Source organism: Taudactylus pleione, unplaced genomic scaffold (assembly GCF_031769625.1).
Source record: "Taudactylus pleione unplaced genomic scaffold, aTauple2 ptg001687l, whole genome shotgun sequence".
NCBI classification, from domain to species: Eukaryota; Metazoa; Chordata; class Amphibia; order Anura; family Myobatrachidae; genus Taudactylus; species Taudactylus pleione.
Window position 1 is genome coordinate 318,995 of NW_028286084.1, and position 72,089 is coordinate 391,083.

General features: G+C 45.3%; 1 protein-coding gene across 1 annotated transcript; it reads left to right on the forward strand.

Moving 5' to 3' along the window:
- Positions 1 to 9,558: 9,558 nt before the first annotated feature.
- On the forward strand, positions 9,559 to 34,295 carry LOC148439581 (protein kinase C delta type-like). The gene is made up of 9 exons (XM_088464556.1): positions 9,559 to 9,691; positions 18,623 to 18,729; positions 23,371 to 23,538; positions 23,956 to 24,047; positions 24,771 to 24,833; positions 25,625 to 25,760; positions 29,182 to 29,373; positions 31,893 to 32,021; positions 34,146 to 34,295. The coding sequence occupies exons 1-9, from the start codon at positions 9,559 to 9,561 to the stop codon at positions 34,293 to 34,295; spliced, it is 1,170 nt and encodes a 389-aa protein (XP_088320682.1).
- The last annotated feature ends 37,794 nt before the right edge of the window (positions 34,296 to 72,089 follow it).

Sequence of the window (72,089 nt, forward strand, 5' to 3'; positions counted from 1 at the left end):
TTAGGATTACTTTTAAAATCTTGGTATGCAGATGTAAATTTTGCCTGGGATTCCAAGTAATCTGATCCTATTTGTTTTTCTCTATGTTTGCAATAAGATAAAATAGCACCTCTCATCACAGGTTTGGAGGCCTGCCAAAAGAGGAACGGGTCAGTATGTTCACAATCTGAGTTATTATGTTTAAAATCACTCCATGTGGACTCCAACATATTACGAAACTTAATAGAACTAGACAAGTAAGATGGAAAACGCCACTGGCGGAAAGGATCCCTATCTGTAGTACCCGATATCGGTATCCAACACAAAGCGTGATCCGATATATGTATTGGTTCTGTTTTAGAGTTTATTACTCTGGAGAACAAATGGTTGGAGATCAACAAGTAATCGATGCGGGAGAGAGTGCCATGAGCCGCAGATAAGCATGTAAAAGCCTTCTCCACTGGATGGCACACCCTCCACACACCTACCAATCCCAGCTGGTCACATACATAGGGCACACCAATCTTTGGGGGGGAAGGTCTTGTTAACATAGTATTTCTGTCTAATACATTTGAGGTAACTAAATTGAAATCTCCTCCAAGAATAAGAGGTGCATCTGAGTACATATGTAATTTAGAAAGAATATGTAGAAAAAATTTCTTGGATTGTGAATTAGCAGCATATATATTACATAGAGTAAATCTAGAATTATTGATTGATATGTCTGCAATAACATAACGGCCACGTGGGTCGGTAGTAGTTGAGTGGACAATTATATTATGATTTTTGTTTACCAAGATGACTACCCCCCTAGCCTTAGAAGAATATGTGGAGGAGGCTAAGACTGACCATCCCAGCATGTTTAATTTAATCACTTCAGGAGGGAGGAGATGTGTCTCTTGTAAGAAAACAACATCAAGTTTAAGTTTTTTCGCATAAAGGAGGATTTTCTTTCTTTTTATCGGGGAGCTAATCCCACCCACATTCCAGGTACCATAAACAAAACTAGTCATGATGAAATACGGAAGAAGCGTAGTAACCACTGAGCCACTTTAATATCATCAGATAGTGAGAACACCATATAGATCGTATCATAAGATAAGCAAGACAAGACACATGAGGATTACTAAAATGAAAAAAAAGGGGGAAGACAAACAAAAAACTGTTAAGGGTCAAGAAGTTCCCTAAGATTTGAATACAGACAGATTTTCAACGCATTAGAGCGCAAAAACATCTCTTTAACAATTTAGGTATGCATTTGACATACCCCGGCATTTGAAGACAAATAAATCGTCATACAGCATAACATAATATAACGTTACCATTATACTTATTAGAACTTCCTAGTCTAATTTTAATAAAAAAGATATGTCTAAGAAATTTATAGAGACCTCTAATAATCAGACAGCATAGAAATAAGTCCCCTTACGTTAGCTTTTTGTATTAAATTAGACTTCAAAAACAAATATATGAAGACATATGAAGAAAACTAAACTGCACTTTGACTTCAGCTCACGTGGATGGCTTAATAGATTCATGGGTCAAATGTAGAGGAAGACACCATCTCCTCGGAAATGAATAGATTCGCATCAGCAACCAAAGTGAAGTCCTTAAAGGAATCTCCATTAAACAATCGCAGTCTCGCATGGTAAAGCAGAGCAAATTTGCGATTGGCCTTGTATAAACGGGAACAAAGAGGAGAAAACTCTCTCCTTGCCCGTGTCACCTCTGCAGAATAGTCTTGAAATATATGGAATTTAGATCCCTCCCACTGAAGTTCTCCATGTCAGCGTGAAGCGCTCCAAATGGCATCCTTGTGGAGAAAGTTTAAGCATCTGAGGATAATAACACGTGGTCTAGAGTCCTTAGAGTCACGCATTGGGCCAATTCTATGCGCCCTTTCCACTACCATATCAGAACATATATCCGTTATATTCAGTAGTTCCGGTAAGGTCCACATAAGAAATCGAGACAGTTCTGTGCCCTTAAGGGTTTCGGGTAGGCCAGTGATGCGAAGGTTGTTCCTTCGTGATCTATTTTCTAAATCATCAAGTTTACTCAATACTTGGTAATGTGATTTTTGTAGAGAAGCAGTATTGGTTTTTAACTCCTCAATATCGTGGAACATGACTTCCAGTCTATTCTCATTGGTCTGAAATCTGAGATTTTATGTCCGAGACCGCTTGTGTTAGTTTAGCTGAATGAGTGTCCATTATAGGGCCCATAGCCTCCTGGATCACTTTAACCACTTCTCCATAGGTAACAAGGTTATCTTGATGATCTGAGGCAGGGGAAGAGGGCTGAGATATAGCAGTGCTTGTATCCATGTCTGCAATGGAGCACTGTGTCTCAGAGGCAGAAGCCATGTTGATTTCAGCTCTTCTTTTCTCAGAGCGAGCTCTTTGTTGTTTGGGCTGCCTTTGAGAAGGGCCAGAATGCTCCATCTGATGTTAGAGCCTCAACTCCTTTTAACACTGGGATATCTTGCTGTATTTAAGGTGCTGCTAGTGCAGCTTTATGGATTGGAATGCCGGGGTTAATGTAGAGCTCTTTAGGTGCCTATTAATTAGGAGCACTAAGGCTGTTGTGGTAATTAATTAGAGAACTTTCAGATAATATTGTGCTCAAATGCCGCTTTGAAAATAGAAGGGGAGCGCTTAGTGAGAAAGTGAGAGTTTGTATAAACTTAAAATGGCGCCCGGAACTCCTTTCTCCCCAGGGAGTTCCCTCTCTTGAATAACTGTCACCTGTAATGTTGGGACAGGAACGAGGGCCCGACCGGCGGCGTTCTCTCATGTCTCCACAAGCTGTGGTGAGTAATGAGCGGGGATATAAATCGGCGGCGGGGGATGCGGCAGCTTTTTATCCCGACGTGTCAGGGAGAAGTCAGAGCCTCAGCACTGGCGTCTCCGCTGCTGCTGGCTCCCCGGGCCCTTCGTCTGGAGGCTAGAGAGGCTGTCTGGCAGGTGAATTATCTGCCCGGGGGTCTTTAATTTGTCAGAAAGTGCAGGACTGACCCAGGGAACGGGATAGCACGGCGGCAGGCGCTGTTTGAAGATTAAAAACAGCGGAGCTCCGGCGCCATGCTGCCGTAATCTACAGCGTCCAAGCCACGCCGCCACAGTCCAGGTTTTAAGGATATCCATGCTTGAGTCCAGATAGGTAAATCAAATTGACTAAGCTACTAATTATGTCACCTGTGCTCAAACATAGATATCCTTAAAACTTAGTATGTAGAGGCGGAGTTTGATATACTCTGGTATAGTGTGTGCCCATGTTTAGACTATATCAGTTTTTCTGTACTCCAGGAGGTCTATTTAGTAAAGTGAGAGTTTTTAGAAATGGAGATGTTGCCCATAGCAACCAATCAGATTCTAGCTATAACCTTCTAGAATATTGGTGGGAAATAAGCGGCCCCCCAGCTGTTGTAGAACTATACATCCCATCATGCCCTGCCATAGTTTTTCTATTTGGCCATGCTAAAACTGTTGCAAGGCATGCTGGGATTTGTAGTTCAACAACAGCTGAAGAGCCGCTTATTGCCCACCCCTGTTCTAGAAGGTGCTAGTTAAATGTTAAGTAGATTCTGATTGGTTTCTATTGGCAACATCTCCACTTCTAAAAAATATATCCCCAGGTCTCAGGAAACAGTGCATGATTCCCATACTCTGTGCTGGATCACAAGTGTATTCATTACTGACTGACTTAACATATTTTAAAATGTACTATTTATGTAACTTGTGATTCTATGAGGAGACCTGGAAAACATGCATTAGGATTACATTTTGGATCAGGTTATTGGCTGCAGCTCATAGTAGAGCAGTGCTCCTCAAATCCAGCCCTCGGGACACACTTACAGTGCATGTTTTCAATATATCCTTGTTGGAGACAGGTGTATTCATTACCAACTGATGTGTTTTGAAAGATCCACAGGTAGTTCTAATTATTTCACTTGTGAGACCTGGAAAACATGCACTGTTAGTGTGTCCGTGTATTGAATTTGAGAAGCACTGAGTACAGTAACCTATCCATACCTCAGTAACACTGCTGTGTTGTAAATAGGTGAACCATCTGCAGTTCAAGACATGAGGGGAGGCCCATGAGCAAATGTTCAAGTCCTCTCAGATCCATTCCGATACATGACTATTCATTTTAATTTTTAGTATATATGTAGCTTTACAAGTTTATATGGCATCTGGTTTGTATGTTGACTAGTGCTGTAGTTCGTTTTCACCCTAAAGGCAAACTAGGCACATGCAAATATCAGCACATTTCAGGGGGCATTCTTACAGTTCTTTTTTATTACCATATCATTTTCATCTTGACACTTGGGGCTATATATATGAAGCAGCGGCTTCTCGGCGGATACAGTTACACACTTGTCTGTGGCAGCTGTTCTCCAACACTCAGTAATGATGCGCACACACGTAGCTATCTGCCAGTGATACGATATCGATGGCAGATCGTTATGCACCCTCCCTGGTATGCTGGATGATCAATATCGATCATCCAGCACACCACCAACTTACCGATGACTGTAGCGACCCGCGATCGTCGATCGCAGGTCCCTACAGTAACTTATGTGAAAATAACCATAAGGTTACTGATTGCGCTCTACCCTTGGTGGATTGGTACTTGTCATTGGACAGGAAACTAATGTGTACAATACTAAATGTCTCTAGACCTGTGTTACTCAATCATGACTATGAGATTCAGTATTCTTTTAAGTTCCTTTCCATTGCTAGTGAGTGTTATTGCATGTATGGGTGTTGTGCTTCTTTGGTTGTTTTGCATGCTATGCATGTCCCACAGTAGTAGAAACCCCCTGTAATTGGTTTTGGTTTTAGTGTTGTTTGGATAGTTTTGGTGGGGGGAATGTGATTTTTGATTACTTAGCTTCTCACATCAGGTGCTTTACGAAACACTATCTTTGGTACAGGTGGTAGGATGTCCCCCAAGGTCTCGTCCTGGAGTAATATGTGCCAGTGTTTTTTCAGTACGTGTTTGATTTGACTTGCTTGTCTATTGTACTGTGTGATGAAGAGGACTTTGTTTTGCTTATTTGATTCTGTCTTTGATTTATATTCTAGAAGTGGTTCTCTATTTTGTTCTCTCACTTCTTTGTATGCTTGTTGTTCTAGGTCTTTGTTGTAGTTCTTCTCCAGAAATTGTGATCTTACGGTCGTGCTTTGTTTGTCATAGTCTGTTAGCTTTGAACAGTTACGTCTTAGCCTCTTGAACTGCCCAACTGGTATGTTATTCAACCAGTTGGGGTGGTGTTCACTTGAGGCTAACATCATACTGTTCACATCAACTGTTTTGCGGAACGTGTTTGTCTGGATTTTGTTGTTCTCGATAAAGATGTTTAAGTCTAGGAACTCTACTAGGGATTTGCTATATTTGGTGGGGAATACAAGGTTGTTTTCATTGTCATTGACGTATGTAATGAAGTTTGTGAGTGAAATGATGTCTCCTTTCCAAATAAAAAAGACATTGTCTATGAATCTCGTCCATGTAACGAGGTTCGCGTCGAGCTTAGGATGGGACCAGATGTTTTTGTCCTCCCAGTAACTCATAAAGAGATTTGCAAAGCTTGGCGTGAACCTTGTTCTCATAGCGGTTCCCTTGGTCTGTATGTAGAACTCATCGCCGAACCAAAAGTAGTTGTGTGTTAGGATAAAATTTATGCTTTCAATGATGAAGTCTATTTGTTTTTCTTCCATTTCTGGGTCCAAAGTGAGGTAGTGTCTGGTGCTCTCTAAACCCTGTTCCTAATCTATGATGGAATATAAAGATGCCACATCACAAGTAACTAACCAATAGTCTTCATTTCATTTCATGCTTTTTAGTCAGTTGAGAATGTCTGTTGTGTCTCGGAGGTATGCTCTTTGAGCCTTTAGATATGGTTGTAGGTAGGTATCAAAATATTGTGAGAGGTTGGCGGTGAGTGAGTTAATTTCGGATATGATGGGCCTGCTTGGTGGTTGTGTCTGGTCTTTATGAATTTTGAGTAAGTAGTAAAATACAGGAATTACCAATTTTTTATATTAATGAATTCATGTTCTTGTTTCGTGAGTATTCTTTCAAGAAGTCCCTTTTTAAGTAATCTCTGAAGTACTGACTAAAAATTTTTGGTGGGGTCCTGTTTCAGCTTACTATATGTGTTTTCATCTCTAAGTATTCTTAACGCTTCTTTAAGGTAGTCAGCTTTGTCTAGTAGGACTATTCCACCCCATTTGTCTGCCGGTTTGATAATGATGTTTTTGTTCCTTTGTATATGGTTCTCCATGATGTAACTGGGGTAGAATTGATAGGTGGGTTTATGATTGGTGTGTTTGTATATGTCGTTACTTGTTGGTTTGTGTTGGGGGCATGGGTGTCTTAGCAAATAATTATTTGAGGTCCATGTATGTGTCAAACTTGTCCATCTTGGCTGTTGGTGCAAATTTTAGTTAGAGATGAGCGGTTCGGATTCTGTGGAATCCGAACCACTCAGAACAGTAGGGATCCGAGTCCACCTGAGCTGAGGCTCGGGTGTTCCTGCCATCTCTGATCCCCACTGCGAGCCAGACGTCTGCGTCCCGACATGGGATCTTGCAAGAGTGCTGAACTCTCGCGAGAGGCGAGAGTTCGCCTCTACATAAGGTGCCGAGTCCCGTGACTCAGCGCCATTTGTCCTGCACACTCCGATAGTGCGCTACTCTGCAACTGGGCTGAGGGGGCACTGAGTGGCTAGATCACTAGCGTTGATCAGAGTGGCTGTATAAGGGGACACACACTGATGCTGCATTATACTCTGCTAAGTGGCTGCGCTGGCAAAAGTGACTGTGTATGTAAGGGGCACACTGCATGCTGATGTATGCTGCACTATACTCTGCTGATTAAGTGCGGTGTCCAGAGACTCACAAGTGGCGGTGACTGTGTAAGGGGGCACACTGACTGCAAGAAGTGGCTGTGTGTAAAAAAAATAAAAAATAGCCCTCTGTGTATAACAAATACAAGCACCGTGACTTTGTGGGCCATAGCCCTCTGTGTATAACAAATACAAGCACCATGACTTTGTGGGCCATAGCCCTCTGTGTATAACAAATACAACCACCTTGACTGTGGGCCATAGCCCACTGTGTATAACAAATACAAGCACAATGACTTTGTTGGCCATAGCCCTCTGTGTATAAAAAATACAAGCACTGTGACTTTGTGGGCCATAGCCCTCTGTGTATAACAAATACAAGCACTGTGACTTTGTGGGCCATAGCCCTCTGTGTATAACAAATACAAGTACTGTGACTGTGAGCCATAGCCCTCTGTGTATAACAAATACAAGCACCGTGACTTTGTGGGCAATAGCCCTCTGTGTATAACAAATACAAGCAATGTGACTTGTGGGCCATAGCCCTCTGTGTATAACAAATACAAGCACTGTGACTTTGTGGGCCATAGCCCTCTGTGTATAACAAATACAAGCACCGTGACTTTGTGGGCCATAGCCCTCTGTGTATAACAAATACAAGCACCGTGAATGTGGGCCATAGCCCTCTGTGTATAACAAATACAAGCACCGTGACTGTGGGCCATAGCCCTCTGTGTATAAAATATACAAGCACTGTGCCTTTGTGGGCGATAGCCCTCTGTGTATAACAAATACAAGCACCATGACTGTGGGTCATAGCCCTCTGTGTATAACAAATACAAGCACCGTGACTTTGTGGGCCATAGCCCACTGTGTATAACAAATACAAGCACCGTGACTTTGTTGGCCATAGCCCTCTGTGTATAACAAATACAAACACCGAGACTTTGTGGGCCATAGCCCTCTGTGTATAACAAATACAAGCACCGTGACTGTGGGCCATAGCCCTCTGTGTATAACAAATACAAGCACCGTGACTGTGGGTCAAAGCCCTCTGTGTATAACAAATACAAGCACCATGACTTTGTGGACTCTAGCCCACTGTGTATAACAAATACAAGCAATGTGACTTGTGGGCCATAGCCCTCTGTGTATAACAAATACAAGCACCGTGACTTTGTGGGCCCAAAAATACAAGCACCGTGACTTTGTGGGCCAAGCTCTTTCATCAATTGATATCAATGATTCAAAGGAGATCACAGTTAGATCCTAGGTGCTATACTTAAATAAGCAGTGTCAAAGCAGCTACCCATTAATGTCAGATAGTGCATAACTAAAATGTTCTATTACCAATAGGACCTCAGTGCCCAGATACTGGATACTGCCACTGTTTGCTGTTTTTACTCTTCACTCCAGTATTCCCCCGCAGGCTTGCCATACCCCACTAGCTCGGTTCAGTACAGGGAGTGTGTATGCAGGGGGGTGGTTGCTATGACATACACTTTTTACGGGCGCCATGGTCCCAACTCTGGTAACAACTGACGCAGTGTTGGGCAGCCGACCAGGCAGCACTCTGGGTCAGCGGAGCCAGGACTGCCTAGTTCTATGCATAGGAGACGAAATAACTGCTGGCGTAACTGCGTACTGCGGTAGTGGAGAGCCCACCGCTACTGGTCACACACACGACCTCTGCTAAATATATGTAGGAGGGGCCTGCCTGTGCCTCCCGCTTGGGCAAACCTAACAGCCCTTGTTTGTAAAGGGGGACAGGGCTCAGAGGCAAACGCAGAATTTCTACAGAGGGGCTTTCAAATGCCTGATTTTTAGCATGTTACCACTAAGAGGGCATAATCAGCACTGAAAACCAGCTATAACAGGCATCATACGAATATACGGAATTAAATAATTCTTGCATATACAGCCAGGACAAACAGCTTCAGTAATCAATTCAATGTAAAAAGTAGAGTCATCCTGTCTGAGCTGAATCTTTTTATTACATATGTGGGCTCTATTACAGATCATTTGAGCAAGTTGGGGAATCTGGGGGAGGGCAGAAAAAGAAACATGTACTGCCGTGGACATAGATGCACAGATTGGTCTCTTTATGTACTGGATAGGGTATTATTCAGTATTAATAATTGATCCTATAGATGGGCTATATCAGTGCACCCCGAACAGTACATGTTTTCCAGGTCACCTTGTCGGTGCTCAACTATATTCATTACTGGCTTTCCAATTTATTTACTACTTGCTGCACCACTATATTCATTACATGTTTTCCAGATCCCCTAGTCGATGCACCACGTTATTTATTACTGGCTGTCCAATTTATTTTCTACCGGCTGCACAACCATATTCATTGCATGTTTTCCAGATCTCCTAGTAACACATTTTAAAAGATCAACAGGGACTGAAGTGTGCCAGTTAGTTAATTAGTGACATTACTAAGGGGATCCTAATTTTGTATGGTCCCTTATACTATGGGGCACAAATAGGGCAGACTGTGGAACCTGGGAGGATTTCCTGCCGCGCCTAGAGCAGGCAGCAGCAGCCCCCCAGTATTAAGATGGCGGCCGCACTCGGGGCAAAGCCATGCCCCCTTCGCCCTTCGCCACCCCAATAGCGGGTGCCCAACGGCCCGCAGGCCGCTCATTGAACCAAACCAGCGGAGCAGCCAATGCTGCCTGCCTCTGGTTAAACAAAATAGAGACGGAGCCAGCGGCAACATGCTGAGCCGCGCTACGTCTCACAGCACAGGCGGGACCGAAGTTTCTGGCCTCGGCTCTGCTAAGGCGCGCGGCCACGCCGGGCACCACGTGGAGGCAGCATCGGAGGCGGTGGATACCGCCAGTTGCCTCCGTACAGCAAAGATAAAGAGCAGGACTGACAGCCACGGCCATAGCTGCGGCCCTGCCCTACTGTGCAAGCGCTGCCTCAGGCCTTGTCCGCGATAAGCGCAGCGGCCTGCTCGAGGGGGGGGGCGAGAAAGAGTTGGGCAGCACAGGAGCCTGCTGTTTTAGCCCAGCAGCACACATAGCGGGCAGTGTTAACAGGAGTGATGGGGGGACATTTTGAAGGGCAAGAGGGGGAGACCAGGAAGGAATCCCAGGGGTATAGAAGATTGAGGGAAAGCATGGAAGAATAGGGGAAAAGAATGAAAGTATATGGTAAGAGAACAAAAGAATAGCTGGAGGGTAGAGAACAGGAGAAAGAGAAAAGGAAAAAAGGAGATAAATACAGGAGATTCACATCACACTTTGTACTTTCCTGTCCTGGAAAAAAACTGTAACAAAGAGGCAGATTTGCATACATCACTCCATTATATACTCTTAGACCACTCCTCATGAAACATTTATTGGCTACATAAGACCAGCTACACTTAAAGTGGCAATAACCAACATGTTATTAAACTGGCAACACTCAAAACACTTGTGGTTTAATATCCCTTAGGCTTAAATTGACAACCTTTGGTCTTACTTAGGTTAGTATGGAGGTAGTTGTGTGGGTGGCTGTGTAATATCTCCTCACAGGTGCTGACTGACCCTCAATCAAGGATGGTGAGTATACACTCCGTGTGTGTGTCCTGTCCTTGTCCCCTTCCTTCCGGTATCAGTGATCCTTGCACACCCACATTTCACCCTCAGTGCACAAGTACTATTAGGTGATTCCTGGGTGGCTGAGGCACCAGTGCTTGTGATAACCGTTTATCCTCCCAGTGAAGGTCACCATCACCCGTGACTATTCCCTTGCTTGTCACCCTAAAGGACGAAACGCGCTGAATAGTTAATTCTATTCTTTTTTTCCTTAGTGACAACGGCCGGAGGTTCCTACTGATGGTCTTCAATGGCACCTAGGAGGAGGACCCTACTAGGGACACTATGACAGTGAGCACCTGTCAGGGATCTTCTCCCCCCGAGTTCTAACATTTCAATAATAAATATTCTATTAAATACTTACATTAGAGACATAAGAAATAAAACTTATTGAAGCACCAATAGCACAATGCATGTCAGTATCACCACTGTGTAATATAATTCTCACATTTATAATGGTGGACGCACCCCATAATATTATTTAGGTATTTGAACTACAAAAATAAAACATAATCAATATTTTGGAAAACTGGGTCCATTTAAGGATCACTCAGTGACCAGACTTACCATCAGTGTTCCCCCTGAGATAAGTAACACAGGGCCTGATTCATTACAATTGCTATTGCGATCATAGCTGCAATTACGCACGGAGACCCACTGCGAAAATATGCTAATGCTTGCAATCACAATCCCGTTACAGCCTAACATAAGGACGCCCACTTCACCTTATTCACATCCGTAACACATTGCAAGTCTGCAAAACCATCGGTAACATCGAGCACCATCGGATCCTAACACACAATTACAGGTCTGACTCAGAATTTGCTAACCTCATCACATGCAATGTAACCTCAGGCCGTGTCATACTTGCCAACAATCAGCTCCCTCCTTCCGGGAGGGAGCTGATTGTCGGCTAACAGCGGGGGTCATGTCCGGACAGCTGTGACACGTTTGGGGGTGGAGCCGAGAGCGGGGCTGTGCGATCGCACCATCGTGGCCCCGCCCCCTCTTCACAATGCCGTTATTTTCAGCACTGTGAAGCAGGGACAGGGCCACGATGACGCGATTCAGCGTGAATCGTGTCAACAGTCTCCCCGCTGTGGGGATTTCTAGTGTATTCTGGGGGGAGGTCGGAAGGGTTGGGGAATGTCGGGATGCTTGCCTGCCTTTCCGGGGGGCCGGGAGCGGCACCCAATATTCGGGAGGCTCCCGGCCAAATCAGGAGGGTAGGCAAGCCTGAGCTGTGTACAGGGCTGCCATCAGAAATTGTGGGGAGAGAATAGGCAGGGCCCCCACCAAGGAGGGTGGGGGGGTTGGCAGAGGTGGGTGGAGCTACACCAGAGGGTCGGACACCAATTTGCGTAAACCAATTTGAAAAGCAGTAAAGCAGCATATATATATATATGTATATAAAAGAGAGTCACGAGCGGCACTCACAGGTCTTAGTAGCAATAGTAGTAAATAAAGAGACACTACTCCATATACTTATTTACTGCAATTGCTACTAAAACCTGTGAGGAGGGGGCACGACAGGGAAGGCTGGTAGGACTTGGGAGAAGCACAGGGCAAGGAAGAATGGCAGGGACAGCTTGCTGGACTGGGGGGGAGTAGTATGGTACCTTTTTTCGATTTTTTTTCAACTGGCTGCGCTGGTGCAGCCAGCCAACCAGAGTCAGCGCTGAGAGAGCAGAGAGAGGGAGGGGCTGGGGTGGCTCTAGTAGTAGCGCTGCATCCGTGCATCGGCATTTCCAATATGGCGTGACTGTGAGCCAATCACAGCTTGCGGACCAGCAGCCAATCAGGAGCGGCTGCTCCTGATTGGCTGCCGGTCCGCGAGCTCCTGCTGGCTTGCGGCGGCACAATAAATGACAAGCAGCCGGCAGTGTTGTATTTCCATTGAACAGGGCTGCAAGTGCAGGACTGCAGCACCCGGGCCCCCTCTCTTTCCGCTGTCTCCGGGCCCGGGACTCGAGGCCTGCCAGTCCCCCCCTGATTTCGGCCCTGGCTTTGTATGGCATCGCAGTGGCTAATTTATGCAGTTGTGATCTATGATGAATCAGGCCCAATATAGGGGTACAAATTCAAAAGATTTAGTACACCCACATGTTTCCAGTTCTTAGTGAAGTGCTTGCAGTTTATTGTCTCATTGTACAAGTTTTAATCTACATTTTTTACTCATAGTCATTCTTTCTACCATGGAAATCACATAGAGGGCCTGATTCAGAGCTGCGATTTTGCATGGGTCGCAATTGCAGAAATATGCTAATGTCTACAAACCTTGCACAAGCATAGAGACGCTCACTGCTGCCTTCTCATATGCATCCGATGTCTCACACCAGCATAAACATCGGTAACATCGATGTAGATCGGGCAGCCATGCAGCATAGGTGGCAAGTCTGACCTGTCTCAAACACAGCGACTGACACACAGAGAGCTCTCATGCTGCGAAGGAGATCGCAATGGCTTATTTATGCACACCCATGAAATGGCATTTAAACGGTCAGACACACCTGCATATGCCTAGTCGCCCCCCCGTTACCTCCCCAAATGCTGACTACCTGTCACTCACTCTGCGATTGACTCCTCTGTGCGAGCGCAGTCACAAAATAATCTATGCACATGCACAGTGCAGCTTACATGCATGTGCGATGGTAAACAATCGCTCAATCTGCATAAATATCAGCATGGCGTACATCTCTGTATAAGGCTCAGAGTTCGGGAAGTTCTTTCCAACACTGTTGCTGAAGTTCTCACAAATGTATTGAGCTTATTGGTTAGTTGTTTTTACCCTTCTGTGCAGTTTATCCCAAGCCAGCTTAATTGGGTTTAACAGGCTGATTCAGCCTTGGGAATATAGTAAGATATAGCAAGTAACTGTGCACCTTGGTAAAACCATGCTGCACTGCAGGTCGGGCAGATGTAAAATGTGCAGATAGATTTAGATTTGGGAGGGATGAGCCCAAACTGTCATCTAAGTTGCAGTTAGTAAAATAAAGTTGTGTAGTATTTGTGGGCTACATGCTAAAGCAGCCAGTATTTACCACACAAAATATATGTATTACTATTTGCACCCCTTACATTCTAACATGGTTGTCCAGGTTCACAGTTACTTGCTATATCTTACTCTATTCCCAAAGCTGAATCAGGCCCTAAGTCTGGAGACTGTGCGGTCCATGCACCCCAACGCCAAAGGAAAAGAAAATTTATTAAACAAGTGCAGGGGCAAATACAGGATTTTCTGAGGGAGAGGGAGGGGGTTTCTAATAAAATAATTAAAATAAAATAAATATATATATATATATATATATATACTGTGTGTATATATATATATATATATATATATATATATATATTGTTAAACACACACATACCACATATAATATATGCAGCATAACACACATGTACATGTATATATAACACATATACATAAATCCACGCTAACATAGGTACATACACATACATCCACACAAACATACATACACATATGTACACTCTAACACATACAGATATATACATACGCATATATACACACTAACACATACAGAAATACATACCCATATATACACACTAACACAGACATATACAGTACATACACACTAACACATAGACATATACAGTACATACCCATATATACACACTAACACATAGACATATACAGTACAAACACACTAACACAGACATATACAGTACATACCCATATATACACACTAACACAGACATATACAGTACATACACACTAACACATATACAGTACATACCCATATATACACACTAACACAGACATATACAGTACATACCCATATATACACACTAACACATAGACATATACAGTACAAACACACTAACACAGACATATACAGTACATACCCATATATACACACTAACACAGACATATACAGTACATACACATATATACACACTAACACATAGACATATACAGTACAAACACACTAACCACAGACATATACAGTACATACACATTTATACACACTAACACATAGACATATACAGTACATACACATATATACACACTAACACATAGACATATACAGTACATACACACTAACACAGACCATATACAGTACATACCCATATATACACACTAACACAGACATATACAGTACATACACACTAACCACATATACAGTACATACCCATATATACACACTAACACAGACATATACAGTACATACACATATACACACTAACACATAGACATATACAGTATATACCGATATATACACACTAACACAGACATATACAGTACATACACATATATACACACTAACACAGACATATACAGTACATACCCATATATACACACAAACACAGACATATACAGTACACATACAACGTATATACACACTAACACATAGACATATACAGTACATACACAATATATACACACTAACACAGACATATACAGTACATACCCTTATATACACACAAACACAGACATATACAGTACACATACACGTATATACACACTAACACATAGACATATACAGTACATACACATATATGCACACTAACACAGACATATACAGTACATACACATATATACACACTAGCACATAGACATATACAGTACATACACACTAAGACAGACAAACACAAAAATATTTATTACTTACACTTCTGCACAGCACCTGGTTGCTAGTGGGTGGCTGGCATCATGCATTATTAGGCCCCGCCCCCAAGGAACGTCGCGATTCACGGTTGTTCGGGGGCGGGGTTTGACACTGGCTCCGCCCCCATTTCAAGCCGACTGAAGGGGGAAGTAGGGGAATCGTGAAGGAAGGGGTTCTCAGGTTGGTAGCAGCGCCCCACTCCCTTTTCACTCAAGGGGGGTAGTGGGGGCACTGCGGGGGACTATGCAGCAGTTGCAGGAGCAGCACTGGACCCCCCTCCCTTTCTGCCAGGGTCCGGGCCCGGGACTCGAGTACCGGCAGTCCCCCCCCTGATGGCGGCCCTGCGCGCATGCGTATTAAAAACCCTACGCATGCGCAGATGGGCGAACATCGCTGAGAATGAGCGTACTGCCGCTTACGAGCAGCTCTGAATCAAGCCCTTAGCCCATTGCTTGTTCCCTGAAAAAGGTGTTTTCTTATAACTGTAACATTTACACAGTTTTGGCTAAGCTAAACTCTTTTCCATATCCTCTAACAGCTCAGGGCTTCCCTGTGTAAGGTTATTAACTGGACTTGAATTGCAAAAAAAATGTCAATAAAAACTGAAAAAATGGGGGGGTGTTGTAATCTTTTGACCCCTAGTGTAGATATTAAAGTATCTTGGCCAAATGTAATAGCCTGCGATTTACAGGAGCCAGCACAATTCTGGTGAGATAGTCACTAGGTTTAAAGCTGATATTGCCTTTAAACTAATTATCACTTTAATGTAAAGACTATCTCGCCGGAATCATGGCGGCTTCCACAATTCGCTTGCAATTACATTTGGCCCTTATTTGCAACACCCCTAACATGAGATAAAGGGGCTGATTCTAAATTTGGAGCAACGTAAACTAAAACAAAGCCAGTAACTTTGCACCTGGACAAACCATGTTACAATGCAAAGGTGCAAATGCATGTATTTTAGTAAACTCCCTAATGGTTGATATGTGCACTATACCTTACAGACTTAAAATGACTAAAAACGTATCTAAAAATAAACACACGGACAACAACAGTTGGATTTAAAATTAAAGGTCAATTTTATTTGACAACAGATTATTAATAATTAATTAAATATTGAATTTGGGCTATCGAATTAGACCATTAGATCTTGCCAATTGAAATTGATTGTGAGCTTAAAGTTAGTATGGTGGTGGACAACAAAGAACGGACACTCCCACAAAAAACAGGCAGACCAAACACATCACTCGTTAGAGTTCAACTCTCCAGAAAAAGCACGCCCGGATGGGCTGTGTCATTTCCCTGTAGGACATTTTGGCCTATAATTGAACAAGTAGAGCGCACCCATCTAACTTGTATAACGACTAAAAAACACACTACCGTTCTTTCCACCACAACACTGCATAGCAAACAAAATGGCAAAAACAAAACATTGATTTCCAGAAACAAAGAGGCTGAATCGACTGTATGCATATCAGACCGAATATACCAGCAAGGCCACACCCCCTAGGAACATTAGGCTAATTCTAATGTCTGACACTAACAACAACATTCTCATAGGTATACTGCAATCACAACCACGGGTTTAACCTGGCTCAGTCAGATTGCACCTGCCTTACGCTGTCCTTCTGAATGCAGGGTAAATAATGGCTGATGTAGCATGTAGCCTACAAATGCTGGGCAAGCTTTATTTTTACACTTCAAATTAGAGTTCAGATAGGACACGCCCTCCCAAAATTAAATATCTCTGCATATTATAAATCCGCCCCCACCTGCAGTACAATATGGTTTGTCCTGTGCAAAGTGATTCCTTTTTTCTTTTGCGTTGCACCCAACTCTGAAACAGCCCCAGAAAGTTTTTGAGATATCTCAGGAATAAAAATACAGTAGTTTTTATTTCATAATTTCCTATCTTTTTGACACTAAGGCCCCCATTTCCAAACGAGTTTTATAATCAAAACGAGTGATAAGTTTCACTGTGTATGATAAATGGTGCTCCAGCCAATCAGCTCCCTCCCAACTGTCATTTTTCTAACAGTTGACAGTTGGGAGCTGATTGGCTGGAGGCACCATTTATCATACACAGTGACATTTATCACTCATTTTGGTGATAAAACTCGTTAGTAAATGAGGCCCTAAGATTGCTCTATTATTATATTTTGCTAAATTTTAATAATTTTGTATATAATTTTACTGATATAAAATAAAAGCTGAATGTAACCTGTGGATCACACTATAGCAGCCCATTTTTATTGTTTTTTACAAGCAGACAGGTATCACCTGACCCTGATAGGCTAAATAAGTACAGTAATTACATATGAGATTTGGGTGACACATTGGGGACCCCCCAAAAAAGATTCCCATCACAGTGCTTGGGACAGGGCCCACCAGTAATTTATATAAACATGGTTGTATTATAGGCACTGTGGATAACAGGCAGTGACACTGGGCCTACAGCAGCTGGTGATGTCACAAAGCTTTATGATGTCATAGAGCTGCTGGCTCAGTTGCTTACCTGCATAAGATACGTTTGTGTGTTTTCACCTATTGCAGTGTGAAGGCGATTTTATTCGTGCTTAGCGAATTTTTCTTTATTTTTCTTGATTTATCTTGATATGAGATCAAGAAAGAGGAAAAGGCGACCAGATAACAACAGGTCTCCTATTAAGGAGAGTAGTAGGAGTAATAAGGAGGATATCTGTGTGGGAAGAGGAGATTCTCCCAATATCACAGAGGGAGGAGATATTGAGGTGAGAGAGGACCATCAGTGTAAGAACAACAGGAACCAGGCTAGAACATCAAGCAGCCAGGTAAGGCCCCTAATAAGAGGCCCAAGGTAGACAACACCATCAGCAAGAGATCAGCTGTAAAGAGACCCTTAGACAAGACCGGGGACACTGGCTGCAATAAGAAAAAGAAGGAGGAGCTGAGACATGACAGCCCAGGAGAGGGACCCAGTGCTCCCATCATAGAGCTCACAGCTCGGAGGGGCAATAAGAGAACTCACAAAAGTGAAGCCCCAGACCATCAAAAGAAATTTAAAAAGGGAAGAGCAGGTAAAAAGCCTTTTGCTTGAAAACACTAATAAGGGAGAGATGTATCAATTGTCTAACAATAAAAAGCTTTAAAATGACAGAAGCTGATTGGTTGCTATACGGTTTGATACATCTCCCCCACATGTAATGTAATAGAGAAGTAAGTGAGGTGTAGGTTAGTACTTACGTGCAATACGGTGACGTCATGTTCTCACCTCTCCCACCATTCACATCCTTTCCCTATCACCTAACTCTGCAACATCTTTATACCTTGTTATTACTATTCTGCAGCACCTGTGACTGTTACATTGTCCTATCCAATGCTGGCAGCTATTCCCTATTCATTTATTTCATTTCTCTTACACCCCAACAATATATAATTAGGCAACATAACAATATTCTTACCAGATACTATCTAATACAGAGTATAAATACTTTCTATGATATAATTATCTCAAACCTTTAAATGAAATATTGCCAAATATCTATGTTTAATCAGTCAATAAATGGGATTTCTCTTTATGCCACAAGGTGTAAGTGGGACCCCTCCAGCCCAGCCCCCGGAAACAGCCGCTGCCTCTCATATATTGGAATGTTTGATCTACCACAGTATTATTGGAGAGGGCGGTTTCGGGAAGGTAAGTGATTAGTAAATATTTGGTGACTTACCTGTAAACAATGCAGCAAATATATCTTAGACTTTGCTTTAATAACTATATAATATAATTAGGAATGTGCGCAGGACCATTTTTGCCGGATTTGGATTTGGTTCTAATTCGTCGTCTTGCTTTGGATTTGGATTTGGATTTTTTACAAAACTTGACAAACAAAAGCTAAAATCACATAAATTGTGCTTTTTTTTCTTCCTAGAGTATTATTAACCTAAATAACCTTGATTTCCAGTCATTTACAGTCAATTTAGACCAACCTCACAGTTTAAATTATAGTTTTCAACCATTATTGGCCAAAGGTTGCAGTGATCTGACTGGTTACCAAGCGACAAAGCAGCGGCGCAGACACCACAGTATAAAGCACATCAATGACAGATTGCCACACAGCAAGTGGCAGAAATGAAAAGTAGTGCACCCACCCAGTGGGGTACGGCCAGCAGAATCACAGTACTTGTTTACAAAGTGGGCTACGGCCTTAGGAGTCACAGTGCACAATCTTATTCAACATTACACAGCACATAGAGGGGAATTCAATTAGAGGCGAAAAGCCATATTCGCCTGTTTTTTTGTGAAAAATTTGCCTAAAATAAAATTCGCCAATTCAATTCCAGGACAATTTCGCCTAAGTGGAAACAATTCTCCAAAAATGATTCTCCAATCAATAGCTGGTGAAAACAAATGCAAAATCTTTATTTTGGGGTGCAAACATGGGGAAACAACTCAGACCCCTTGGGACAGCCCCCAAAGGACAAATACGCAAAAAAACCCAGAAACTAAAACCTAAGAACACCCCAAAAAAGGCATGTCATTTTTGGGGTGTAAATTTAAAAAGTGGGGGGATAAACATTAAAAGTAGCGAAAAATACTTCTTGGGGGTCCACAAGTATGGGTCAGGTGTTTTTGGGATTGCAGGTGCATGCAGCAGGTGGATATTCATAAGAATATGCTAGCACCCATTTTCAAGCTCCCCAAATTTGTCTGGACTACTTATTTTCACCAAAAAATACAGCTTTATGCCATTCTTCACCACTTTTACAAAGACGCTAATAGCAGCCAATTTACACAACTTAAGTACGCAAAATAGTTTTATTAGGGCTATTAGTACACATCTATATTGATTCCCTATGTTAGTGCATCTTTTTCTGGGGTACAGACTGATTTCCCCAATTCTTTCAGTACTTTTCACCTGTTCCGCATTCGCCTATTTCCGTGTTCGCCTGTTTTGCAATTGAATTAGGCGAAAAGCGGGGACGAGCACGGAATAAATTCGCCTCTGAAACAGGCGAATGAAGCGAACAGTCGGACAGGCGAAAACTTCGCCTCTAATTGAATATGGCTCATAGTGCCCCTGATTCACATTACACCATAAAGTAGTGTCTCTTATTTATGTTACGACACAGTAGTGCCCCTTTTACACAATGCCCACAGTAGTTACCCTTTTACACAATACCCACAGGAGTGCTCCTTTTACACAATGCCCACAGGAGTGCTCCTTTTACACAATGCCAACAGTAGTGACCCTTTTACACAATGCCCATAGTAGTGACCCTTATACACAATGCCCACAATAGTGACCCTTTTACACAATGTCCACAGTAGTGACCATTTTACGCAATGCCCACAGTAATGACCCTTATACACAAAGCCCAAAGTAGTAATGCCCCTTATACAATGCCCACAGTAGTAGTGCCACTTATACAATGCCCACAGCAGTGGTGTCCCTTACACAATGCCCCCAGTAGTGGTGCCCCCTATGCAGTCCCCTTAGTAGTAGGGCTCCCTATGCAGTGCCCCCAGTAGTAGTATGCCCCCCAGTAGCAGTGCCCCCAATAGTATGCCCCCCAGTAGTAGTGCCCCCATTAGCAGGCCCCCAGTAGTATGCCCCCCAGTAGTAGTGCCCCCATTAGTAGTGCCCCCAGTAGTAGTATGCCACCCAGTAGCAGTGCCCCCATTAGCAGGCCCCCAGTAGTAGTGCCCCTATTAGCAGGCCTCCAGTAGTAGTGCCCCCAGTAGCAGTATGCCCCCAGTAGCAGTGCCCCCATTAGCATGCCCCTAGTAGTATGCCCCAAGTAGCAGTGCCCCCAGTAGTAGTATGCCCCCCTAGTAGCAGTGCCCCCATTAGCAGGCCCCCAGTAGTAGTGCCCCTATTAGCAGGCCCCCAGTAGTAGTGCCCCCAGTGGCAGTGCCCCCATTAGCATGCCCCTAGTAGTATGCCCCAAGTAGCAGTGCCCCCAGTAGTAGTATGCCCCCCTAGTATCAGTGCACCCCATTAGCAGGCCCCCAGTAGTAGTGCCCCCCAGTAGTATGCCCCCCATTAGCAGGCCCCCAGTAGTAGTGCCCCCAGTAGCAAGCCCCAATAGTAGTATGCCCCCCAGTAGTAGTGCCCCCATTAGCAGGCCCTCAGTAGTAGTGCCCCCATTAGCAGGCCCCCAGTAGTATGCCTCCAGTAGTAGTATGCCCCCTAGTAGTAGTGCCCCCATTAGCATTCCCCCAGTAGTATGCCCCATAGTAGTATGCCCTCTGTAGCAGGCCCCCAGTAGTAGTCCCCCATAAGCATGCCCCCAGTAGTAGTATGCCCCCCAGTATCAGTGACCCCATTAGCATGCCCCCAGTAGTATGCCCCCCAGTAGTAGTGCCCCCAGTAGTAGGCCCCCAGTATTAGTGCCCCCATTAGCAGGCCCCCAGTAGTACTTACCTGAATCCCCGCTCCTGTCTCTGTACACTCTGCTCTACTCTGTTACGCGTGGAGGGAGGCGGAAGACAGAGCTCATGAGTGAGCTCCAACCGTCTTCCTCCGTGCAGCAGCCAATAAGAGTCTGCCTGACTCTCATTGGCTGCTTTTACAAACACACAGCTGCCGCTGGCGGCTGTGTGTTTGTGTCTGTGTAGGGCAGACAGCTATCACAGTGGTCTGCCCTACACTAGAGGAGCCCTGACGTCGGATTCTCTCATGAGAATCCGACATCAGGAGGCTGCGGCTCGGCCTCTAATGGGGATCCGAGTCAGGCAGGGAACACTCGAACAGGGTTCGGGTGGACTGGGATCCCCTATGTTCAGAGCGGTTTGGATTCCACAGAATCTGTACCGCTCATATCTAAATATAATTATCATTACATGCACATAGGTGTTTACATTGGGAGCTCTCCATTAAAAATACAATGGGGCCTATGTAACAAGGCAAATGTAGAGGATACAGTGGCACATTCCCACACTCACCTCCATATATGGTTTTGGACTGTTGCTTAGTACAGCTGACAGGGGTGTGGCCAGTGTAGGTGTCAGGGCGGAGCTAGGGCACACATGCATGGCAATGATATTAGTTATTATCATACAGCCTGTTGTACCACTCCCTGCTTTGAAATCCTCTGTTACCTCTGAGGTGCTAGGGGACAGTTCTACTCTGCGTTTTTGTATTGTAATAGGCCAATGTTAGATATGACATACCTCCCAACATTTGTGACTGGAGATGCGCGCCCGAAAAGGGGGCATTACGAGATGGTAAAGGGGATGTTGCCTAATGGCACACCCCCATTTACATCACTAAAAGGCGTTCCCAGCATCTCCGAGATGCTGGGCTGCCCCCGGGCTTCTCCCCATGCTGTGAATAGATGCTGTGCTCTGCATATCCGCTGCTCTGCTATGCAGAGCAGCAGTGTATGCTTCCCCCAACTTCCCCCTACTGCTGGACACTGCGGCCCATGGGTGGGACAGCGGGACAGTCCCAGAAAAAGCGGACTGTCCCGCTGAATGCGGGACAGTTGGGAGGTATGGATATGGTGCTGTCTGCTCAAAACTGGGGCTCCATTGTTCTTACATTTTGTTGCCCAGAACAGTCACCAAATAAGCTCACTTCAATGTCCTGCTTGTGTACAGGCTATTACAGAGACTATAGGGGCTGAGAAGCTGGTGATGGTTGGTATCTCAGGAACAAGTGAAGACCCACAAGGATCTACTAGATGGGGAGATTGGGCTTTCTGTAATAAATGTTGGGCACAAAAGATCTACAATCCTGGGCTCAGGGAAGACGCTCATCCCCTGTACTTTCCCTACGGGGTGATGGGACGTTCTCACCTTGCTGTTGTCAATTTATCTTGCTGTCTCCTGTTTGTACAATGATCTTTGGGAGTGTCAACCAGGCAGGTTCCACAGCTAAATAACATTGCAAATTGCTTCTAACTCTTATACCCTGTCCCACCAAAAACCCAGCTGTGAGCACTGAGCACAGAGTAAGCACGGGTCAGAGCCAGGTTTTACCCCTTTTACACCAGCAGCTGGACCTGAGTTATATCCCGGGTCCGGCATTACAGTGGACTTTTGAAGCTGATGTATTCTCCAAGCATTACTGAAGCCAGGCCATCCCCTGGTTTGAGGAATGACCCGGGTCATCGTGACTCTGGTCATGCTGTTTATAGTGGACCGATACTCAGTTCCTTTCTGATATCAACTCTGGTCATGACCTGGGTTAGATTCCTCGGTCACTTGACTTGGGTTATTTTTCCAGGACCATTTTCCACTCAGCAGTGACCTGGATCGACCCGGCAATAACCAGGGTTATTGCAGCAGTGGGAAAGGGGTATTCATACCAGTAAAATTATCTGTCTCATGCAGGTACTGCTGGCATCCCACCCCAACAGCAGAGAGCAGCTGGCAGTAAAACTGGTGAAGAAGAGGACACTACTAAGGGGCAAGAACCCTATATTTATAGAGCGGGACATCCTGCAAGTCACTGGCAACAGCAGTTTCTTCACCCATGGCTATGCAGCATCCCAGACCCCGGTAAGAGTCTCTGTATCTGTCATAATTGAAACTAACTTCTGAATATCACAGCTTCTGTAATATAAGACAATTATTTTACCATTATTGGACCCCCGCATAATTCCAATGGCACATATTGTATGACGCATTATTCTGACACAGAGGTTTATTATCCTAATTCTGTACATTTGTGTAGTATCTGGGATCCTTCAACCCATGCTCCTCACTGTCCAACACTGACTCAATCACTTACCCCGTGTCCTGTGGACATTATATATGTAGAGGCCCATCTCAGACAGAAGACGGGCTGTATACAGCGTATACATTGGGCCTCATTCACATCACTAGTGGTGACTGAGTATTACTGATTATAATCTGCTGTGTGTCAGAGTAATGTCCATAATGTAACTTATATCATACTCTCTGATTCCTATACAGGAACACATCATATTCATCATGGAGTACCTGAGTGGGGGAGATCTATACCAGCTAATAGAGAAGAGTGCCCCATTAGGTGATGCCACTAGCAGGTAAAAGAGAACGTGGGTATATTATTACTATTATTATTATTGATATGACAAATAGGAACATCAGTGTTTCCATCCCTGCACCTGGGCTGTAGTAGGACCCGGCCTATGCGGCCTAACAAATCCAGGCTGGGCCTTTATAGGTGTCCATGGTGACAGGTCTGTGTATAATACAGAGTCTCCTGGACACAGGGGCTCCATTGTGTTACTCAGCTATACAAAGAGCATGGGCGGGATGCATCAAGGGCAGAAATGTGGTCGAAAATGTGCATTTCTCATATGCACCTAGCCTCGGAGGGCGCGGTGGGTAATGACATCTTCCTGTTGGGATTACCAATAGGAGCCCATGGGCTTCTCTCAGCAGAGTGCTGAGAGAGGTTTCCAATCAAATCCTTCCCAGCATTCTCCACAGCACATGCCAGAGGGGCTTCTGGGTCAAAGACCCGAATGTCCCTCCATCGCAAAGGGACGCTCTTACCGACAGAGCGGTCCTTTGCGGTGATCGTCATGCATACCAGCTATACCAACACCAGCATGCATGCGATGACCGGTGGAATGCATCGCGAGTGCAATGCATCATGCATCCCGCCCCATGTGTGATAATAATATGTCACGTGTCACTCTTATACTCTGATACTATATCAGGGGGAATGTACTATCTCATTATTGGTCATTTTACTTTAAAAATATTTGCTATTAATATTTATGTTCTTTCTTCCTCATCAGATTTTTAACAGCAGAAATCCTTTGTGGGCTCCAATTCCTCCACTCAAGGGGCATTATCCATAGGTAACTCGTTATTTCTAATGATCACATACAGTAACCCCCTATATGCAGTTACAGTATAGCTATTATGTTGCTGGGGGTCAGGCTATAGAGAAGTGTCTCTGCCCTTTTCTGCAAATGGGGGATCATTCATTCTTGAGTTACATGATATGTAGGGCGAGGTTCTTGTGACTGCTTCACACATCCTCTTATCTCCATCTTTATCCCACCACATACATAGGGGCCTATTTATCATAGATTTCCCCTGAAAATACCAATTTTTAGGTGGTACCTGCAAATATTAAGTAACCCCTGAATGTATGTATAGGGAATCTCAGCACATATTGGGGATATCTGCTGCAATCCCCCAGTTTAATCACAAAAGCAGCCGCCATAGGTTTCTATAGGTTTCTATGGGGGCTGCATACTGTATATGCCGATTTTACCAAGCTCTGGAATGTGAAGTATTCTGGAGCTTGGCCCCATTAGCTAACACCATCTTCAGATAGTTATTGGGAAAGGGATCCATAGGATGTCTGCACGGCAATGGCTGCCACTATAGATATAGATAAGAAATTATGTTTATTAGGTCTAAAACCTGATAACTAATAAATAGGCCCCATAGTGACTCTATGCAGCTGTCAGTCACAGTGATTGCCTCCCTACAGTCACCATGTTTTACATCACTGATCCCTTTTTCCCACTGTGACGCTGACATGGTTCTTATTGTGTCTCTGGGAATCTTTCTCTGTAACAAACAGTTATACAGCTGGTAGCTGTCTGACAGGCAGAACTTACACTCATTCTCCTCACAGGGACATCAAACCGGAGAACGTGCTCCTAGATGCTGTTGGCCATGCCAAAATTGGTGATTTTGGCCTTGCAGTTAAAAACACCAATGGCCAGAAGATATCAGGAGCTGCTGGGACGGTGGGTTACATGGCCCCTGAGGTAAGTAACAGATTAATTGTCTACAGGCTTCTCATACTGTATCTCCATTTCACTATTAATCGGACAACATCTTGGTTCTTAATGATATCTAAACACAGGGTCTTAGTCAGGGATGGATGCAGGGTCTGAGTCAGGGATGGACGCAGGGTCTGAGTCAGGGATGGACGCAGGGCCTGAATCAGGGATGGACGCAGGGTCTGAGTCAGGGATGGAGGCAGGGTCTGAGTCAGGGATGGAGGCAGGGTCTGAGTCAGGGATGGACGCAGGGTCTGAGTCAGGGATGGAGGCAGGGTCTGAGTCAGGGATGGATGCAGGGTCTGAGTCAGGGATGGAGGCAGGGCCTGAGTCAGGGATGGAGGCAGGGTCTGAGTCAGGGATGGACGCAGGGTCTGAGTCAGGGATGGACGCAGGGTCTGAGTCAGGGATGGACGCAGGGCCTGAATCAGGGATGGACGCAGGGTCTGAGTCAGGGATGGAGGCAGGGTCTGAGTCAGGGATGGAGGCAGGGTCTGAGTCAGGGATGGACGCAGGGTCTGAGTCAGGGATGGACGCAGGGTCTGAGTCAGGGATGGACGCAGGGTCTGAGTCAGGGATGGAGGCAGGGTCTGAGTCAGGGATGGACGCAGGGTCTGAGTCAGGGATGGATACAGGGCCTAAGCCAGCATTGTGTGGTATTGCACAGCTGCAGGGAATTAGCTGTGCAATACCGTACAGCTGATATACTAATGCAGCAGGAAGCGTCTGGTGTACATAGAGGCCTCATGACAGCATCGCAGATACAATTGCTGTGCCCTAAGACGCAGCATCAGATCTTCTTCAAGACAACCTGCAATCTAAGTAACCCTGAGGTTACTCAGATTGCACCTAGCAGCTGCGTAGTCGAGGCCAGGAAGTTTGTGTTGGAAGACGCAGACCCTGGCCTCAACACTCCTGCAATAATGGGACAAGACATGGAGGCTAGCTCCACCCACTCCCTGCCCCCAAATGGCCGCAGCCTGTGAATCAGTCTCTAGCTTTGGGGAACTGTGAGAGATCTTGCAGTAGAGACTGGCGCCTGTGTAGTACAGATCCTGCACATGCACCAGTCTTCTAACATCGCAATAGTACACATACCATCGGGTTTGCATATTACTTTGAATCAGGACCGCAATGCAGATGTTTGCGCAATTGAGCAATTATCGGAATCTGAGCATGTATCAAGTTCCATTACCGCCAGCTGTCGGAGCGACTATTTTCTTGCAGTGTGATTGACAGGCCGGGTACATTTGGGGGGAGTAAAGGGGGAGGCATTTGGTGACCATTTTGGGTGCATGTCGCTGTCTGTGATCCTGTACACAGAAAAATGGTTCTCAGTTGCCGTGGACACTCTGTGTGACAATAGGGTTACTCAGAAATCCGATAATCAACTGATCTATGACTAATGCTGGGTCTTTGTACAGTCACTTGGATTTGTGAAGTCACCGGTGAGCGGCTCAATACAAATCTAGGTGACTGTGACATTTGCATATTCTTGCACAGTCGCTGTGTACACATTTGCAGCACTATTAGGGTCCATCTCTGAATCAGGTTATAGTCCAGAAGAATATTTTCAAGAGGAAGAGAAGTGACACAAAATTATATAAGTACAGACTAATATATCCAAGTAAGCAATGTTACATAGGGGCTTATGCAGAGGTGGCAGCTGTTGCATTCGTACTGTAACTGAGATTTTGGATGCAGCGAACTTGTGAAAATATGTTAATGACTCAGCCACTGTCTTGTGTACAGAGATGCCCCACCGGCCGGTGTCTCGGATGCGCCGCTTACATACAATAGCCCCAACATCGGTCCCAGAATTGAACTTCTGAGCAACCCTATGGTGTCTCATAATGTCCGTCTCAACTAAGAGGCCGGGCCCAGTCCATCTGCAAACAAATGCGCAGAGACTGACTAGGAGGGGCCCAGAATACGGTGGTGACATGCCTGTGTTTTTGTATCCTCACCCCCGTTACCTCCCCCCATCGTTACTAATCAATCACAGTATGTGGAAAAAAATCGCTCCACTGCATTCACCTCTGTATTAGGCCCGTAGTCACATGGGCTGTAATTATTAGGCAGTGAAGTGGAGTTTTTGGCCAGAGAAAGAGGCTATCACCGCTTCTTCCTATATAAGATGTCACATTGCATATCACTGTGATATGCGGCAACATGGTGTGGGAACATTGTTATTTATGAATAGACCCAAGCATTGCAATGTTCACTTAGCATAATTATGTAGAGATGAAAAAAGGAAAGAGGGCCCTGCTCTCACGATCTTATGATCTTTAGGGGATATGGGTGGACACAATAGGGGGCAGAGGGTAAAGTAGAGATGGGCAGAGACTATAGAGGTAGTAGGGAGGGTAATAGGGTAGAATGAAAACAATACATGTAAAGTCTGGGAAGCAGGTGAAAGACTACTGGAGTGAGGGAGGGAGTTCCAGAGGTTAGGAGAGGCCCAGGAGAAGTCCTGACTGTGAGAGTGGGAAGTGGTGATCAGGGAGATTAGCAGAGAGATGAGGGTGGGAGGAAGCATGTGAGGAGATGAGGCTGGAGATGTAGGGAGGTGAGGTGTGGGTGAGAGCTTAGTAGATGAGTGAGTTTACATTAATAAAAACCTTTTACCAAAGCGTAAAAGCCTATACCAGGAATGATTCAGTAACAATATATAGTAGGCAGTACAGTGCATGAATGGCTTCCACAGGGTATTCATTCCCCAAATGAGTCTTATGACCTTGTGGTACATTCAGTCAGGGAGCTCTAACCCCTCTTGATGTTCCCACTTCCATATTTAAATAGCTTCCAAAAAGATGGCCAAGCTGTCCTTCCTCTGCAGTCCCCCAGGTGTACTTCTGCACGCTGCAGCTTATCCAGCACTTCCTGTGACATAAGCGGCTGAAAGTATCAGTAGCTTCCCCGTCACTTGTGTCTTCTGTCTTCCATCATTCACAGAGGATTCCACTGACGAGTAATGCTGCCAAGTCTCTCCACCCACTAATGTGCCAGCATCACGCTGCAGCTCCATGTATACCAACTGCTGACTACTCTACTGGGCACCACAGCTTTATGTACATGATCATATTCCTATATAAGTAATCATTGCACTTTCTCCATATTTATTGCTGTGATTGCCTCATTTGCCTCGGTGTTTGCTTTGGCTCTCTAGTATAATATACACGGTCATTATTTATCATAACAGTTATTTTAATTTAGTAATTGATTTCTCTCACATAAACCCTCAGCTGAATGCTGTCTGTGTAATTGCCTGTATATGTTCATTGATATTCTTCCTTCCATCAGATGTTTCATTGTGCACAAAAAGGAGAGGTGTCAGCATAACCCGGTGCCTCCTGCCAGGTTGGACAATGTACTAATCATCTGTTTCTCCATCATGTTTTTACAGATGCTTAGAAAGAAGCCGTATGATGCCATGGTAGACATTTTTTCCTTGGGTGTCATGGTATTTGAGATGGCCACAGGAGACCAACCCTTTTACTGTGGTGAAGAGTCTGTTGAGGTTATAAAATCTGTCCTCAACGATAACCCAGTCTACCCAGAGGAACTCAGTCCTGGCATCACTAACATCCTAAAGCGAGTGAGTATGCAGTATACAGGCTTATCACAGGGTCAGGAGATTATACAGTCACAGGGGAAATAAGGCACAGGTCTGAGAACATACATTAATACTAATGAATACACTCCCAGCAAATGTACAGCCATGGCCAAATGTTTTGAATGACAAGTATTGGTTTTCACAAAGTTTGCTGCTTCTGTGTTTTTGTCAGATGTTACTATGGTATACTGAAGTAAAATTACAAGCATTTCATAAGTGTCAGGCTTTTATTGGCAATTACATTAAGTTTATTTATGCAATGAGTCAATATTTGCAGTGCTGACCCTTCTTTTTCAAGACCTCTGCAATTCGCCCTGGCATGCTGTCAATCAACTTCTGGGCCACATACTGACAGATGGCCGCCCATTCTTGCCTAATCGATGCTTGGAGTTTGTCAGAATTTGTGGCTTTTTGTTTGTCCACCCACCTCTTGAGGATTGACCAAAAGTTCTCAATGGGATTAAGGTCTGGGGAGCAGGGCTGTAACTAGGGCACCGCAGGACAAGCGGCAATGTTCAGGCCTGTTAATTTTCTGTTTATTATCATTCTCACTTCTAGCTTCCTCTTATTTCATCCAAGCATTTTCTGGCCTACCCCATCTCTTCCCTGGTCCTTCCCCATGAGGCCTTTCCCCTTTTTTTGGGTGCATTATGTCCCTATTTGAAAAATAGGGGGTGCTAATGTCCTTTCTGGCTCAGGGCACCAAAAAGTCTAGTTACAGCTCTGCTGGGGAGTTTCCTGGCCATGGACCTGTTCCCCTAGCCACTTAGTTATCACTTTTGCCTTATGGCAAGGTGCTCCATCATGCTGGAAAAGGCATTGTTTGTCACCAAACTGTTCTTGGGAGAAGTTGCTCTTGGAGGATGTTTTGGTACCATTCTTTATTCATGGCTGTGCTCTTAGGCAAAATTGTGAGTGAGCCCACTCCCTTGGCTGAGAAGCAACCCCACACATGAATGCTCTCAGGATGCTTTACTGTTGGCATGACACAGGACTGATGGTAGCGCTCACCGTTCCTTCTCCAGACAAGTGATTTTCCAGATGCCCTAAACAATCTGAAAGGGGATTCATCAGAGAAAATAACTTTACCCCAGTCCTCAGCAGTCAATCCCTGTACCTTTTGCAGAATATCAGTCTGTCCCTGATGTTTTTTCTAGAGAGAAGTGGCTTCTTTGCTGCACTTCTTGACACCAGGCCATCCTCCAAAAGTCGTCACCTCACTGTGCGTTAATATGCACTCACACCTGCCTGCTGCCATTCCTGAGCAAGCTCTGCACTGGTGGTGCCCCAATCCCGCTGCATCAACTTTAGGAGACGGTCCTGGTGCATGCTGGACTTTCTTGGGCACCCCGAAGCCTTCTTCACAACTATTGAACCTCTCTCCTTGAAGTTCTTCATGATCCGATAAATGGTTGATTTAGGTGCAATCTTACTAGCAGCAATATCCTTGCCTGTGAAGCCCATTTTGTACAAAGCAACGATGACTGCATGTGTTTCCTTGCAGGTAACCATGGTTGACAGAGGAAGAACAATGATTTCAAGCACCACCCTCCTTTTAAAGCTTCCAGTCTGTTAATTCTAACTCAATCAGCATCACCTGTGTTAACAAGAGAATCATTGACATGTCGCCAGCTGGTCCTTTTGTGGCAGGGGTGAAATGCAGTGGAAATTTTGTTTTTGGGATTAAGGAGCTCATTCAGACCCACTTGCTAAAATGCAAACGTTCACTGCTGCCGATGGTATGCAGTGTGTATGCATCGCAGTGCGCATACCTTAGCGAAAGCTCACAATGTGTTCGCTCACTGCGCATAGACAGCCCAGCAGAGTGAGTGACAGGGGAAGCAGTTTGTAGGTGGTAACAGGGGCTGGCCATTAAAAACAAGGGAGTGGAGGTGCAAACACAGGCATGCCTGAGCATCTCAACTGAATTTTAGAAGTGTGCATAATTATAAGACAGCATCATAGTACACGTCACCTGGCTTGTATTTACACAGAAGTGCTCGCAGTGCTTGCGGCAGGGTATGGTAATGTACCGATGGTTGGATACACTTCCTGGGCATGATGTGCACAAGTGAGGATCTTAAGACAGGCTGGGGGGTGTCTGCATACACTATGTGATCGCTCTCTAAGAAATACTGGGTGTGCAAATGCATTGCTTGCACTGCCTACGCAATTTGCATACACATCTAGCGAGCTTCTCTGAATCAGCTCTTAAGTTCATTGTCATGGCAAAGAGGGACTTTGCAATTAATTGCAAATCATCTGATCACTCTTCATGACATTCTGGAGTATATGCAAAAACTGAAGCAGCAGACTTTGTGAAAACCAATACGTGTGTCATTCTCAAAAGTTTTGGCCATGGCTGTAGTTGTAAGACAAAATGTAATATTTTATATATGTCACCCTGAGAATAAAGTAGCATAAGGAAAAGGAATGACATTGGTCAGCTAGTACTTATCTACCATTAACACTCTATACTTTTCTGTTTATTCCTTTGATAGTTCCTATGCAAATCCCCAGAAAGAAGGCAGCGACTATATATTAACATCAAAGATCATCAGTTTTTCTGGCCCATTAACTGGGAAGACCTGGAGGCTGGCAGGATATGTCCCCCATTCATAATGCCACCGGTAAGTATATGTACAATATAGGAATGTACACAATATGTGCTCCATCATACAGTCCTATTATCTCATAGACAATGCTGGTGATCAGGAGAGATGAATGTCATTGTACAAATGGTCACACAAATGCCAATCTAGAGGGACAATGGGCCTGATTCATTACAGATCGCAACTGCAACAGTGTAAGCAGATCCGCCGATGGTGCGTACTGCGCATGCACTGCACGAGTTAGCATTGCGATCACACTGCGTTTACCTACACAGATAGGAATCCATCGCAGAGTGAGTGACAGGCCGTGAGCATTTGGGGATGGTGGCGGGGGAGTGGTTGGTGAAACGCAGGCGTGTCTGTCCATTTTCATGGGCGTGCATAAATTAGCCACTGCAACGACATACACAGCTTGTGCACACACTGCGTGCGATGAGGTTAGCAATTTCTGAGTAAGGTCAACCCTGCTGTAATTGTGCGTGAGGGGCCGATGTTACTCGGTAGCAGTAGGCATCTCTATGCTGGCTGTGCGATGGCATTGAGATGACATTCATTAGCATATTCTCGCAGCGGACAAGTACATGCAATCTCTTACTTGTCATCCTTGCTGGATCAGGCCCACAGTATGGCTAAATTACTGCTGTAAAAATGTTGTGGCCAAATGCAGAATGTGGAGAATATTTTGTGGAATGTTTTTGAAATTCAATTGTAAACACATGGACAGTATATGTTTATTATCAGCCGTATATGTTACTTTCAGCCAATTTATTGCAATCGGTGGCAAATGCAGAATTTCTAGAGGGAGTTTAGAAATCCTTGATTTTGAGCGAGTGTGGCCAGTCCATGGAGAGGGCATCATTAGCACTTACACTGTGTCATACAAAGGGCCTGATTCAGCAAGGATCGTAACTGCTAATGCAATAGCGATTATGCACGCAGTCTCACTGCGATAGTAGTATGCTAATCCATTGCGATCACTATGCCATCGCAGAACATAAGGACGCCCACTTTACCTTACACACATACATATGTACTGTTTAGTACAACTGCAAAACCATCTGTACTATTGAGTACCATCGCAGCCTCATGCACACTTGCACAAGCTCTGACCTTACTCAGGAATTGCTAACTTCAGCTCATGCTATGAGGCCTCAGGCTGCATACGGCATTGCAGTGGATAATTTTTACACGCCCAGGCAACGTCGTTCCAACGCACTGGCACGCCTGTGTTTCGCCGACCACCCCGCGTGACCACCCACAAACGGCACTTTCTATCAATCACTCTGCAATGGATCTGCATAGTCACTGCGATCGCAGTGTTCAGTTCACACACTGCGTTCCATGCGCAGAATGCAACGATCGGTCGATTGCGTAAGTAATCTCAGATGCGATCGGTAGTGAATCAGGCCCAAAGTACTGTGTGTGTCATAATTCTGACATATAAAAGGCCAGCAAACATAGTTAACCCATTAGATGTGGCAATAGGGCCATCCTGCCTGAGCTGAATGTTTTTATTTCAGATGTGGGCACAATTCCAGAGTATTGGAGCAAGTCTGGGAGTCTAGGCGAGCAGCAGAAGAACCTAGCACTGCCCTGGGCATATATGTACACATTAGTTTCCTTGTGCACTTGATTAATGATCCCTATAGATGGTTTATAGTAGTGCACCCCTTAGTGCATGTTTTCCAGATCTCCTAGTTGGTGCACAGGTGTATTTATTTCTGGCTGACACATTAAAAGATCCACAGATGGTGCTGACCATTTCTGATACTGAGAAGAACATGCAACACTAGTATAATTCTATTAGTTTACTATTTCTATTGTGGTCATGGTGTGGGCTGGAGAGGGGCAACCAAAAAAAACCTTGCATTTGCCTATGGCAATATTCTTCCTTTCACATGCAACATGCATTGATATTGTAGAAGGGTAAATCCAAACTAAAATGTAATTATACAGCAACCCAAAGTCAGTGAGGCATCTAGTTACCATTATACATATATCTATATCTATACATTTATCTATAGTAAGCAGAGTTTGCACATTACATAATTATTTTTCATTATGACACAGTGACAAAGAGCCCCATTACTGTGTATTTATTTTGTGTTTACATGATGGATCTGATTTGTCTCCTTTTCCTAGACCCCAGTTACCACCTGTGAACATCATAAACTGGATGACTTGGTACCACCTCAAGCATCACGGGAGCCACCAATATCTAAGGTGGAGGAGCGCCGGTTCCGTGGATTCTCGTTTGTAAGTGACCGGTGGAGAACCATGGACAACCAGTGATCGGCATAACATCCTGCCTGGTTCCATCACAGCAATTTTCACCTGCTGATTAACATCAAATACAGCAATACCATCTGCTGAATACCAACAATACAGTAGTAACATCTGCTGTTTACCAACAATCACAGTAGTAACATCTGCTGTTTACCAACAAACACAGTAGTAACATCTGCTGTTTACCAATAATCACAGTAGTAACATCTGCTGTTTACCAACAATCACAGTAGTAACATCTGCTGTTTACCAATAATCACAGTAGTAACATCTGCTGTTTACCAACAAACACATTAGTAACATCTGCTGTTTACCAACAATCACAGTAGTAACATCTGCTGTTTACCAACAATCACAGTAGTAACATCTGCTGTTTACCAACAATCACAGTAGTAACATCTGCTGTTTACCAACAAACACAGTAGTAACATCTGCTGTTTACCAATAATCACAGTAGTAACATCTGCTGTTTACCAACAATCACAGTAGTAACATCTGCTGTGTCCTCAAGTCTGTAGCAGCATTATTTCTTGCACCTGGATAATCTCGGCATTCCATAAAACTGGCATGTTAGTTGCAGCAGCAGTTCCTCTGTACTTCAAAACTTGGGACAGCAGAGGTAATATTTTTATATACAATCAACTCTATTACAGTATTTGACTAAATTATAACATTTAGATTGTAGAATGATTTGCTGTGTACACAACTCTGTATTTGCTGAGGTCCACCAGTCACCAGCATCTCTACACCCTAATCACACCATGTACAGGATGTGTATAATGGTGCACACCCCAACACAATATACCACATTATAGTGACACTGATGTATCTATGGTCAATATTCCAACAAAATTACTAATAGGAAATAAATGTTCAGTATTATCAGATTACAGAATACATTATTTACCCTAATTCAATGACTGGCTACTCGTACTCATAAATCACAGATATAAACAAGCCTATAATCTATTCCCATGTAATAAATTGTCTGCTCGACAGGTGTAAGATAGAGAGAGAAGAACTGTAAATATATATTACTGCTTTGTACATAAGACCTTTCCATACTATGGGCTAAAGTTACTAAGAGTCAGTTTTGGTTGATTTTGCATTCTTGTGCATTTTGCTGTCTTGTGTGCAAAGTGGAGATTTACTAAAGTAAAAAAACGACGCAAAACCAACCAGAAATCTGACTTTACAACAGTTTAGAACATTGGACCAACAAATGATACTTTCACATAGACGACTACAGAAACTGAAGATTTACTAACAGTCGGTTTTGAAATTGACCATTAGCCGTCCACAAACCGACTGAAAAACCTGAACTACTAATAGTATAATAAGTGACAGGTGGGGCAGTATAATGAGGGATAACTGTACTTAGTTATGGCTGGAGGTAAGTGTGAGGGTCAGTATAATGAGGAATCACTGTACTTAGTTATGGCTGGAAGTAAGTGTGAGGGGCAGTATAATGAGGGATCACTGTACTTAGTTATGGCTGGAGGTAAGTGTGAGGGGCAGTATAATGAGGGATCATTGTACTTAGTTATGGCTGGAGGTAAGTGTGAGGGGCAGCATAATGAGTGATCACTGATGGTAAGTGTTAGAAGCAGTATAATGAGGGATCATTGTACTTAGTTATGGCTGGATGTAAGTGTGAGGGGCAGTATAATGAGGGATCACTGTTGGTAAGTGTGAGAAGCAGTATAATGAGGGATCACTGTACTTAGTTGTGGCTGGAGGTAAGTGTGAGGGGCAGCATAATGAGTGATCACTGTACTTAGTTATGGCTGGAGGTAAGTGTGAGGGGCAGTATAATGAGGGATCATTGTACTTAGTTATGGCTGGAGGTAAGTGTGAGGGGCAGCATAATGAGTGATCACTGATGGTAAGTGTTAGAAGCAGTATAATGAGGGATCATTGTACTTAGTTATGGCTGGATGTAAGTGTGAGGGGCAGTATAATGAGGGATCACTGTTGGTAAGTGTGAGAAGCAGTATAATGAGGGATCACTGTACTTAGTTGTGGCTGGAGGTAAGTGTGAGGGGCAGCATAATGAGTGATCACTGTACTTAGTTGTGGCTGGAGGTAAGTGTGAGGGGCAGCATAATGAGTGATCACTGTACTTAGTTGTGGCTGGAGGTAAGTGTGAGGGGCAGCATAATGAGTGTTCCCTGGTGGTAAGTGTGAGAAGCAGTATAATGAGGGATCACTGTACTTAGTTATGGCTGGATGTAAGTGTGAGGGTCAGTATAATGAGGGATCACTAATGGTAAGTGTGAGGAGCAGTATAATGAGGGATCACTGTACTTATTATGGCTGGAGGTAAGTGTGAGGGGCAGTATAATGAGGGATCACTGTACTTATTATGGCTGGAGGTGTGAGGGGCAGTATAATGAGGGATAATGGTACATGGTTATGAATGGGGGTAAGAGGGCAGGTATAAAGCACTGTTAATGGTTCATGGAGTCATCTTTCAAAAATTATTGGGGTTTGCTTATGCCCCCTGTATGAATGAGAAATGCCATACATAGTGTGATGTTCTGGGGTATTCTGCTCAGTAGTGTGGTCAGTGGTACAGTATTTGGGTGCTAAAAGAAGAGTCACCATACAGCTTTTCCATGTTTAAATAAACTAATGATTTAATGTCAGTCTCAGAGTAGCCCCATATAAACATGACTGATTTATAACAAAACGATCCTGCCTTCATCTTGCAGAGCATAGGAGCATTTGGCAGCGGAGAATGACGTCGGGTCTACATGGGAACAGGAGTCACAGAAGAGTCTACTATAAATGGGGAGTCTGGCCTGGACAGGAAACCTATAGTGATCACTGCAATAAGTCCTGGCTCACACTGACACAGACACACACTCACATACTGACACAGACACACACACTCACATACTGACAGACAAACTCACACACTGACACACTCACACAGACTACAGACACACACACTGACACAGACACACACACACACTCACACACTGACACAGACTACAGACATACACACACTGACACACATACTCACACACTGACACAGACACACACACTGACACAGACTACAGACACACACACTGACAAAGACTACACTGACACACACCTCTCACTTAAAAACACAAATAAATACAGCTCTGGCATCATTACACCCCACATGTTATACACAGACCTGCAGTGCAGCTCGAGTCCAGGAGAGACTGCCGGCAGTACCATCAGATCTCTGTCACCCGTCAGCAGCTCCCTCTCAGCCTCTCACAATGCTGGTGCTGCCATGTGAACTGCCTAGGAGGGACTGTGCGCTGCCGCTGCAGCTCCCCCTACAGCCAGCACAGTATGACAGCAGGCACAGTTGCCTGAGCTTCTCTTTAAAAAAAATAAAAAAATAGTTCAGCTGCGCAGCGATGGAGCAGCTGGCAGGGGTTTTTATTTTAGGTACTCAGAAACCCCCCCTGCGTGCACGGGTGCGCACCCACCACAGGCCGGACCCAATTTCCACCAGCTTCTGCTTTATATACTGTGTGAGCTGCTGATATTTGCACTATGTCCAGTTATTATAATAAAAAAATGATATTCTCTATGGTGTAATGACTATCTGTCCATGATTAATGCCCATTTCTTTGTTATCACCCATAAATGTGACCTTCTGAGGACATAGCACTGATTTCCGGATGTAGTTTATATCCTGGCGGTCCAGATGACAGTGCTCAGAATGCCGGTGCCAGAATCCTGACACCAGCATCCCGACCGCCAGAATCCTACTGGTAAGTATTGGGGTTAGGGGGAGGGTTAGACGCTAGGGGAAGGGTTAGAATTAGGCTGTGGGGGGGTTAGATTTAGGCTGTGGGGGGAGGGTTTGGTTTAGGCTGCGGGGAGGGAGGGCTAGGTTTAGGGATAGAGGCAGGGTTAGGATACATACCAACAGTTGTCGGTTTCCTAACCCTGTCGGGATGCTGGCATTGGGATTGTGACTGCTGGTATCCTGAGCAGGGCTGCCAACAGCTCTGCCGGGCCCAGGTATAGGGAGGGGGCATGGCCTACTGGGGAGGTGTGGCCAGACCCCCTCCATCCCAAAAAAAAGACTACATTTGCTGTGCACGTACTGCATAGGGTGTGCAGGTGTTAGGGGGTGGGGGCGCAATTGTTCCCCACTCCCGCATATAATACAGGAAGGGAGGTCTGACTAACGCATGGAGAGAGGTCTCCCTAGCCCAGCAAACAGCATGACAGCAGCGTGTGTGCTGGGCTGGGGAGAGGCTGCTTCAGTAGCAGTCAGTCCCCTCTCTCTGCTGTCCATAAGTTGACGGCAGCAACGGCAGCTTGGACGGGGTGGGGGGCGGGCTGCAGGACCCGGGTCCCCACCAGGCCCCTTCAACAGGCCCCTTCAACAGGCCCGGGCTTGGGTAAAAGAGATGATGGCGCTGGGGGTAATCTGTATAAATATGTGTGAAATAGACAGAAATTAATAGAAATCACTATTTAATAATATTGAAAAGTACATGGAGTGCATATATTACTACACACATGTACCATCATCAATAAACCTGAATATCCAAGCTGTATTAGAACATGCCCTATTTTCATATTATCACAGAAGTTAATAACTGTTATAGTTAGTCATATTTCTCTCTCAGATTGATCAAACAACAGATTCAGTAATTTCTTAGATCAACTATTAATATCGGGGACGGTTTAGGAGAGGAGAGGGCCCATGTGCAGCCCACAGGCGGGCCTCCTCTTCTCCGGCAGTATAGTGGACTCTGGCTTTCTACAACGTGATGATGTCACCTGGAAAATGGCTGCCACGCCATTTTCCCAGTGATTTCAGTATACAGAACCGACCGATGTGGAACTCTGGAAAAGTTATTATAATAATTATATGAGTGCATGGTGTGCAGTGTAGGCCCCCAGGATTGAGGTGCCTGTGTGTACCCATCTCACAAGAACATATGGACCCCTGCACATTTAGTTACCTTCTGTTCTGCTGATAGCTCATTAGTACCTAAATTTAGTCCTCAGCTTTTCAGTTTCCACTTTTCGAGCTACTAGAATCTGTTGACCTCAAATTCCTTACATGGAAAACAGACTTCATTTTAGCTTTATGCTCAGCATTATGTCTGGACTGGGAGCTCCCCCATCTTTTCCTTGAAGTAGAGACCCTACCTGAGTAGACTTTATTTTCTGACCTACTTTTACTCCTGTGCAATTGTTTTTCCAAGTCTTCCCCTCTTCCTTCCTTTTTAATTGACATTATGTCATCGTCAACATTGTGAATGTTGACACCCCTTCTTTGTCGACACTTTGAACATATACCACCCTAACCGTAATTGCAGCCTATTCCTAACCCTAATTGCAGCCTATATTTAACCTTAATTTCAGCCTATCCCTAACCCTAATGGCAGTTTATACATAACTCTAATTGCAGCCTAACCCTTATTGCAGCTTATCCATAACCCAAATTGCAGCCTAACCATAATTGCAGTTTATAACCCTATTTTCAGCCTAACTCTAATTGCAATATATCCGTAACTCTAATTGCAGCCTAACCCTAATTGCAGCTTATCCATAACTCTAATTGCAGCCTAACCCTAATTGCAGCTTATCCATAACCCTAATTGCAGCCTAACCGTAATTGCAGCCTATATTTAACCTTAATTTCAGCCTATCCCTAACCCTAATTGCAGCCTAACCCTAATTGCAGCTTATCCATAACTCTAATTACAGTTTAACCCTAGTTGTAACGTAACGCTAACCCTAATTGCATATGCCGTTACTGTCCGCATTCACAATGTCGACATACTGAAAATTTTGACATTGTGGATATTCTCATGTGGTCTGCTGACATTCAGAACATGTTGACATTCCTGATACTTACCATCTATTAATACGATATAATTATTATTTTTTTTTAAATGGTGGCTTTGGTGTAAGCCAGATGTAATAGATTTTCAATCTCAATTACCTGACAAACCCAGTAGTGATTCTGGCGCAGAAATGTACTACATGTGTAAAAAGTCAATACGCGTAAAGAGCTCACTGTGGGCCTGAGTAAGAGTCATACGCAAATTGGCTGCATCTGCAAGTTTTCGCACTGCGGATGTGTCCGAGGCGGGCATATGTACCTCTGTGGACCTGCAGGCTATTTAGCCACATCTCCACTTCTGGCTAAATGGGTGTAACTGGGTGACAATGAACCCCTGTGGTCCAGTTCTTCTACTGGGGGGGTGCAAGAGGAGCGGACTGTGTTGTGTGCAGTGTGCCGGCTCCCTCACAATGTCAGGAGCTGAGTGCTGCACTTAATACTACAGTGCAGCACTCGGCTTCTGTCACTGAGGGGGAGACTGTACTTTGGTGTCAACCCGGGTGACATCCGGGTGCGGCCCGCACCCCTCTTGTGACGCCACTCGTGTCTGTGCACCGATAATGAAGAGTGCTACTCTCACAAACGGATGTATAGGGCTGTCTAGTTACATACTGTACAGTAGATGAAGCAAACTCTGAATACAGGCAAAGATCCCCAAATGTTTTAGAGCACGAAATGTGGGCTAATTGCTCACCCCTATCTCCTACTTACTTACTCTCCAGGAATGGTCGGGATACTCACTCATTTTGGGGAACTGTCCTGGCCTCCTAAGAGGTATATTTACTAAAGTGTGGGTTTTAGAAGTGGTGTTGTTGCACATAGCAACCAATCAGCTTCTAGCCTTTATCTTCTAGAAGATGCTAGATAAATAAGTAGAATCTGATTGGTTGCTATGGGCAACAACTCCACTTCTAATAACCTGCACTTTAGTAAATATACCCCTTTAGAGTGCTAGCCACTTTCCTGAATGCTGCCCATTTCCTGAGTGAAGTGGGCAGTCCGGGGGCTTGATGATGCAATTTATTGCGAATCACATTATTCTGGTCCTGCTCACATTGCACAATATTACATAACGTGACTTTATACCGCGGGGTGATGAGCAACAATGACGCAATTGTGATGCCGTGCCCACCTTCACTCCTGCACCTCACATCTGGTTGCCCCCTACGGGATTCTCCCGAATTCTTTGTATTGAAAGTTTGCCCCATGTTTCTGTGCAAAAATGTAGAGCTGTTTAAATGAAGCTCCTCAGTGGGGTGAGAGCCGTAAGAAATTACATTTTTAAATTTGATCACACCAAATATTACACGATGATAGATTCTCATTTTAGGTCATAGAAATCTTTAGCGCCTTGGACATTATTAGAGAAGCCGACCATACCAATATATCTTACCACTCTCCCATCCCGTGTTGAGTGCTTGAATTATTGAATACATTTTTGTGGAGGAACACGGGCTGAGTTCATTGCAAGTCTGTCTGACAAGCATTACTTGCGTTTTTTTGTACTGCACGTGCTCTGGAACCAATCGTACACAAGTATGGATCATACAGAGTTGTACACGATTCAGTTGCATCTCCACTTGCAGCTGGTGGGGAGTAACTGGATTGCAACGGGGTGTAGGCAAAATTTGGAGGGGGATCATCAACAGAATAGCAGGATATGTAGAGCAAACATGCCTACTCTCCCGGAAGTCGCCGTTTTTTTTGGGTAACCCCCTGCACCCTCGGTAGAGTAGGCATTTCTCCCGCATTCCTGCCCACTTCCTAGTGAAGTGGGCAGAATGGGGAGAATTTCTGCGGCGATCGCGGGTCCCCGTGTATGGGGCGGGGTTTAATAGAATCTTGTCATTTGGCTCCACCCCCTATTTAAATATGCATGCATCACAGCAATTTACCGTGAGGGAGCGGGGCTTAATGATGCGGACCGTCATGTCCCCAACCCCCATTGCCACCCAGCTGCTTCTACTCCCCGGCAAGTATGATGTAGAGTTGTGTGTAAGCGTTATTATAACTGTTTTCAGACAGATCTGCACCAGTCATAGAGATGGTATAAGTGCGCACTGATAACGATGATGGCGGTGAACCAAGCACATGGATAGCTGCGGTCCGAACGCAGATGTATACAAATTTGCATATGAACGAATGTACCCATCTAGGGCCTGAGATCCCTCCTCTAACAGTACTGAGATCCCTCCTCTAACAGTACTGAGATCCCTCCTCTAACAGTACTGAGATCCCTCCTCTAACGGTACTGAGATCCCTCCTCTAACAGTACTGAGATCTCTCCTCTAATAGTACTGAGATCCCTCCTCTAATAGTGCTGAGATCCTTCCTCTAACAGTACTGAGATCCTTCCTCTAACAGTACTGAGGTCCCTCCTCTAACAGTACTGAGATCCCTCCTCTAACAGTACAGAGATGCCTCCTCTAACAGTACTGAGATCCCTCCTCTAACAGTACTGAGATCTCTCCTCTAACAGTACTGAGATCCCTCCTCTAACAGTACTGAGATCTCTCCTCTAACAGTACTGAGATCTCTCCTCTAACAGTACTGAGATCCCTCCTCTAACGATACTGAGATCCTTCCTCTAAGAGTACTGAGATCCCTCCTCTAATGGTACTGAGATCCTTCTTCTAACAGTACTAAGATCCCTCCTCTAACAGTACTGAGATCCCTCCTCTAATGGTACTGAGATCCCTCCTCTAACAGTACTGAGATCCCTCCTCTAACAGTACTGAGACGCCCACCGGAGTAAACACAAACAGCACTGTGTACACATTCGCAACCTGTACACAGGATCTCCGATAATAGCCCTTGTGCGCAACCTTATGGTCATGCAGCATGGCCGTCTAGACTGAGACGCTGGTGCCATCTTATGTCATACTTGCCTACTCTCCCAATTTGGATGAAAATCGGGTGGTGCTCCTGGCCCCCAAAAAAGGCAGGTGCTCCGGCCCCCCTCCCGTGCAGTTTTAAGAGAAACCCCCACAGCCAATGACGCGATTCTTGTAATTTTGGCCCCGCCACTTGCTTCACAATGGCGGTAATCTCTGCATTGTGCATTGGGGCCAAAATGACCTGATTGTGCTGCTCACAAACCTGTCAGGCCATGCCCCCTATTATGGCCACACACCCTGCCTTCCGGTCTGGCTGCTTCCTCCCGGAAGGGGCAGCCAGAATATCGGCAACCCTGTCTTATGTAGGGAATTAGAGACACCTGCTACGACCCGACCCCAAAATGGCAGCGACCTGGCTGCGTTTTGCCGACCACTCCAAAGTTTCCTCCCCCAAACGATGTCTTCCTGTCTGTCGCACTGCGATCCCTTTAGGCATAGCACAGGGGGCTTGGCGGCATGCACATTGCACCAATAATTGCTCAACTGCATAGAAATCGGAACAGCATACATCTCAGAATGAGGCCCTTAGTTCCATGCACACAAATATGGATGACTTGTATTCAACTCTGAATCATACTTGCCTACCCCCCGGAAGTCGCGGGAGGCTCCCGATTCTTTGGGTAACCCCTCGCACCCCCTGAAGGGTAGGCACTTCTCTCGCATTCTGCCCACTTCCTAGTGAAGTGGGCAGAATGGGGAGAATATTACCATGTATCAGCGGGTCCGCGTGTTGGGGGCAGGACCTAATGATGCAATTCTATGAGAATCGCATCATTAGGCCTTACCCCCTCTTGGAAATATCTGGCGGTCACGGGCAATTCCCATGAGGGGTGTGGGGCTTAATTATGTGACTCGGCCGACTCCATCCCCAGCTCCGCCCACCTGCTTCCCCTCCCCAGGCTTCTCCCGGGGTGGGCAACTCTGCTCTGCATTGAACCCCACAGTGTACACTATACGCTTATTTTCTGTTTCTGTGTGCTGTACATTTCTGTGCTGGAACCACTATTGCACAGGTTCTCAAACTGGGTCCTCAGGACCCCAAACAGTGCATGTTTCCAGTTTGAGAACCACTGCTCTATTGAATCTGCAATAAATAAAATAATGTGTCACTTTTTAAACACTGTTCTGGCTACCTGAAACGACACCAAAAGCAATGGAAAATGATCCTAAAGTTTTGTACCGTGCAGGTCAGCAGTGGCTACTGCATACAATGGTGACATCTACAGTTGCCTTGAGGTACTGCTCCAATTGACACTATAAGCTTTTTATTATTATTATTATTATTATTATTATAAGTAGTAGTAGTAGTAGTATTATAATGCCACTAAATAGCGCTATAAAGAGAATAATTGTTATGCACATCAGTTTTCGGAGTCTGAGGAAGCCAGAGCACCCGGAGGGAGAACACACAAACTTCACACAAAAAAGGTCCTGCTTGGGATTTAAACTATTGACCCTAGGACAGTGAGGCAGCAATGTTAATCACTGTGCCCCTTGGCTGCCTCCAGCTTTCTGCAAAGCTGCATAATTTCAACCCCATATTAACCCCAGTCCTCACTGAGGGCTCTATTTACTACAATCCGCATATTGAATGTGGATTGTAGTGTGATATTACCGAGTGAATTCGCATTGCGAATTCAGGCAATATCACAGGGATTTACTATAAATCCCTTGCAGGGACAGAGCTTGCGATACTGCTCTGTCCCTGCGGATCCCATCCGCACTCTAGTCGCGGTATTCTCTGAAAAAATACCGCGACTAAGAGCCTGCGCATGCGCCAACCGACCACTGCTACTACCCCCCCACCAACGCTAAGCCCCGCCCCCGGCACTAAGCTAAACCCCTGCAATCCCGGACCACCGTGACCCCCCCTCCCTTCATTACACTTACCTGCATCCTCCTGGCCTCCGGTGATCTTCTCCGGGCTTCCCGATCAGGTGATCTCCCATACTGCACTGGGGCCCGATCACCTGATGACCGGGCCCCAGTGTACTATGGGAGACCAGCTGACCAGAGAGGAGCCATCACCGGAGGCCTGATAACCTGTACCTGGATTCAGGTAAGTAAAAAATAAATGTTTAATTTTTTTTTCTTTTTTTTACAGCAATCAGCTTGCGGTCTGCTTAGACCACACAGCTGATTACTGGTACCAGCTCCCGCCTCTGCTCTCCCCGTTAGAGCAGAGTGGGAGCCCGGTAACCGGGGAATACCCTGGATAACGCCACCTCCAGGTGGCGTTATTATCACAGGGCTTCCCCCGGTATATTTTTACAATTTATTTTTAGTAACTATGGTCGGATCACATTTCCTATTACAATTATGGGAAATGCGATCTGCTTTACTAAAAATAAGTGATACTGGGGGTTGGAGTAGAATTTTACTAATTCTACTCCAATTGCCCTGTAATAACAACAGGTGAAACTAATATAATGTGAAAAGGGTGTGAAAACACCCTTTTTCACTTTATTTTAGTAAAAATAATGTTAATAAATAGAGCCCTATATATTATCTGAAAGCACACAACAGTCCCCACAATATAATATCCGCAAGCACTCACCAGTCCCCACAATATATTATCTGCAAGCACACACCAGTCCCTACAATATATTATCTGCAAGCATACACCAGTCCCCATAATATATTATCCACAAGCACACACCAGTCCTCACAATATATTATCTGCAAGCACACACCAGTCCAACAATATATTATCTGCAAGTTCACAACAGTGCCCACAATATATTATCCGCAAGCGCACACCAGTCCCCACAATATATTATCCTCAAGCACTCACCAGTCCCCACAATATATTATCTGCAAGCACTCACCAGTCCCAACAATATATTATCCACAAGCACACACCTGTCCACACAATATAATATATGCAAGCCCTCACCAGTCCCCACAATATATTATCCTCTAGCACACACCAGTCCCCACAATATATTATCTGCAAGCGCACACCAGTCCCCACAATATATTATCCGTAAGCACACACCGGTCCCCACAATATATTATCTCCAAACCCTCACCAGTCCCCACAATATATTATCTGCAAGCACTCACCAGTCCCCACAAAATATTATCCACAAGCACACACCTGTCCACACAATATAATATATGCAAGCCCTCACCAGTCCCCACAATATATTATCCACAAGCGCACACCAGTCCCCACAATATATTATCCGCAAGCGCACACCAGTCCCCACAATATATTATCTACAAACCCTCACCAGTCCCCACAATATATTATCTACAAGCACTCACCAGTCCCAACAATATATTATCCACAAGCACACACCTGTCCACACAATATAATATATGCAAGCCCTCACCAGTCCCTACAATATATTATCCATAAGTACACACCAGTCCCCACAATATATTATCTGCAAGCGCACACCAGTCCCCACAATATATTATCCACAAGCACACACCTGTCCACACAATATAATATATGCAAGCCCTCACCAGTCCCCACAATATATTATCCATAAGTACACACCAGTCCCCACAATATATTATCTGCAACCGCACACCAGTCCCCACAATATATTATCTGCAAGCACTCACCAGTCCCCACAATATATTATCCGCAAGCACACACCAGTCCCCACAATATTTTATTTGCAAACCCTCACCAGTCCCCACAATATATTATCTGCAAGCACTCACCAGTCCCAACAATATATTATCCACAAGCGCACACCAGTCCCCACAATATATTATCTGCAAGCACACACGATTCCCCACAATATATTATCCGCAAGCACACACCTGTCCCCACAATATCTTATCCACAAGCACTCACCAGTCCCCACAATATATTATCCACAAGCACACACCAGTCCCGACAATATATTATCCGCAAGCGCACACCAGTCCCTACAATATATTATCTGCAAGCGCACAACAGTCCCCACAATATATTATCTGCAAGCACACACCAGTCCCCACAATATAATATCTGCAAGCACACACCAGTCCCTACAATATATTATCTGCAAGCGCACAACAGTCCCCACAATATATTATCTGCAAGCACACCCCAGTCCCCACAATATAATATCCGCAAGCACTCACCAGTCCCCATAATATATTATCTGCAAGCACACACCAGTCCCCATAATATATTATCTGCAAGCACTCACCAGTCACCACAATATAATATTATCCGCAATCAGGGCTGGATTAAGGTGGGGGGGAGCGACGGGAGTAGTCGTCCCAGGGCCCCCACACACAGAGGAGGCCACACCCAGGATCTATGTGGCCCTGCCGAGAACAAGTGTCCTGCAGCACCCGGGTAGTGGCTCTGAAGTCGTGGCTGTTCGACAAACTGCATGCAGCAGCACAGTTAGTGGGGGGTGAGGAGCCAGCTTTACACTAGCGCATAACCCCCCCCCCACAATACCTCCTCTCCACTGGCCACATTGGGGTCAGAGCCAATATGTAAAGCCCCACCCCCATATCCCTGTGAATCGGGTCATTACTTCGAGAGGGCGGAGCCTAACGAATCGAGGAGGTGCCCGGGTCCTTTTGCTGCAGGATTATAGCAAGATCCCTTTCCATAGATGTACCCTGATGGAGGGTGGGGGAGAGAGAAACATAGATAGAGGGAGGGAGACAGAGAGGGAGGGACAGGGAGGGAGATATAGGGGCGCTGTATATTTATCAAAGTTTGATTTTGCAGTTGATTTTATGTTGAAGCAGGTCTACTATTTTGGGGATTTGAAGTTCGATTTGGTGTTCTTTTTCAAATCAAATATTAGTAGATGTGGGATTTGTATGTTGGTCTATGTAAAAGATACAGATGTTTTGCCGATGTTCGATATTGGGTGGGATTTGGTTTTATGTTGGATTTGACATTCGGTTTTGCCTTTAGTAAATCTACAAAGGCAAAATCAAATGCAAATCTAATGACAAATCACCAGGGCTGCCATCAGAAATTGTGGGGCCCAGGACTGACAAAATCGGCAGGCCCTCCCCCGCTACCTTATTCCTACACAAAAAAAAAATTGCCCAAAAAATATCAAGCCTGCCATCTTCTGATTTAAGCCAGCCCCTACTATATGTGCAACCTGCCAGACCCCATTTCTCTGCATCCAGCCAGGCCCCCTAATTTGTGTACTACCAACCCCCCTAATGTGTCCAGCCAGCCCCCCTTATGTGTGTCCAGCCAGCCCCCTTATATGTGTCTAGCCAGCCCCCCTTATGTGTGTCCAGCCAGCCCCCTTATGTGTCCAGCCAGCCCCCTTATGTGTGTCCAGCCAGCCCCCCCTTTCATGTGTATCCAGCCAGCCCCCGTCTGTGTCCAGTCAGCCCCCATCTGTGTGTCCAGCCACCCCCCTTATGTGAGTCCAGCCAGCCCCTGTCTGTGTGTCCAGCCAGCTCCCATCTGTGTGTCCAGCCAGCCCCCTTATGTGTGTCCAGCCAGCCCCCTTTCATGTGTATCCAGCCAGCCCCCGTCTGTGTCCAGCCAGCCCCCATCTGTGTCCAGCCAGCCCCCTTCTATGTGTCCAGCCAGCCCCCTGTCTGTGTGTCCAGCCAGGCCCTGTCTGTGTGTCCATCCAGGCCCTGTCTATGTGTCTAGCCAGGAACCCCTTTCATGAGTGTCCAGCCAGGCCTCCCTTTCATGAGTGTCCAGCCAGGCCTCCCTTTCATGTCTGTCCAGCCAGGCCTCCCTTTCATGTGTATCCAGCCAGCCCCCATCTGTGTCCAGCCAGCCCCCATCTGTGTGTCCAGTCTGCCCCCTTCTATGTGTCCATCCAGTCTCCTTCTGTGTGTCCAGCCAGCCCCTGTCTGTGTCCATCCAGCCCCTGTCTATGTGTCTAGCCAGGAACCCCTTTCATAAGTGTCCAGCCAGGCCCCATCTCATGAGTGTCCAGCCAGGCCCCCATCTCATAAGTGTACAGCCAGGCCCCTTCTGTGTATCGAGTCCCCTCCCTCCTCTTTTAAAGGCACAGCACTGCATGCTGGCAGTGCATTTGAACTTACCTGCTTTGCGTGCCACTGCAGTGCTGTCTCCTATTCGGGACATCGGCGAGCCTGTGCGCTGCTGGATGGAACACGGCTGTTAGAGCCGCGATGGGTCCTAGTGCTCGCCGCTGGCTCAACCTAATCTGAAGGAGACAGCAGCAATGCTGCTGCTGCTCTTCATAAAAAATAAAAATGCCACAAACGACTTAGTTGTGTGGGGGAAAGTGGGAATGGGGAGGGCGTTGCAGGGGCCAGCCCCCCCCCTATTTCTGCTAAGTGCCCGGGCCTGGGACTCTAGTCTCAGCCCCCCCCCTGATGGCAGCCCTGCAAATCACTAAAAAAAAAAAATCTAAATTAACATTAGTAAATATACCCCATATAGAAAGGTCATGATGGAGATCGAAAGAGGGGGAAGGACGTTTCCCTTCAGCCTGTGAGCTTGCTAAATGGCTCCTGGCACTGTTGTTGCTGGGCTAACTCTGTGGCTGATACTCGCTAACCCCTTGTTCTTCAGCTAGTGTTCCCGCTGTGCGGCAAAAGTATGGTCACATACAACATTGAAGCATTAACATTTCCGGCACTGACTATATCCGGCAAAAGTCTCATTCTAGGTCCCAAAAGGGAAGATTGGAACCCGTGGGTCTATTCAATTGTGAAACCAATCTCACCTACTCGTATTGATTGTCTCTGACAAATTTACACCACTACTGTTAAGACATCTAACGTGAAACTGGAGTGCTCACATCAGTCCCCAAAGTAAGACCCCCCAGCGGGGCACAAGGCGGACAATTTTATCCCATAGAAACATTTCGGAAGTTAGTGGCGTATTCACCATTTATTACTGGAGGACTCTTCTTGGTCTAAATTCACCTGGATATTACGTCTCTTCTCCAGTTGTTGGACTGCTGTGTTATATACCTTATAAAAGTACACACAATTTAATTATCTTGGATTTGTGCAGCATAACATTACACCTAGGGGTAAATTTACTAAGATGGGAGTTATATTTAAGAAGTGATGTTGCCTAAAGCAGCCAATCAGATTCTACTTCTCATTTATCTAGCACCTTCTAGAAGATAATATCTGGAATCTGATTGGTTAAATAGAACTTCCATCCTAGTAAATTTCCCCCTTAGTCTGGAAAAATACACTTGTGTGTGTTTATGATGCTATTTTTCACATGGAAGTCAACTATATAGTTACCAACAGGTATTTCTAATTGTTAGAAGATTTTAGAAATGTGATGTTTTTTTTATTGAATTTTTTACATGTTGTTATCGGGTATAGTATAAATCTTTGAATGATATTGTAAGATGACTATTACATGATCCGATCTAAGCGCATCACATTTATTTGGTATTAGTTGAGAATAAATACTGTAGCTATTCCAATAGAGACAGTAGCTGCTTCCCTTATGCTGGGTACACACTGGGTGGCATATCGTGCGTACAGCCAACAAATGATGTATCGCGTGCACACACGACCCGATGCACTGAACGATATATCTGTGTACAATGTCTTTTACTGATATATCGCATCGGTCATGCAGCATGGCAGATGCGATATATCTGAAAGGGGATGAGGTGAGAATGCCGGGAATCCCGAAGTTAAGTACTGTGGTTAGGGTTAGGGTAAGGCACTAGGGGGAGGTTTAGGGTTAGGCTGCGGGGAGGGAGGGTTAGGTTTAGGCACTAGGGGGGTGGTTAGGTTTAGGCATCGGGGAGAGAGGCTTAGGGTTAGGGGTTAGGTTAGGCTTACTTACCTGGGGGCGTCGGATTTCTAACTGGGATGCCAGCGTAGGGATTCTCACCACCGGGGTCCTGAGCACTGGCCGTATAAGGCCCGCGGAATCATTTGGGCTGGCCCTCTGAGCTTTTTTCTGCTAAACTCCTCTGGCTAGCTGGGTGGCTAGAATGGCATCATGCAGCCAGAATCTAGGCAGCAGGGTTGCCTGGAGGGTCCTTAGGATGCTTCAGATGGTCACACCGCTGCCCTTATAGCTCTCCCGAGCATCCTAACGATACTCCAGGCATTGCTGTAATCATCGGCAATTGTGGTCCTGCCCCCATGTCACACGGAAGGGGCACGGCTTGCACCAGGCCCGTGAATAATGTTCTGTATACCAAATGGCCCTCGGCAGAGAAAAGGTTCCCCATCCCTGTTGTAGATGTACTTAAAAGGAGACGTGAAGGAGTTTCCCATTGCAGCCAATCCTTTCTAGAATGTACCTGATTGGCAGTTGTGGGGCGACACCTCCAGTGTTCTTTTTTAGAAGTGGTAGTAAATCTACCTCTTAGGACAGAGGTCCCCAAACACAGTCCTCAAGGCTCCCCAACAGTTCAGGTTTTAGAGCTATCCATGGTTGAGCACAGGTGACTTAATTAGTACCGCAGTCAATTTGTTTTAACCACTTGTGCTCAACCATGGATATCTGAAAAACCTGAACTGCTGGGGAACCTTGAGGACCGCATTTGGGAACCTCTGTCTTTGGGGGAATTCATTTGTATGCTGCCAAGCTCATATCAGCCAGTTACTGTGTTTTCCCTCGCACCTCTCTAGAGTGGGGCAGGAAATTTGCGATACAGGTGTTAGCGATGTGCCGTCCAGGAACAGCACATTGTCTACAATTGACATTACACATCCAGTGACTAAACTCCACACATGTGCATGCTGTATACATATTCCTAATCTCTTGGAACAAGGAAGCTTTAACCGGTGTATTGTGATGTCTTGGGATGAAGGTGTCCTCTGAATTATTAGCCTCTGCTGAGGCCCAATCATATGCTTTCTTCTCCCGACATCCTCTCAAACCTCCCCATTCACTTTCAAATACAGTAAGCTGATATCCAGTCCAAAAGTATGGCCATTTTTTAAAAATTGTACACAGAATAATGTGCCTACAGTTGACCATCACTGCAATGCTGTAATACATACTTCTTTATGACCTTCTAAAGCCACACTCTGCAAGAATACCCGAGGATACGCCCAAGTGATCAGAGCTCTAAGCGTAGCACCACAATTTGCAAGTCATAGGTCCCGGACTGCCCTCTTCCCTGGGGAAGTGAGAAGTATCTCAAGGGCTGGTCTCCTGTCCCTTCCTGAAATTCGGGAGTCTACAGGACGCTCTGGGAAATCAGTTGAGTTATTCTATAATAGATCATCTCCACTCCACCCAATTATCAAATGTAATAACCATGTCAAAGTGATCTAGTAAGCCTTCTGTGGTCTGTCCTCAAACATTCTGGAACCAAACATCTCTAAACACACCTGTTTGTTCTGGAGCCATTGTAACATGCAATAATGTTTGTATAGTGCCGGGGTGGGGAACCTTTTTGCTGCCGAGGGCCTTTTTGCTATATATATAACATTATTTGCGGGCCTGGTGCAAGCCATGCCCCCTGCATGTGACATTACATAGGGCGGGGCCACAATCGCTTGTGATTACAGCAATGCCCAGAGAATCCTGAAGATGTAAGGGCAGAGGGGTGACTGTCTGAAATGTCCTAAGGATGCTGCAGACAGCACTGCTGCATAGATTCTAGCTGCAGTGTGCCATTCTAGGCACCCTGCTAGCCAGATGAGGCTAGCAGAAAAGAGCTCTGAGGGCCAGACCAAATGCCTTCGGGCCTGAGGTTCCCCATCCCTGGTATAGTGCTTCTGTGTTCCTAAAATGCATAATTTTCTTTACATCTCGGGAGTGCTGCAAAATAGAGATTTGATGTGAACTGGAGATTACGTCCTGCGGAAATCACTTCAATGTTTTGTTTGTTTGTTTTATAATGAAATCCTTGTAACCTAAGATGGAATAGTTAAACATGCACATTTTTTTATATACATGAGTGCAGCAAACAAAATAAAGATGTAATTGGCTTACACATATTTATTGTCAAGTGTACATGTTATGTATTTACATATTCATTAAGCAGGCTGAATGCAGCAAAACATCTATATGCATGCTAATACCTTGCACTGTCCCTGCCAGCGGCTACAATCCTCCCTGTTTATTCAATGCAGAAAAACACTGCGCTTTTCAGTAGTTTGTCAGACATGAGAGGAATTGTACAGATATAAAGCAATTTCAGTTCTGAGCCAAGCACACTGGCTGCTGTGTAGTTTAAAGTGAGACTGCACTGCCCCCTGGTGGATATCAGAAGCAAAAGAAAACTTTTTTTTGTTCAACTTTTTTTTTTTTCAACAAATTTTTTTGACAGGTATATATAATTCATAAGGCATGTGTTTCACAACCAAAATACAGTAACATGACAGTCATATTACAACAATATAGAAAAATTATACAATTATCCACTCAATATAAATTGAAACATTCAAATATGGGTGAATTACACCATAAAGTACACCAATTAACGATATACGTAGTATGAGAAAAATAAAAAGGAACGTAATCTGATACACATCTCAAAAAGGGACTCTAGAACTAAGTACTTCCATATTGTACCATGATGTGAGATTGAAGCATTTCCTTAAACCTCCCTTATTGTGGTTGATATGGTGTGTACATATGGAAGCCATATTTCAAAGGTATACAGTCGGGAAGCCGGCGGACCTAATCCTGACAGCCGACTTCCCGACTGTCATATCCCGGCAAAGGGTCTAAAGACAGGCATCGATATGCCGACGCCTGTCATTAGACATACAGCAGGAGCCCGACACCCAGCATCCCGATCGAAGGGATGCCGAGCGTGGATAGCTGCGGGGGGGGAGGATTAGGTTTAGTGTTCCCGGTGGGACTTAGGGTTAGGCACCCCCCCGGGAGGTTAGGTTTAGGCTAGGGGAAGGGGGTTTAGGGTTAGCCACTTAGAGGGGGATTAGGGTTAGGTACTGGGGGTGAGGTTAGGGTTAGGCACCCCTAAGGGAGGGTTAGGGTTAGGGGGTAGAATTAGGTTAGCTAATACTTACCTGAGGACGATCGGGATTTCCACTGCTGCTGGGATGCTCATAGGCAAATGCAGGGGGGGTTCCGTCTGCCTGGAAAACCCCTCTCCAGGACACACCATGACCACAATAGAAATAGTAATATAATAGAATGTTACTAGTGCTGCATGTTCTTCTCAGTATCACAAATGAAATGATTAGCACCAACTGTGGATCTTTTAAAATGTGTCAGCCAGTAATAAATATACCTGTGCACTAACTAGGAGATGTGGAAAACATGCACTGTTAGGGGTGCACTGCTATAGACCATCAATAGGGTTAATAATTAATACTGTAAAATAATACGCTATCCAGTACATAAGGAGACCGATATGCACATATATGTCCAGGGCAGTGCTAAGGTCTTCTGCTGCTCCCTCAGACTCCCGGACTTGCTCCAATGCTCAAGAATGGTGCCCACATCTGAAAAAAAAACATTCTGGGCCTGATTCAGAGCCGGACGCTATTTGTTTGATTAATCGAGTACATCGAAAGGCGTCTGAACTGCTCGCAGTGCTTGTGGTTGGATTTTCCTAACGCAATCATGCGAACAGTTCGGACTAAAAGACAACCAAGTGACGTGGTCGATGACGCTGCTTTGTTAATTATGCACACCCTTAAAACGCCCGTTTTGACCGTTTGGCATGCCTGCGTTCGGATCTCCACTCCCCGTTTTCAAGCACCTTCCCCTGTTACCACTCACAAACGCCTCATCCTGTCACTCAAATTAGCAGGCACTCGCTATTTTGCGAGCACACGATTTCCGACCGCAGTGATTGGTTGGCGCATGCGCATTACGACCCATATGCATGCGCAGATGTGCGAACATCGCTCGGCGCGAACAAGCGGCCGCTTACGAGCGGCTCTGAATCAGGCCCTGTCATCTCAATGTGTACCTAGAATAAGTGGGAAAGCGGGCAAGCATTTTGACTTGCTCCATAAGTGCTTTTTCGAGGGGCGATGCAATTGCCGACTCATAGACTGAGATTGACGTTAAAGGCGCAGCCGCTGTATAGACGCAGCATCAGATCACTGTTTTCGTGAACCTTCAGGTTACTCAGGACGGTCAGTGTTTTCAAGCCAGTGAAGCCACTGACTTTACAATGCCCAGAAAATGTGGGTCAACACTACTCTGTTTTCTGGGACGCTGCCTGGCATCGCCACTCAGCAGCCGCAGCTTATTGATCAGGCTGCGTCTGTGCACTGCGAGATCGCAGAAAGAGATCTGCACATGCGCAGTACAGATCTTGCGTATGCGCAGAACTTCAAACATCGGAGTTGTACGCAAGCCATTGTGTTTGCGTACTACTCTGATTCAGTTCCGATATATTTAAAGCACATATTACACTATTAATGTATCATGCTGAAAAATTAGCATTTTTAATACTATGCAGAATTGCAGGTTCTCCCCGTTGCGCAAAATGCAGATCTTTTCTGGAATCAATTTATATCAGCATTTAAAAGTAAATTGCGTCCAACGCTGTACCAGCACCAGAGGGTTTGGTATCCTCCAACACTGGTGACGGTGTATTTAGTTGCATTAACAATTTGATTGAAGATCTTGTCTGATTGCAGGATAGGGAGTACGGGTCAGAACGTATCTTACAAAACATTAGCAGACCAGTTGAATGGTTATGATCATAGGCATATCTATAATGGGCACCGTGCACATGGGCCTCTTGGTCCAGAGGGGCCTACACTGCACACCCTGCACCCATCATTTTACCTACCACCTGGCCGCTGCATGTGCAGGTCTCCGGCACTGGCTTTGTAATTATGGTGTGGCACCATGTTTCTGTAGACTATACTGGAGATATGCACATAAGATCATAATCTGCTGGCGCCTGCTTTTTTTCTTAGGGAGAGGGGGCCCACGGACGTCTGCACACAATCCCCCTCCCAAATGCCTCTCGTTGTGATGATATACAAATTTCCGTGTTGGTTTGACTTTTGTACAGTCCCATAACAGACGAGATAAACAACATATATTGTTAAAGGTTCTCCATCATAAGTTTGAATGAGAAAGAAGGATGTGAAGTTTTAATGGCTCAAGATACCATCTATAAACCAACTACAACAAGGTTTCCACATAAAGGAGACCTGTAGAAACTTGTTTAATGTTCTCAAGGAAATCAGTCCATTATGAATTTAGCTCCCTGTTTTAGGTCCACTTCACACTGTTGTATGCACATGGGGCCTGATTCAGACCCGCTCGCAAGCGCTATGCGCTTGCAAGCGGGTCGATGGCCAGGCAATGCACACGCGTGAGCCCTGGAGCGAGCGAGAAATCACTTGCTACGGGGCTCGCATCCGAAAGGGGCGGCTGTCGATGTTGATCGACAGCTTGCCCCGTTTCGTAGGCGGGTCGTGGGGGGGTGGCTGGTCAAATGGAGGGGTTCCCGAAGGAATGCCTGCCGTTTGGGGACAGCCCCACTGAGTGATGTCAGTTGTGAGCTTCCGGCTCTATTAGAGCCGGAAGCTCACTGGGGCTTGCGGCAGACGAGACCCTACCACAAGGGTCTTGTCGCAAGCCGCGATGGTCGGGACAATCGCGACCATCACCTGGCCGCTCGCTAAAGCGAGCCGCCAGAAGGCCGGACTCAAAAAAAAACAATCAGGGCCATGGTCTTTACACAATCTTTAGTATTGTTTAGAAAAGCCCAAAAATATAGAAATTTGCTTTCTAAATTGGACGTCGATCCATAAACAGGTTTTTCTAAAACAATAAAGACCTGCATGTACATATGCAGCAGAGACCAGTTTGTGTGATGTCTTATTTGTAAATCATTACAAAAGTCTTGGCACGATATACAGTACAATAGCTGCAAATCTGGCTATTAAAAAACAAGACTGTACTTGTAAAAATATAAACTATACTGTGTGAATTAAAAGGGAGTGGGGGAACATTGACCTTGGACTATCCCAAAGCGGTTTTGCAAGTTTCACCCCTCTAGCACAGTTAGTTTTCTGTCACACAGCATTCGAAGAAGTTGTGTTTTTCCTGTGCTTTGTAAAAAGTGGTGCTGATCTCAATGTCACTCAGTGCTGCACACTCGAGTGGTGTGGAGGGAGAAGAATCCTGAACCAGAATGCTGACATCATCCCGTTCAACTCGTCGTAAACCCCCCTAGGCTTGTTTAGCCCTTCTGCCACTGAATGACTGGAGGGTCTGCCAAGGTGCTAAAGCTACTGTAGTACAGGAAATCCTGGCCATCCACCTTTTTTTCTGCCATTGACCCGCAGGATCCCCATGCCTATCCCCCATGCGGGGGCTCCGATGCCATTTCGGCTTCTTTGCCCATACTTTTTTAATTGTTTTTACAGATATGTATTTTAAATATTTTTTTTGTATCCTGTAATCCTACTGTGCATTGTATTCTGAAAATCAATGGACACATATCTGCTTTACAAATTTGCACCCTATCATATCACAAAAGTCAAAAGGTGATTTCTGCTAAGGATTTATTTTTCCCATGGAAATCAGTAGTACAAAAAACACTTCAAAGACATTTATTTTCAAACAAGGAAAGCAATATAAGTACACACCTCAGCAATGAGCAGAGATGGGGTAATGTATCGATATATATCTGATCACCATACACATTGCATGATCTGCCATACGATGACACGAGATATGGTTACATGCTCAATGTGACTACAGCACATCAGATGAGAAACTGCGACCACCGAATTCATGAAACGATGAATTGGGTGGTACACACTATACATCTCCTCCCAGTCCTCAAATCCCTAGCGTCTCTTCATCACCTTCAACTCCCTCCTTTGTCCACCCCCTCCTCGCTCTCTGCCCTTGACTTTGATACCTACTTTACATCTAAAATTGATTCCATATGTCAAGACATCATATCCCAACAGTCTCCCAGCTCTCCACCTCCTCCTTTCCCGGATCACCCATCCTCATCCATTTTACCGACTCTGACATCCTTCTTCCCTGTATCTGGAGAAGTCAAGGCCCTCATCCGGTCCCCCCCCTTCCACCTCCCCCCTTGACCCTAACCCTTCACATCTCTGCTAACTCTCTCCTTGTGCCTGTTCCAATCTTGCCCACCTCCTCAATCTCTCCCTCTCATCAGGCACTATTCCTTCTATATTCAAACAAGCCCTTGTCTCCCCCATTCTTGAAAAACCTACTCTTGATCCTAACCATCTCTCCAACTTCTGTCCCATCTCTCTCCTCCCTTTTTGCCTCCAAGCTCCTTGAGCATATTGTTTACAACTGCCTTACCACCTTTCTTTCCTCCCACTCCCTCCTTGACCCTTTTCAGTCTGGCTTCCATTCTCTCCACTCCACTGAAACTGCCCTCACAAAAGTCAGCAATGACCTCCTTGCTGCTAAATCCAAGGGCCACTACTCTCTGCTCATTCTCCTTGACCTCTCAGCTGCTTTCCACAGTGTGGACCATCCTCTCCTGCTGCACATCCTTCACTCTCTTTGTCTACGTGACTCTGCCCTCTTCTGGCTATCCTCCTACCTCTCTGACCGATCCTTCTCTGTCTCCTCTCATGACTCCTCTTCCCCTCCACTGCCTCTTACAGTAGGTTTTCCCCAAGGTTTTGTTCTTGGATCTCTCCCATCCTCGCTCTATACGTCCTCTCTAGGCGAACTCATCAGCTCTTTTGACCTCCATTATCATCTCTATGCTGATGATACTCAGATCTACTTTTCCTCCCCTGACCTCTCCCCCTCTCTCTTCTCACTCATATCTCCAACTGTCTCTCTGCTATCTCTTCCTGGATGTCCCAGCAATTTCTTAAACTTACTATGTCTAAGACTGAGCTGATCATTTTCCCACCTTTCAACATAACCGCACTTCCCACCATTTCTTTATCAATTGATGGCACAACTATCTCCTCTAGCCCCAAAGTGTGCTGTCTTGGAGTTATCCTGGACTCCTCCCTCTCCTTCAAACCACATATCCAGAACATCTCACAGTCCTGTCATTTCCATTTTAAAAATATTTTGAATATTAGTCCCTTTGTCACCCAGGATGCTACTAAAACCCTCATATACTCACTGGTCATCTCAAGATAGGACTTCTGTAACCTCCTCCTATCTGGCCTCCCCAACTCCCATCTCTCTCCTTTCCAGTCTGTCCTCAATGCTGCTGCTCGGCTCATCTTCTTCTCCAAATGCTCTACATCTGCCTCCCATCTCCTACAAGCCCTTCACTGGCTCCCCTTCCCTTTCAGAACCCAATTCAAGGTTCTCACACTCGCTTACAAAGCCCTCACCCATTCCTCTCCCATTTACATCTCTGACCTCATCTCCCTTCACTCTCCTTTCCGTCCTCTTTGTTCAACTAATGCATGCCGCCTCTCATGCCAACTGATTTTTTTTTTTAATCCAATAAATTTTTATTGTATTTTTTATACATATAAAAGAAACAGCATCAAAAATAAAACAATACTAGTAGTTAAAAACACTTGTATAGTATTGCATACAATGGTATATAATAAAGAGAAATACAAAAATACATGTCTGGTCTCTTGGCCTCATTCAGACCCGCTCGCAAGCGCATAGCGCTCGCAAGCAGGTCGATGGTGGCCCAGTGTGCACGCGCGGTGTACGCGAGCCCCGGAGCGAGCGCAAAAAGCACTCGCTCCGTGGCTCACTACAAAAGGGGTGGCTGTCAATGTTGATCGACAGCTCGAGCCGTTTTGTAGGCGTGGCCGGGGGTGGCTTCACAAAAGGAGGCGTTCCCAAGCGAACGCCTGCCGTTTGTGGGCAGCCCCACTGACATCACCAGTGATGTCAGTGAGAGAGCTTCCGGCTCTATTAGAGCCAGAAGCTCTCTGGGGCTTGCGGCCACGAGACCCTACCACAAGGGTCTCGTCGCAAGCCCGATGGTCGCGAAGGTCTTGACCATCGCAACCATCATCCTGGCTGCTCGCAATAGCTGTGGGTCACCCACAGCTATGCGAGCGGCCAGGAGGCCGCAACTAAAAAAAACCAGCGCCCGCCCTCATTCAGAGCGAGCGCTCGCTTTTTGCGAGCGCCTCTGAATCAGGCCATCAATTCTTACCAAATTAGACAGCACAGAAAAAATAAAAATATTTTTACAGACACAGCAATCAATCTAAACACTTGGTTGCCACTTAATGCATTAATGACATAAAGGAACTCAGCAATATATGAGGGTTTTCAGACAAGAAAAGGTATTCAAGGTGAAATAGACATAAATCTTGTTGCATACATATAGAAACCTATATCCATCATATTGCACCAGAAATAGGCATAAGAAATCTGGTCAAGCCTGCCCTTGTATGGTTATATGGAGAGTCTAGCCATCTAGCCCATACATCATAATACTTCTGCACTGTTTCTAGCAGTATAAACATATTTTTTATGTGCGGCAACTGCACTAACCAGGGAAAGCCAAGTCTCCAGGTTCAGCCCACTAGTCGCCATCCATTCCCTTGCTGTGCATACCTTAGCAAACGTGCAGAGAGAGTGATGCAAAATATACAAGATTTTAGGTTGCAGAACCATTTTAAAAAGATTAACTCTACCCGTTAAAGTTAGTGGTTAGTACCTCATATTGGAACACGGGACTTGAGGTACGCGATCTGCGGCATAATATCCAATGGCACATATTGTTGAGGAACATTAGAGATCCAAATTGCTAAATATATAAACGAGTCACCCATTTCAGTGGAAGGTTTATAATGGGATTACTGGGACAAGCTCCTTTGAAGGGAAAAATGCATGATTTATCCCAGTTAATCAATAAACCTGAGTATTTACCAAACAAATCAATAACATCTAGGACATTAGGCATAGAAACATCATATTGTGTGATACAGAGTAGTATATTGTCCGCATACAGTGCAATTTTATCTACCCTGGAGCCCAGCTGGAACCCATAAATAGCAGAGCTGGCTCTAATCATACATGCTAATGACTCAATTGCCATAGCAAATAGAATGGGCAACAATGGTACCCCTGCCTCGTTCCCCTAAAAAGTGAAAATGACAAAGAAATAAATCCGTTTGTAGACACTCTTGCCACTGGAGCTGAATATAGTAACTTTACCCACTAAATGTATCACGGGCCAATGCCAAAACGGTAGGGATGTGCGCCGGACCATTTTTGCCGGATTTGGATTTGGTTCTAATTCGTCGTCCGTCTTTGGATTTGGATTTTCCAAACTGCGGTGACTGGCTTTGGATTTGGATTTTTTTGCCAAAATTGGCAAAAAAATCTAAAATGACAAATTGGGCTTTTTTTTCTTCCTAGAGCGTTATTTACCTCAATAACATTAATTTATTGTTTTCACCATTATTGGCTAAGGGTTGCAGTGAGCTGTCTGGTTACCAAGCGTCAGAGCAGCGGCGCAGTGGCACAGACACCACAGTTTAAAGCACATCTATGAAACTATGCCACACAGCAGTGGCAGAAATTAAAGGTAGTGCTAGATTGTATTGTCCTTGGGCCCTCCCATCCACCCTTATGTTGGATCTTAAAAAGGACATGCACACTTTAACAAACGAAGCATTTCAGCGACAGGTGCTGCCACTTTGTGGCTGAAGTGCTTGGTTTGTTTGGGCCCCCACAAAAAAATCTTCCAATCTACTAAAGGCAACAGGTCTACAGTGGCATGATGTCACCATCATTGCCATCCTCACCCTCATCAGTGTGTACATCATCCGATTCCTCACACAATATCAGTTCATCCCTGCTGGAATCCACCATTACAGAAGTATCTGTACTGTGACGTGATTGGCGGGAAAGGTTTTACTCGTGAAATTTCCAGTTCATCTTAATGAACATCATTTTTTCTACATTTTGTGGAAGTAGCCTCCTTCGTCGTTCGCTCACAAGGTTCCTGGCTGTACTGAAAACTCTCTCCGAGTACATACTGGAGGGTGGGCAGCTTAAGTATTGCAAAGCCAGTTTATACAAGGGTCTCCAAATTGCCTTTTTTTTCTTACAATATTCGAAGGGACTCTGTGACATGTCTACGTGTACGGTGTCCTGAAAATAGTCCTCCACTATTCTTTGGATGGTAATCTTATTAGATGGAGTTACGGTAGAGGTGTCACTGGTGTTGGGCAAATCTTTTAGACCCGACCAGATGTCAAAATGTTGACTTGACTTATCTGCATCACCACTGGGTCTTTTGGAAAAGGTGAATTTTTTTCTGTCTGCTGCTGGAGAAACCGAAGGAGGAGACGTCATCGTAGTGCCATGTGTCACTTCAGCTGCCAACTTGCTCACCAGGAGCGCTTTGGTTCTTTTAAGATCTGGGTCAGTTGTAAAGAAAGACACAGCATACGACTTGAACCTAGGATCAAGCATGGTTGCTAAAATATAATGATCAGATTTCAAGATCTTGGTCACCCGTGGATCCTGGTGAAGCGAACAAAGGACTTGATCAGTCCAGCATACTTTGCGGAATCACTCTGTTTAATCTCATCCTTCAATTTCTCCAGTTGCTTTTCCAAAAGCGAAATCAGGGGAATCACCTTACTCAAGATAGCAGTGTCAGCACTCACTTCACAAGTGACAACTTCAAATGGTTTGAGCACCTTGCACAAGACAGAAAGTACTCTCCACTGTGCTGGGCTAAGGTACATTCCCCCTCCTCTCCCAATGTCATGCCTTGTCGTATAGCTATGGATGGCTTTTTGCTGCTCCTCCATCCGCTGAAGCATATACAGGGTTGAGTTCCACCTCGTTACCACTTCTTGCTTCAGTTGATGACAGGGCAAATTAAACTGCTCTTGCAGGTGCTGCAATCTCCTGCATGCTGTTGCTGAATGCCGAAAATGTCCGAAATTTTTCGGGCCACAGACAGCATCTCCTGCACGCCCCTGTCATTTTTTAAAAAACCCTGCACCACTAAGTTTATTGTGTGAGCAAAACAGGGGATGTGTTGGAATTCACCCAGCTGTAATGCTTTCACTATATTTGTAGCATTGTCAGAAATCACAAATCCTGAGGAGAGTCCAAGTGGGGTAAGCCATGTTTCTATGACACCTCTTAGTTTTTCTAAGAGGTTGTCAGCGGTATGCCTCTTTTTGAATCCGGTGATGCACAGAGTTGCCTACCTCTGAATGAGCTGGTGTTGTTTGTTAGATACTGCTGCTGCTGAAGGTGATTCACCAACCCAGTGGGCCGTCACAGTCATGTAATCTTTAGTTTATCCACTGCCGCTTGTCCACATATCTGTGGTTAAGTGGACAGTGGGTACAATAGCATTTTGCAGGCCAATAATTAGGTTCTGTTTAACGTCCTGGTCCAGCGGAGGAATGGATTTTCGGGTAAAATGAAACAGAGATGGAATTTGGTACCGGGGACACATGACCTAAATTAACTGTGTAAATCCCACTGCATTAATTGCGGATATTGGATGCAGATCTAATATTAGCATAGCTGTCATGGCGTCAGTGATCTGCTGTGCGACAGGGTGAGAGCTGTCATACTTGCTTCCCCTTGCAAGAGATTCTTTAACAGTCAATTGTTTTATTGGTATACTACTAGTAGTCTTCTTGGTCCACTTCTGGGATGAAGATCCACCAGCAACAGCAGCAGCAGGCCTAGTGCTCAAAGATTCAGTTTCTTCTAAGGTGTCCTGGAAAGTGGAGGAGCCACCGTGACTTAGCATTAACAAATTAGATGCTGTACTACCACTGATCATTCCTGAGGAGGAAGGTGTTGTCGGAGGAGATTGTAGGTGCTGGGATTTAGTAGAGAGAAGGCATCTAGCTAATGCTGGACTGCTTGTTGTTATTTTTTTAGCAGTAGTTTATGTTATCAAACACCTATCATGAGCTCGCTGCAGATGACGTAATAGCGTGGAGGTTCCTAGATGCTTAATGTCCCTATCTCTACTAACTTTGGTCCCACAGAGGCTACAAATGGCTTGACAAACATTGTCAGGGTTTGGGTAAAAGTAATTCCACACAAAAGATGTGGATTTGTTGGTTCTATGCACAGGCATGGCAATGGCCTTCTTATCTTGGCCAAGAGCTGCTTCCACTGGTGCCTGACTTATACAAATAATATCCTCATCATCCTCATTAGTGCCAGTGTCAGCTGCACATATATTCCTCTCATCCTCTTGCAATTCCATGGTGGCATCCTCAATTTCTATGTCCTCGGCAATACTGCTCATCCCCACAACTACAGATGGAAAAGAAACTGTGGAGGGCAGCTTCTCTGAAAGGTCAGGATTACACATAGCAATGCCACTCGTGGACCCACTTAGACTCTCCTCAGGGATTTCTGACATTTGTGTTTCAAAAAACAAAGTTTGATCTACTGCCTTATTGGTTTTAAATTTTTTCACACTTCTATAGTCTGATTGAAAAGGTCTTTTATCATTATGAGAGGCACAAGATGCCTCACTGACAGTTGCAGAACCACCACTCAGAAATAAAGGGCAAAGCCTGAGTCTTTCCTTGACGCTACGTGTGGTGAATGGTATGTTGCCAATTTTCTGTTTCTCTGCAATAGTAGTAGTCTTTAGAGGGTTTTCTTTGTCTTTACCCCTGTGAAATCTACATTTTTTTATTTCAGGTTCCCTAAGTTTTTAAATCCTCTACGCCCTTGTGCATCAGCTTTAGATGAAAGTGATGGACTTCCAGCAGCTGCAATACTAGCATTTGCTTGTTGTTTCTGCTCTCCTCGGTTCATTCTCGTGATCCATATGAATTTATCACTATGAACTGGAGTCACGGAGCTTGTATACACACAGTGGGCTATGTCCTGTCACGAGCTTATATAATATACTCAGTGGGCTTATGCCCTGTCACGGAGCTTGTATAATTCACTCAGTGGGCTTATGCCCTGTCAAAGAGCTTGTATAATACTCAGTGGGCTTAAGCCCTGTCACGGAGCTTGAATAATACACTCAGTGGGATCATACCCTTTCATGGAGTTTGTATAATACACTCAGTGGGCTTATGCCCTGTCACGGAGCTTGTATAATACACTCAGTGGGCTTATGCCCTGTCACGGAGCTTGTATAATACATTCAGTGGTCTTATGCCCTGTCACGGAGCTTGTATAATACACTCAGTGGGCTTATGCCCTTTCACGGAGCTTGTATAATAGACACAGTAGGCTTATGCCCTTTCACGGAGCTTGTATAATACTCTAAGTGGGCTTATGCCCTTTCACGGAGCTTGTATAATAGACACAGTGGGCTATGCCCTTTCACAGAGCTTGTATGCACTCGCTGGGCTTATGCCCTGTCATGGAGCGTGTATAATAGACACAGTGGGCTTATGCCCTGTCACGGAGCGTGTATAATACACTCACTGGGCTTATGCCCTGTCACGGAGCGTGTATAATAGACACAGTTGGCTTATGCCCTGTCACGGAGCTTTTATGCACTCACTGGGCTTATGCCCTGTCATGGAGCCTGTATAATACACTCACTGGGCTTATGCCCTGTCACGGAGCTTGTATAATAGACACAGTTGGCTTACGCCCTGTCACGGAGCTTGTATGCACTCAGTGGGCTTATGCCTGTCATGGAGCTTGTATAATACACTCAGTGGGCTTATGCCCTTTCACGGAGCTTGTATGCACTCAGTGGGCTTATGCCCTGTCACGGAGCTTGTATAATACACTCAGTGGGCTTATGCCCTTTCACGGAGCTTGTATGCACTCAGTGGACTTACGCCCTGTCACAGAGCTTGTATAAGAGACACAGTGGGCTTATGCCCTTTCACGGAGCTTGTATGCACTCAGTGGGCTTATGCCCTTTCACGGAGCTTGTATAATACACTCAGTGGGCTTATGCCCTTTCACGGAGCTTGTATGCACTCAGTGGGCTCATGCCCTGTCATGGAGTTTGTATAATACACTCAGTGGGCTTATGCCCTGTCACGGAGCTTGTATAATACACTCAGTGGGCTTATGTCCTGTCACGGAGATTGTATAATACATTCAGTGGGTTTATGCCCTGTCACGGAGCTTGTATAATACACTCAGTGGGCTTATGCCCTGTCACGGAGCTTGTATAATACACTCAGTGGGCTTATGCCCTGGAACAGAGCTTGTATGCACTCAGTGGGCTTATGCCCTGTCATGGAACTTGTATGCACTCTCTGGGCTTATGCACTGCCATGGAGCATGTATAATAGACACAGTGGGCTTATGCCCTTTCACAGAGCGTGTATAATACACTCACTGGGCTTATGCCCTGTCACGGAGCTTGTATAATAGACACAGTTGGCTTACGCCCTGTCACGGAGCTTGTATGCACTCAGTGGGCTTATGCCCTGTCATGGAGCTTGTATAATACACTCAGTGGGCTTATGCCCTTTCACGGAGCTTGTATGCACTCAGTGGGCTTATGCCCTGTCACAGAGCTTGTATAATAGACACAGTGGGCTATGCCCTTTCACGGAGCTTGTATGCACTCAATGGGCTTATGCCCTGTCACGGAGCTTATATAATACACTCAGTGGGCTTATGCCCTTTCACGGAGCTTGTATAATAGACACAGTGGGCTATGCCCATTCACGGAGCTTGTATGCACTCACTGGGCTTATGCCCTGTCACGGAGCGTGTATAATAGACACAGTGGGCTTATGCCCTGTCACGGAGCGTGTATAATACACTCACTGGGCTTATGCCCTGTCACGGAGCGTGTAAGTAGGGGTGTGCACCGGCCACTTTTCGTGTTTTGTTTTGGTTTTGGATCTGGATCTTTCTTCGTGTTTTGGATCTGGATTGGTTTTGCCAAAACCACCCTTCCGTGTTTTGGGTTCTGGGCTTTGTGTTTTGGATCTGTATTTTTTTGAAAAAAAGCATAAAAACAGCTAAAATTACAGAATTTGTAGGTTTTTCTGCTCCTATGCTATTATTAACCTCAATAACCTTAATTTCCACTCATTTCCAGTCTATTCTGAACACCTCACAATAGTGTTTTTATGTCCAAAAGGTTGCACCGAGGTAGCTGGATGACTATGCTAAGCGACACGAGTGGGCGGCACAAACACGTGACCCATCTAGGCATGATACTGCAGTGGCAGACAGGATGGCAGTTTGAAAAACTAGGCCCCAAACTGTACATAATGCAAAGAAAAAAAAGAGGTGCAAGATGGAATTGTCCTTGGGCCCTCCCACCCACCCTTATGTTGTATAAACAGGACATGCACACTTTAACAAACCAATCATTTCAGCGCCAGGGTCTGCCACACAACTGTGGCTGAAATGATTGGTTCGTTTGGGCCCCCACAAAACAAGCTGGCAATTAATGTGTCCCTGCACAAACTGGCTCTACGGAGGCAAGATGTCATCCTCATCCTCCTCATCCACCGATTCCTCACCCTCTTCAGTGTGTACATCCTCATCCTCACAAAGTATTAACTCGTCCCCACTTGAATCCACCACCACAGGTCCCTCTGTACGTTCTGGAGGCTGGTCTCCCTGGAAGAGCTGATAATTCATTTTGATGAACATCATCTTCTCCACATTCTGTGGAAGCAACCTCCTACGCCTTTCACTGACAAGGTTCCCGGCTGCACTAAACACTCTTTCGGAGTACACACTGGAGGGGGGGCAACTCAGGTAAAATAGAGCCAGTTTGTACAGGGGCCTCCAAATTGCCTCTTTTTCCTGCCAGTACAGGTATGGACTGTCTGACATGCCTACTTGGATGCTGTCACCGATGTAATCCTCCACCATTCTGTCAATGGTGACAGTATCATATGCAGTGACAGTAGACATGTCAGAAATTGTTGCCAGGTCCTTCAGTCCGGACCAGATGTCCAAACTTGGTCCTGCCTGCCCTGCATCACCGCCAGCGGGTTGCTTAGGATACCTAAGTTTTTTCCTGGCAGCCCCAGTTGCGGGAGAAAATGAAGAAGGAGCTGTTGACGTGTCACGTTCCGCTTCAGCTGACAGTGTGTTCACCAGCAGGTCTTTGCAGGCTTGTGTCGGCCGGAAAGAGAGACACCACATAGGCTTTAAACCTAGGATCGAGCACGGTGGCCAAAATGTAGTGGTCTGATTTCAACAGATTGACCACCCTGGAATCCTGGCAAAGCGAATGAAGGGCTTCATCCACAAGTCCCACATGCCGAGCGGAATCGCTCCGTCTTAGCTCCTCCTTCACTTTCTCCAGCTGCTTCTGCAAAAGCCTGATGAGGGGAATGACCTGACTCAAGCTGGCAGTGTCTGAACTGACTTCACGTGTGGCAAGTTCGAAGGGCTGGAGAACCTTGCACAACACGGAAATCATTCTCCACTGCGCTTGAGTCAGGTGCATACCCCCTCCTTTGCCTATGTCATAGGTGGATGTATAGGCTTGTATGGCCTTTTGCTGCTCCTCCATCCTCTGAAGCATATAGAGGGTTGAGTTCCACCGTGTCACAACCTCTTGCTTCAGGTGATGGCGGGGCAGGTTCAAGAGTGTTTGCTGGCGCTCCAGTCTTCAGCACGCAGTCGCTGAATGGCGAAAGTGGGCAGAAATTTTTCAGGACACCCAAAGCGTCTCCTGCACGCCCCTGTCGCTTTTCAGAAAATTCTGCACCACTAAGTTTATTGTGTGAGCAAAACATGGAACGTGCTGGAATTTGCCCAGATGTAATGCCTGCACAATATTGGTGGCGTTGTCAGATATCACAAATCCCCAGGAGAGTCTAAGTGGGGTAAGCCACTGGGCGATGATTTCCCTCAGTTTCTCTAAGAGGTTGTCGGCGGTGTGCCTCTTACTGAAACCGGTGATACACAGTGTAGCCTGCCTTGGAACGAGCTGGCGTTTCTGAGATGCTGCTACTGGTGACGCTGCTGCTGTTGCTGCGTAAGGTGATACATCTACCCAGTGGGCTGTCACAGTCATATAGTCCTTAGTCTGCCCTGTTCCACTTGTCCACATGTCTGTGGTTAAGTGGACATTGTGTACAACGGCATTTTTCAGGACACTGAGGACACTTTTTCTGACGTTTCTGTACAGTCTCGGTATCGCCTGCCTAGTGAAGTGGAATCTAGACGGGATTTGGAACCGGGGACACACTACCTCCATCAATTGTCTAAATCCCACTGCACTAATGGCGGATACCGGACGCACATCTAACACCAACATAGCAGTCAAGGCCTCAGTTATACGTTTTGCTTCAGGATGACTGCTGTCGTACTTCATCCTCCTCGCTAAGGACTGTTGGAGGGTCAATTGTTTAGTAAAAGTAGTGGTGTTCCTACTTCCTCTCTGGGATGATGAACGACTCCCAGCAGCAGCAACAGCAGCAGCGGCAGCAGTAGGCGTAGCAATGCAGGATCCTCCGGAGGAATCCCGGATAGGAGAGTCAGTCATGCCAGTGACATGGCCTGCAGGACTACTTCCAATCCTGACTAAGGAGGAAATTGATGAGGAGGGAGTTGACGGTGTGGTTTGCAGGCGCTTGGATACAATAGGACAACGGGATTTAGGTGTCCCTGGACTGCTTACGGTCTTAGCCAAAGTTTCTGAACTTGACAGTAACTTTTTATGAACGCGCTGCAGGTGCCGTATAAGGGAGGATGTTCCTAGGTGGTTGACGTCCCTACCACTACTTATTACACCTTTACATATGGTACATATGGCAAGACAGTTGTTGTCCGGATTTGGATAGAAATATTGCCAGACCAAAGAGGTGGAATGTTTGGTCTTCTGCCCAGGCATGACCGTGATGGGCTTTTTCATCCCACGGACAACAACTGTCTCCCCCGAAGCCTGATTTAAACAAACCACATCACCATCAGAACCCTCCTCGACAACTTCCTCCTCAGCGCCAGCTACACCAGTATCCTCATCCTGTTGTACTTCAACAGTGACATCTTCAATTTGCATATCAGCAAGTGGACTGTGGGTGCTCCTTTCAGCACTTGCAGGGGGTGTGCAAATGGTGGAAAGAGCCACCTCTTCCCATCCAGTGCTGGGAAGGTCAGGCATCGCAACCACCACCACACTTGAACTCACCTTGGGGATTTGTGATATCTTCTTAGAAAGCACAGTTCTTCGCTGTGCTTTTGCCAGCTTAACTCTTTTGATTTTTTTAGTGGGAGGAGGGCTTCCATCGTCATGTGAAGCTGAACCACTAGTCATGAACATACTAGGGATCGACCTTAGCCGTTCCTTGCCACTCCGTGTCGTAAATGGCATATTGGCAAGTTTACGTTTCTCTTCAGCTGATTTAAATGTTTTTTTCAAGGTCATTTTCCTGAACTTTGTCATTTGGGATTGTATGTGCCCTCTATTATGACATTGGGCATCGGCCTTGGCAGACGACGTTGATGGCATGTTATCGTCTATGTCATGACTAGTGGCAGCAGCTTCAGCACTAGGAGGAAGTGGTTCTTGATCTTTCTCTATTTTATTTTTATCGGAGAAAGTTTGGTCCTCCATTTATGTTATATCGATTTGATATATACGTGCGGCTAAATACAGAAAATATTTTTTTATTTTTGCTGGAGAGTAGTGCACTTTGTGGGTTACACCAGCCTTTAAGAAATGAGCCAGCCGGCTCTTTACTTATGGGACACAGGCGCACGCTTGGCGCTGCTCCTTTGTTGATGCACGTGCGGCTACTGCGCACACAATTCACAAACACAGAAAATAATTTTTTTTTTGGTTTGGACTGGAGTGTACTTTGGGGGTTACAGCACCCTTCAACGGTCAAGCCAGCCGGCCCTTTACTTATGACACAGGCGCACGCTTGGCACTACTTTGTTGATGCACGTGCGGCTACTGCGCACACAATTCACAAACACAGAAAATAATTTTTTTTTGGTTTGGACTGGAGTGTACTTTGGGGGTTACAGCACCCTTTAACGGTCAAGCCAGCCGGCCCTTTACTTATGACACTGGCGCACGCTTGGCACTACTTTGTTGATGCACGTGCGGCTACTGCGCACACAATTCACAAACACAGAAAATATATATTTTTTTGGTTTGGACTGGAGTGTACTTTGGGGGTTACAGCACCCTTTAACGGTCAAGCCAGCCGGCCCTTTACTTATGACACAGGCGCACGCTTGGCACTACTTTGTTGATGCACGTGCGGCTACTGCGCACACAATTCACAAAAACAGAAAATATATATTTTTTTGGTTTGGACTGGAGTGTACTTTGGGGGTTACAGCACCCTTTAACGGTCAAGCCAGCTGGCCCTTTACTTATGACACAGGCGCACGCTTGGCACTACTTTGTTGATGCACGTGCGGCTACTGCGCACACAATTCACAAACACAGAAAATATATATTTTTTTGGTTTGGACTGGAGTGTACTTTGGGGGTTACAGCACCCTTTAACGGTCAAGCCAGCCGGCCCTTTACTTATGACACAGGCGCACGCTTGGCACTACTTTGTTGATGCACGTGCGGCTACTGCGCACACAATTCACAAACACAGAAAATAATTTTTTTTTGGTTTGGACTGGAGTGTACTTTGGGGGATACAGCACCCTTTAACGGTCAAGCCAGCCGGCCCTTTACTTATGACACAGGCGCACGCTTGGCACTACTTTGTTGATGCACGTGCGGCTACTGCGCACACAATTCACAAACACAGAAAATATATATTTTTTTGGTTTGGACTTGAGTGTACTTTGGGGGATACAGCACCCTTTAACGGTCAAGCCAGCTGGCCCTTTACTTATGACACAGGCGCACGCTTGGCACTACTTTGTTGATGCACGTGCGGCTACTGCGCACACAATTCACAAACACAGAAAATATATATTTTTTTGGTTTGGACTGGAGTGTACTTTGGGGGTTACAGCACCCTTTAATGGTCAAGCCAGCCGGCCCTTTACTTATGACACAGGCGCACGCTTGGCACTACTTTGTTGATGCACGTGCGGCTACTGCGCACACAATTCACAAACACAGAAAATATTTATTTTTTTGGTTTGGACTGGAGTGTACTTTGGGGGTTACAGCACCCTTTAACGGTCAAGCCAGCCGGCCCTTTACTTATGACACAGGCGCACGCTTGGCACTACTTTGTTGATGCACGCGCGGCTACTGCGCACACAATTCACAAACACAGAAAATATTTTTTTTTTTGGTTTGGACTGGAGTGTTCTTTGGGGGTTACAGCACCCTTTAACGGTCAAGCCAGCCGGCCCTTTACTTATGACACAGGCGCACGCTTGGCACTACTTTGTTGATGCAC

Excerpts from the sequence above, each read along its gene's own strand:
- LOC148439581 (XM_088464556.1), top strand. The coding sequence starts at position 9,559 with ATGCTGAGCCGCGCTACGTCTCACAGCACAGGCGGGACCGAAGTTTCT. Across the intron at positions 23,539-23,955 it reads ATGCAGCATCCCAGACCCCG|GAACACATCATATTCATCAT; the intron begins GTAAGAGTCTCT and ends ATTCCTATACAG. Across the intron at positions 25,761-29,181 it reads TGGGTTACATGGCCCCTGAG|ATGCTTAGAAAGAAGCCGTA; the intron begins GTAAGTAACAGA and ends ATGTTTTTACAG.